This window comes from Nuphar pumila, chromosome 2, assembly GCF_984573655.1.
Source record: "Nuphar pumila chromosome 2, dmNupPumi1.hap1.1, whole genome shotgun sequence".
NCBI lineage: Eukaryota > Viridiplantae > Streptophyta > Magnoliopsida > Nymphaeales > Nymphaeaceae > Nuphar > Nuphar pumila.
The window spans coordinates 64744706-64816794 of NC_143250.1; the positions used below are offsets into that span (position 1 = coordinate 64744706).

At 37.8% G+C, this 72089-nt stretch overlaps 1 protein-coding gene and 1 pseudogene across 1 annotated transcript; one reads left to right on the forward strand and one right to left on the reverse strand.

The window, feature by feature from the left end:
* The first annotated feature begins 17818 nt into the window (after nt 1-17818).
* LOC149845600 (putative ammonium transporter 1 member 5) lies at nt 17819-25769 on the forward strand (annotated as a pseudogene).
* A 2324-nt stretch (nt 25770-28093) lies between these two features.
* On the reverse strand, nt 28094-29875 carry LOC149845601 (Pentatricopeptide repeat (PPR) superfamily protein). The gene has a single exon (XM_089988669.1). The coding sequence runs from the start codon at nt 29873-29875 to the stop codon at nt 28094-28096; it is 1782 nt and encodes a 593-aa protein (XP_089844795.1).
* Nucleotides 29876-72089: the final 42214 nt, after the last annotated feature.

Genomic DNA, 72089 nt, shown 5'->3' on the forward strand with positions numbered 1-72089 from the left:
TTTAGTTGTCATGCAAAGGTTGTTTTTGGCAACTTTACAAAGTGGCCACATTAAAAAATACCTTACATTTGTACAACAGGTAAATTTGTCTTTTTGCAGTTCTAAAATTACCAAAATGCCCTAAGTTGTCAGAACTAACATATGGAACCACCATAGCATTTCTAAATTTGTTAAAGGGAAAAGTGTGGTAAACTTGTTGACATCCATGAAAGGCAATGATGACCAAAAATATTGGTAGGGTGAGTCATGCTTTTTTGAGACAACACCAAGCCCACTGGTCTATGTCTAGAAAATAGTAGAAACCATAGAATATATTGGTTTTCTTGTAAACTAGATATACATATGTATGTATGTATGCATGCTTTGGCTCATGCATTAGAAAAATTAAGATGCTGCTTTTGGTCCAGGCCTTGGGAACCAAAGTATTTATGTTCTTTTTGCTATTTCTCGGAGCTATTGTAGGGATGACAATTCATTATGGATCTATCCAGGGGTCCAGATTTATATCTAAATCCATTCTGAGGATGATAATTCAGATTGTCATCCTAGTATTTGGATTTAGATCCTCTTAACCGACCACAACTCATAGCTATTCAAATCTAGATCTTTAACCAAGGCGCCAAGTCAATTTTGGATCCAAATTGAGTCTATTTTGAATGAAGATCGTGTTTTTGCTGTAACTTTGGATCTGAGTATATAATTAAGGTCATTTTTGGCTTATTGAAAAGCTGACATTTTTAACTTTAATTATTTTCCAAGATCAAAGCTTAAAAACAATCTCATAGGGACATGAAAACTTATGAAAAATGAAAGCGCATGAACATTGTTGCGCGTGTTACCATGCTATGTTTTATGCAGGATGACATCATGTGCCAATTTGAGTATTTTAAGACTGCTCAACAGATGTGGATGGCCTTTTAAAGATAAGTTTGGGAGAATATCAGCCACAAAGCTTAGAAGGCTAACCATCAGGTTTGATTCCTACAGGAAGTTCAATCGCACACTATGAGCCAACATCTCAGGAAGATGGCAAATATGATAAAAGAGTTTAATAGTGTAGGACATATCCTTACAGATAAACAACAGGTCCAGGTTGTGATTCGCTCTCTGCCACACAGTTGGAAGCATATGAAAATTAATATGACCCATAACGAGAGTATTAAGACTTTTGATGATATTGCCCATCATGTAGAGCTAGAAAATGATCGTATAGAAGCGACTCAACCATCTAGCATGAGAGCATATGTGGCAGAAAGCTCAAAGAGGCCAAAATCTTTTAAGAAGAAATTTTATGGACCAAGGAAGTTCAAGAAGGGTGACAAAAAAGGACAAGATAAAGAGCAAGAAAAGAAGCCTTATTAGTGCTTTGGGAAGCGTGGTAGCAAGAAAAATAAGGTGAATGCAAAATGCTTTAAGTGTGACAATTTGGGTCATTATGCTCATGAATGTCATGAGCAGGAGAAGGTACATTCTCTTATAACTCCTGATTTATGTGCAAATATTTATAGTTGTGCACTAATTATTGAATCTAATCTTATGTGGATTTTAGACTCAAGAGCCACCGACCATGTGACCAAAGACCGCACAAACTTCGTCGAATACAGGAAGATGCAATCTGGTTCGAATACAACTATACCATCGGGATTTGAACTTGCAACTAACTGCTCCTGCCAAAGAAGCAGAGGTCTCGTCGATAGTTCAAGACCCATAGTTGTCAAAGAGACAAAAATGCGATAAAGATTCTCTGTAAAAAGATCAGGTGCCATACATGGCACAAAAAAGTGTGCCTTACGCACATGCTCGCCTTGGGGATAGGACTGTCAGCTGTGGAGCCCAAGACCTGATGGAGGGCGATCAGTAGGCACAAATTTTATGCCATATGATGGTGCTCGACCCGGACTCAGATTCGGCTAGTTTTTATCCTCTTAATCCCAATGTTAATTTTCTTTGTTTTTCAAACCTAGGTCGCAATAATTGAGATGGGATGATGTCAGACTTTAGAGTGTCAAAGCACCTATGGATGCCATTGATCTCAAGATGAACAACATCCAAAACCTATAAAAATAGGATGACCATCACTTGGATGGCCCCACTCTTTTTTTTTTTGATGTCGTTCATCCTAACTGTTTAAAATGAACAGCTCACAATGAGCATTGTTTGGGCGCACGCCAAAGGAGTTAGTCTTCGTGTTGAATCTGAGCTATATTAGTTGTCATCCCAATTAATTTTTCTCTATTTAGCTTCCCTCATGTTCCTCTTCGTTGACTGGATGCTGAGTTTTTCAATAACGGCTCCACAACCGCTGCCCAACCATGTGAATCTTCTCTATGCAACTTCTGGAAAGAGAGAGATTCTATGGACTAATATTCAACCATTTGTATTGTCACCCATGCGTTTGCAGTCATAACAAACACACACACACACACACATATATATATATATATATATATATATATATATAGAACTGAAAAAATAAGACTAATATGTGAATCGTTATTTTCATAGATTTTTTTCTTTTCTTTTGAATCTAACCATACGGATGTGATCTACTTGCTTGGTTTTATAAGAACTCACTCTTGAATCATCCTATTTTGATGCATAAATATAATTTTTTTAAGGTTTTAAAATCAATAGCTCATAATCTTCATAAATATTTAAAGATTCAAAAATCACATTTTTCATAAAAAATACATGATCCAATGGTTGATTCTTAGCAAATTGACCATGCCAAGTACATCCACATTGTTGGATTTGCAAAACAAGTTTACAAATGGTCATATATTGAGTTCTATCTGTTCTCATATTCTAGTTACTATATATAGTCATTAGAACAAGAACTGAAAATATGAGAACTAATGTGTGAACCATGATTTTTATGGATTTTTTATTCTTTTCTCTTGAATTTAACCATAAGGATATGATTTACATGCTTGATTTTATAAGAACTCGCTATTTAAACTTCTGATTTTGATATTTAAATGAGATTTTTTAAGGCTTTAAAATTGATAGCTCATAATCTTTATAAATATTTAAGCATTTAAAAATCATATTTTTTCATCAAAAATACACTATCTGATGGTTAATTTTTAGCAAATTCACCATGAGAATCACATCCACATTGCTGGATTTGCAAAAAAAATAAAAAAAAATGCCCATTTTTTTAGTTCTTATATTCTAGTGACTATAATATAAGGTGATGAATGCATGTTAAATGAAAAATACTAAATGGGTTTTTTGGGCTTTTTTTGTTTTATTTTTAAATTCTAACAATACCAATGTGATCTATATACTTGATTTTATAAGGATTAGCTCTTAGAGAATTCTATTATGATACGCGGGTTTTTATAAGGTTCTAAAAACCAATGATAAAAAATCTTTGTAAAATTTCAAGGTTCTAAATGTTACGACAATGAAGCCATACATGATACTTCAAGTACAAGGTTTTGATGATGAGCAAGTGGAATCAACTGCATTTCAGCTAAGGCTATGAAGAAATTGAAGAATTCGATGAAGAAACTTTGAAGACTAGTGTGCAAATGTTTAATTCATTAAAAGTCTTAGATTCTTGTAAGAGCCTTACTTAGAGTGCATATTTAGGTTGCATTTCACCTTAAAAGTCTTTAGAAAAACTCTTCTAAAAAGAACCCTCATGAAAATCTTTTTAGAAAACTCTTTTCTTAAATTTTCATGTTTATTAGTCGACCAATAGACTTACCAGTCGACTAATCCTTTCGCGCCATATTTTCTAAAAAGTCATTTTTGTCAAATTAGTCGACCGAAGGTTTTATCAGTCGACTGGACAGAATGTCTGTTTTTTGGAAAATTAGCAGCAGTCGACTAATGGTTTTATCAGTCGACTGAACAGAACATGTGTTTTCTGAAAATTTAGCAGCAGTCGACTAATGTTTTTTATCAGTCGACCGAACAGAATGTTTGTTTTTCAGAAGATTTTAGCAGCAGTCGACTAAAAGGTTTTTCAGTCTACTGATGATATTATCAGTCGACTAACTTTTCTCAAGTCGACTAAGTTTCAAAAGTTCAGATTTTCAAACGGATCGATTAACAGATCAGTCGACTGACGATAACTGTCATTCTACTAATAACTAACTATTAGTCGACTAATTGATGTTTCAGTCGACTAATTTTGCCGTTTTCCTGAAACTTCAAAAAGGCGTGTCTTTTTATTTTTCAAACGTTTTGATCGTTCGAAATGGACAGTTTTGATACCCTTTCATACCCTCAACGTATGGAAAACTTTAACTATAAATATGAGTGCATTGTACACTCAAAAACAAGAAGAATTCAATAGATTTGAATCATTTACTTATTGCTTTTCACTCCTATTCATTCAAGTATTTGTTTTCTCACTCACGTGATATTTTCACTTCAGTTTTTTTCACTCAAATCACTTTGAGAGATAGTGAATTCGTGAGTAGAGTATTTCAACAACCTCAAAAGCCAATAGCATCTCATTTGCATTCGAAAGGAAGGCTCATAGGTTGTATTGTAAGTTGTTATTTCTTTTCTGTAAAAAGGACTCCTTGGTGTAAAGGAGTTGTTTGCTTTCAGTAGGGTTGTTACTGAAAGTGGGACCAGTTATGGTCTGTGTGATCTTGTAGTTTACAAGGTTGATAGTGGAAATCTCAAGCGGGTTTTGCTTGGGGACTGGATGTAGGTCGGGTTAGACCGAACCAGGATAAAATCTTGTGTTCTTTGTGTGTTTGCTTTGATATTTGCAAAATCATTAAATATTCCGCAGATTTTTTTTTTAAAAGCACTATTCACCCCCCTCTAGTGCTCGTTGCCTCGATCCTAGTGCACTTTCATTTGGTATCAGAGCACAGGTTTGCTATTACTTTGATTTGACCATCATCTAGCATGGCAACTACAACATCTCAGCACAAAGAAGGATGCTCCTCTGTTCGTCCTCCTCTCTTCGACGGAACAAACTATGGATACTGGAAAGTAAGAATGACAATATTCTTGCAATCCATGGATCTCGATATCTGGAGAGTTGTTTCAGAAAAGTACCAAACTCCATCAACTGATTTCAGCCGATTGACCGATGATGAAAAGAAGACTGTTTCACTAAATGCTAAAGCCATGAATGCATTATTTTGTGGCGTTGACAAGATAGAATTCAATCGCATCTCTCAATGCTCTACAGCAAATGAAATTTGGCATACTCTTCTAGTAACTCACGAAGGTACATCAAAGGTAAAGGAATCTAAAATTGCTTCTTTAGTTCATAAATTTGAATTGTTCAAAATGAAGCAAAATGAATCTATATCGGACATGGTAACTAGAATGACCGATATAACTAACACTTTGAAATCCCTTGGAAAAGAATATTCACAAGTGGATTTAGTCAGAAATATTCTAAGGTGTTTAACTCCTGAATGGGAGAGAAAAACCACTGCTATTGAAGAAGCAAATGATCTCAATACTCTCACTCTTGAAGACTTACTTGGCAACCTAATGGCATATGAGGTCCAACTTCAAGACAGACAAGAAGAAGAGCCTAAGAAGAAATATCTTGCTTTTAAGGCTACTTTTGACTCAGAAAATTCAGAAGAAGACGAAGATGAAGATATTGCCCTCATCACAAGGCAGTTCAGAAGATTCATCAAAAAGGGAAGATTTCAAAGAAAGGCAAAGAAAGCAGATTCTTCTATTTCCAATGAAGTAAAGTGCTTTAAATGCAAAAAGGCAGGACATATCAAGAAAGATTGTCCTCTTCTCAAAATCAAGCCCAAGGACCAATTCAAGAAGAAAAAGGCATTTCAAGCATGTTGGGATGATAGTGACTCCTCTTCCAATGAAGAATCAAATGAAGAAGTCGCCAACATGTGTTTTGTAGCACAAGAAGATTCGATAAGTCAATTTGACTATGATGAGTTATTTGAAGCATTTAATGATTTATATGCTAAATTTAAGAGTCTTAGTTCTAAAAATAAAGAGTTAAAAACTGAAAATTTAACTCTTGACTCTCAAAATAAAGTGTTACTTCAAGAAATAGAAGATCTCAAGAAGGAAAATTCTTGCCAAGCACTTGAGATAAAAGAAATTGGAGTTAGAACCAATCTCTTACAAAAAGAAATATCTAGTCTTAAAGAAAAGTCAAATGATCTTCTTTCTATAGTGACCAAATTCACAAATGGTCAAGAGAATCTAGAAAAACTTCTTGGTTCTCAAAGATGCTCGGTTAATAAAACCGGATTAGGATATAGCTTCTTTGATACTCAAAATAGACCAAACTATGTGGTGAAAAATCAAAGACATTATTCTCAACCTTTTGTTCATAAAACTAAACTTTCTAGTTCTAATAGAAATGCATCTAGATATGATTATTCTAGACATGTTTATTCTAAATCCTTTTATAGAAAGAATATTTATTATCAAAGGAAACCAAAATCCAAATGGATATGGGTTCCTAAGACTAACTCTCATGGACCCGAAAATAGAAAGGGGTCAAATGCTCTGTTTTCTGATTTTGTTGTAGGTACACAACATAAGGAGCAAATGGATATTGGACAGCGGCTGTTCCAAACATATGACTGGAAGGCCGGAGTTATTTTCCACCCTCCAAAATAAGGATGGAGGAACCGTCACCTTTGGTGACAATAACAAGGGAAAAGTGATAGGTATTGGTAATATTGGTAATCCAAAATTTCCCTTGATAGAAAATGTTCTTTTAGTAGATGGTTTAATGCATAATTTAATATCTATCAGTCAATTATGTGATAAAGGTTTTCATGTTTCTTTTGAAAATGATTTATGCTTAATTTCTGATTTTCAATCTAAAAAGATCATTTTTAAAGGTAAAAGAAGAAACAATGTGTATGAACTACATCTAGATGAATTACCCTTTTTTAATGAAAAATGTCTTATTGTTTCAAATGAAATTCAATGGTTATGGCACAAGAGACTTGGACATGTTAACTTTAAAATTATTTCAAAGTTATCCAAGAATGATCTTGTAAGAGGCCTACCTAGAATACCATATAAAAAGAATCACTTATGTGATGTTTGTCAAAGGGGTAAACAAATCAAGAGTTCTTTTAAAGCAAAAGATATAGTTTCAACAAAACGTCTTCTTGAACTTTTACATTTAGATCTATTTGGACCATCTAGAATTCAAAGTTTGAATGGTAGCAAGTATGCTTTTGTCATAGTAGATGATTATTCTCGGTTTACATGAGTGATTTTTCTAAAAAGCAAAAATGATGCTTTTTCAGAATTTTCTAAACTTTGTAGAAGAATTACAAATGAAAAATCTACATCTATTATTAAAATTCGTAGTGATCATGGTGGTGAATTTGAAAATGAATCTTTTCTAAAGTTTTGTGATTTACATGGTATATCTCACAACTTTGCTTTTCCTAGAGCGGCTCCACAAAATGGAGTTGTTGAAAGAAAGAATAGAACTTTGCAAGAATGTGCTAGAACCATGCTTCAAGATAAAAATTTACCAAAATACTTTTGGGCTGAAACAATTAATACAGCATGTTATGTCTTAAATCGTGTTCTTATTCGACCAATTTTACATAAAACATGTTTTGAATTGTATTATGATCGTATACCAAAGATCTCATATTTCAAAATTTTTGGTAGTAAATGTTTCTTGTTAAATACCAAAGATAATCTTGATAAGTTTGATTCAAAATCAGATGAATCAATATTTCTTGGATATTCTTCTAGAAGTAAAGCTTATCGTATTTTCAATAAAAGAACATCTTGTATTGAAGAATCTTTACATATTGCATTTGATGAGAATTGTGAGCAGGTTATACCTCTAAGCGAAGGAGAAGAAGTAATACTTCAAGAAGAACCCTTGATAGAGAGTAATTCTCAAGAAAATATTCCTCTTCAACCGGTTTGGAAAGAAGTTCCTAATCATCTACATGAACAAGTTATTGGTGAAATAAAGAGTGGTGTCCAAACTAGAAGGCAGTTAGAAAAATATATTGCAAATGTTGCTTTCATATCTAAATTAGAACCAAAGAATATCAATGAGGCTTGTGTTGATGAATTTTGTCTTTTGGCCATGTCTGAAGAACTTAACCAATTTACTAGGAATGATGTTTGGGATCTAGTTGATAGACCAAAGGATCATCCGGTAATTGGAACAAGATGGGTCTTCCGAAATAAGCTGGATGAAAATGGTGAAGTCATTCGTAACAAAGCAAGGCTAGTGGCACAAGGCTATAATCAAGAAGAAGGCATAGATTTTGATGAAATCTATGCACTAGTGGCTCGATTAGAGTCAATTCAAATGATGTTTGCTTTTGCTAGTTACATGAACTTCAAGTTATATCAAATTGATGTTAAGAGTGCATTCTTAAATGGATACATCAATGAAGAAGTTTATGAAGAACAACCTCCAGGCTTTGAAAATGAGAAATATCCAGAAAAAGTCTACAAATTGAAAAGAGCTTTGTATGGACTCAAACAAGCACCAAGAGCGTGGTATGAAAGACTACGAAATTTTTTAGAACAATCTGGTTTTTCCATTGGTCGGGTAGACTCCACTTTATTTATTAAAAATCTTAATTCAAATATTCTTATTGTGCAAATTTATGTTGATGACATAATATTTGGTTCTACTAATGATTCTCTCTGTAAAGAATTTGCTAAAGCTATGCAGAAAGAGTTTGAAATGAGCTTGATGGGCAAATTAAACTACTTCCTTGGACTTCAAATAAAGCAAACTGAAGAAGGAATCTTCATCAATCAGGCTAAGTATACAAAAGAACTTCTCAAGAGATTTGGGATGGACTCATCGAAATCAAGAAGGAATCCTATGAGTACAACTACTTCTCTTGATAAAGATGAAAATGGTAAAAGTGTAGATACTAAGCTCTACAGAGGTATGATCGGATCTCTATTATACTTAACTGCTAGTCGACCTGATATTATGTTTAGTGTTTGTATGTGTGCAAGATTTCAAGCTAATCCAAAGGAATCTCATTTAACTGCAGTAAAATAAATTTTCTGTTATTTGAATGATACTTCAGATTTCGGATTGTTTTACCCAAAATCATCTTCCTTTGATTTGGTTTCATATAGTGATGCAGATTTTGAAGGAAGTAAATCTGATCGCAAGAGTACTAGTGGAACTTGTCATTTCTTAGGAAATTCCTTAGTCTCTTGGTTTAGTAAAAAGCAAAATTCAGTATCACTCTCAACAACTGAAGCAGAATATATAGCGGCTAGTTTAGCATGTTCACAAGTACTTTGGATGAAACAGACCTTAAAAGATTTTGGTTTGAATTACTCCACAACAACTATTTATTGTGATAACACTAGTGCTATAAATCTTTCGAAAAATCCTATTCAGCACTCAAGAACTAAGCATATTGAAGTTAGACATCATTTTTTAAGAGATCATGTGTTAAAAGGAGATATTTCGTTAAATTTTATTTCCACTAAAGAACAACATGCCGATATCTTCACTAAACCTCTTAATAATGAAGATTTTATGAGAATTAGGAGAGAACTAGGTATTTGCTCGTTTTTGGATTTATAAAAATGCTGATTTTTGAACAAAATCTCAAAATCGCACTATATTAGTCGACCAATAAAATTCTAGTCGACTGGTGTTTTAAATTTTGGAATGTATCGCACCATATTAGTCGACCGATATATTTCTAGTCGACTGATGATATTTTTAGAATGAGTCGCACATTCTTAGTCGACCGATAAAGATTTAGTCGACTAAAATTTTTTAAAATTTTTAAATGAAGGGACCCGATACCCCTTGGATTTTTGAAACACCCGTTCTTTTTAAAATAAGCATCCTTTCACTTCGTTTTCGTATCTTTTCGTTTTTCTTAAAAACGAAACCCTTAAAAACGAAAATCCCTTTTGGTCTCTTTCCTCTTTCTCTTCCGAAAAACCCTCGGAGTGTCGTTCGATCCCATTTTCGCCAGGATTTTCTTACCGTAACAAGGAGACGCCGGAGTCTTCTGGTCGTGATCTTGAAACGCCGGAATCCTCCTGCAATAACTGGTGCATCTTCAAAACACGCCGGAACCCTCTTGTGTGACAGTGCATTGCCGGAATCCCCTTGTGGTCGACTTCTCCTCTCTGTCAGCCATTGTATCCTCCTCTGGTTCTGTTTTACATCGCCGGACAGCGTTCTACTTCTGCCAGAAATCATTTGGAAGTTGTCATTGTTTTTGGTAACTCTATTTTTTTTAACCATACCTCGTACGAAGTCTGCATCTGCAAAAGGTTTAGGTTCTCCTCCTCCTACACCTTCTTCAAGACATGGTTTTTCACTAAGATTACTTCGCAATCCTCTATGATACTTTTGGATCAATTTCTTCACTTATTTTCTCGTTACAATATAAGAGAATTATTTCCTGGAATTTCACATCTTTTTTATGCTTGTGCAGATACCCTTCACTATCCGTTTCTTATTCACTTGTTTTACACGAATTTACAAATGGATCATGAAACTGGAATTTTGTCCTCTCTTGTTCGTGATGTTGAAATCGAGTTTGATTCGAAATTACTTGGAGAAATTCTTGAAATTTCACCTTCAGACACTCTTTTTTCAACACTATTGAATTGAATGATGAAAGAGTTTTTGAACAAATTCTTCTTCCAGGAGCACCTCACTGTCCTCCTTTCAAAAATACTAATCTTCAAACTCGTGCACGCATTGCTGGACGAATCCTTGCCCACAACGTTCTACCCAAAACTGGTTCTTTTGATTATTATTCCACAGATCTATCTACGGCTCTTTATGTTTTATTTGAAAATATTTTTGTCAACTGGGCCAATGTGTATTTTATAAATTTGTGGAAACAAAAACCATTTCTTCCTTATGGTTGTCTTTTAACCCGTATTTTTAGACATTTCAAAGTTCCTTTATCCAATGAAAAATACATTAAGCAAAAAGAGTTCTTTGATCAAACAATTTTTAAAAGAATGAAAATTAAATATCTGCCTCCTTTAAATGTTGATCAAACTGAACCATCTGATCCTAATGAACCATCAATCTCTGAACCTTCACCTTCTGCGACACCTTCATCTCATGCAAAAAGAAAGAAATTTTCGACAAGTCAAGACCATGATGAAGTTATGCAGAGACTAGAAGCTTTAGAGTTGCATCAACATACTTTTCATGAAGATGTGACTCAACAACTATCTTCGATTCAGAAAGAGATTACCTCAATCAAGGATTTGCTCAACTCACTTTTCTAAACTTTGTTGTCTGAACTTTCATACTTTATGGGTTGTAATATTTTAAACTTGTATCTCTATTTTGCTTATGCTATTCCTGCCCTTACTCTTTTTTATTCTGACAAAGGGGGAGAAAAAGATGATAGCAATTACATTGAAATTGCAGGAGATCTTGCATGAGAAATGCAAAATTAAGAGAAAAAGAAAGCTTTGAATGAATGTATTTCTAAATGCATGAAGAAATGATGAATGGAAATGCAAACCAATCAATATGTGATATATGTGCTTTAAATGTGCTAACTTTTAATGTTTTGCAGCATATTGATAGGGGGAGTAAAATCTCCATCTATGCATCTAAATGCTTCATCTTTGATTAAGTTTGTCATCATCAAAAAGGGGGAGATTGTTACGACATTGAAGTCATACGATACTTCAAGTACAAGGTTTTGATGATGAGCAAGTGGAATCAACTGCATTTCAGCTAAGGCTATGAAGAAATTGAAGAATTCGATGAAGAATCTTTGAAGACTAGTGTGCAAATGTTTAATTCATTAAAAGTCTTAGATTCTTGTAAGAGCCTTACTTAGAGTGCATATTTAGGTTGCATTTCACCTTAAAAGTCTTTAGAAAAACTTTTCTAAAAAGAACCGTCATGAAAATCTTTTTAGAAAACTCTTTTCTTAAATTTTCATGTTTATTAGTCGACCAATAGACTTACCAGTCGACTAATCCTTTCGCGCCATATTTTCTAAAAAGTCATTTTTGTCAAATTAGTCGACCGAAGGTTTTATCAGTCGACTGGACAGAATGTCTGTTTTTTGGAAAATTAGCAGCAGTCGACTAATGGTTTTATCAGTCGACTGAACAGAACATGTGTTTTCTGAAAATTTAGCAGCAGTCGACTAATGTTTTTTATCAGTCGACCGAACAGAATGTTTGTTTTTCAGAAGATTTTAGCAGCAGTCGACTAAAAGGTTTTTCAGTCTACTGATGATATTATCAGTCGACTAACTTTTCTCAAGTCGACTAAGTTTCAAAAGTTCAGATTTTCAAACGGATCGATTAACAGATCAGTCGACTGACGATAACTGTCATTCTACTAATAACTAACTATTAGTCGACTAATTGATGTTTCAGTCGACTAATTTTGCCGTTTTCCTGAAACTTCAAAAAGGCGTGTCTTTTTATTTTTCAAACGTTTTGATCGTTCGAAATGGACAGTTTTGATACCCTTTCATACCCTCAACGTATGGAAAACTTTAACTATAAATATGAGTGCATTGTACACTCAAAAACAAGAAGAATTCAATAGATTTGAATCATTTACTTATTGCTTTTCACTCCTATTCATTCAAGTATTTGTTTTCTCACTCACGTGATATTTTCACTTCAGTTTTTTTCACTCAAATCACTTTGAGAGATAGTGAATTCGTGAGTAGAGTATTTCAACAACCTCAAAAGCCAATAGCATCTTATTTGCATTCAAAAGGAAGGCTCATAGGTTGTATTGTAAGTTGTTATTTCTTTTCTGTAAAAAGAAGGACTCCTTGGTGTAAAGGAGTTGTTTGCTTTCAGTAGGGTTGTTACTGAAAGTGGGACCAATTATGGTCTGTGTAATCTTGTAGTTTACAAGGTTGATAGTGGAAATCTCAAGCGGGTTTTGCTTGGGGACTGGATGTAGGTCGGGTTAGACCGAACCAGGATAAAATCTTGTGTTCTTTGTGTGTTTGCTTTGAGATTTGCAAAATCATTAAATATTCCGCAGATTTTTTTTTTAAAAGCACTATTCACCCCCCTCTAGTGCTCGTTGCCTCGATCCTAGTGCACTTTCACTAAATATCGTTTTCATTCAAAACACATAGTATGAGCATCAATTCTTAGTAAATCGGCCATACCCGACACATATATGGGGTTGGAATCTCGAAAAAAATACTTTGAAAAAAAACTAAAAGACCCATTTAGCATGTTTCCATCACCTCTATATGTAGAGAGAGATCCTGTGGATTTTATGAGTGTCATGGCTATGGCTATGAGATCCATCAGTTTCTGTCATCGCCCCAAAGGGGTTTGGCGTAGTGGCAGATAGGCGAGTGGTCTAGGTAGGCCTCTAACCCTAGTGATGGTTTTTTTGGAGAGGGTGTTGTGTGTTCTCCCTTGAAGATGCATTGTTTGTTACAGTGCGTGTTCGGGGGTCCGAATGAGTGCCACATATATAAGCATGTGGGGGCTCGTATCCTCGTGTGTGTCGGCATCACTTAGCATCGGAGTCCGGTGCGGTTGCAAAGACTTAAGTACCCTTTCCTGCCATTTCGCTATGAAATAATGGTTTGAGAAAAGGACAAAAATGTCATCCATTTCGAAAATGGATGATGATCTTAACTCTTCAAAAAGTCCAAACATTTCATTTTTGCCCTAAGCAGTAAACTCCTATGCTGCCAGCAGATCACCCTTTGACGATGCACCATCTGTTGTAACAGGAGCTCCCTTTGACGATGCACCCTTTATCGTCATTTGCTGCCACTGGAGCACCCTTTGCCGTCGTCTCGAGTCCAGGTCCCCGCCTTGGTTTTTAGCTTGTGTTACAACACATTGTCGCCTTCTCGTTCCTACTTGTGTTACAAAATATTCTCGGGTTCGTTCCTATCTCGTGGAGATAACTATAAATCGATCGACTGGTTCGATCATTGGTGGGTGTCATAGGGGCATTTGTCGGCCATCTCTTTTTACAGTATTCTCTTCTTTTTTGTTTTCGTTAGGCAGTATGAAAAAAAACAATAATGCACAAACATTCCAACAAGTGCCATTAAGGCATCGTGAGTACCTTTCCATGTCATTATGTTATTATTGAAGAATGTATGTCATTGTGAGTGCCATTAAGGTGTTGTTTTGTTATTGCAGGTGGATGTTGTCTTTTGATGGTTGGAAAATTAAAGATATTTGTAAGATGCTGGGGCCTGTTGACAAGAATGTTTGGTTACAGATGCGATGAAGGGTCACTACCCCATCCAGTATCATCCATTCACTCAGTATATGCAATGTATCACAAATCGCAACTGTAGTAACATACTACCGATTTGTGAGATATTGTTTTGTTTGTTAATATCGATTTGTAAGCTATTATGCTGAATTTTCGTATCAATTTGTAATATATTTTGTGATATGCATATCGATTTATAAGATATCATGTGTTTTGTAGTGTAGATTTATAAGCTATTATGTTGAATTGCCATATTGATTTGTAATATATTATGCGATATATATATTGATTTGTAAGATATTATGTGTTTTCTAGTATCGATTTGTAAAATATTTGTAGAAAGAATTTTAAAACATGTGCATGCAGAAATACATTGTTGCGCGCCTGCGGTGGGGATTTTCGTATTCAAATCGCTTCTCATTTAGAGATTTCTATTGAAATTGCTTCACAGCGTTATAGATATAATTAAATTGTTGTCACGTGAATCGTTATCATCAATACACATATACGACAAATCATTTCTTTCATTGGCATGGTAAATAACAACTTGATGCATAATATAAGCAAATAACAAATTGTTGTTGCTTTTATACTGTGATTCATTCAATCGTTTCTTTGACTTGCTTAACCTTATCGGTATCTGTTGTTATATGCATCTTGAATAAATCATAATAAACGTATGTGCTGGCTAATACAAATTGATATCTTGCTTATGACAGTGGTGAGCTTATCATCTAGTTGCAGTGAAGATGATCTATCTCAATCATTGAAAAGTTATGGAGAAGTGAACATCAGTACTAATGACGCACCTGAAGAAGTGAACATGTGTACTAATGATGCATATGATAAGAAGGGTGAAGACATTGGATTCACTCTTGACTTGAATGTTCCAGCAGAAGAAATGCAATTCGATAATGAGATAGATGATCATTACAATACACTTCATAAAGGTGCAGACACTGGGAATATACATGATAGTACACTTGACTCTATTCCCGTAGAAGGAATGCAGTTTAACAATGAGGAAGCTGCATATAAATTTTACATTGATTATGCTTTAAAACTTGACTTCAGTGTTAGAAAGTATTCTTGGTCAAAAAATGCGCAGGGTGTCATGGTGAGAAAGACATGTTTCTTCTAAGAAATGTTGAAAGAAGTCAAGTGGAAATCCAACAAGGAGCAAGTCAGATTCAAGATGTGGATGTCCAGCGAGAATGGTGTTAAGAAGACTTCTGAATGAAAAATATGTAGTTCATACTTTAATCAATGATCATAACCATGAATTAACAGCTTTATTTATGACTCCTATGTTAAGGTCACATCGAAAAGTAATTAAAATACATGCTGAAATAGCTGATAGTGCCAACATTGCACCAAGGAAGACATACAATTTATGCGCACACATAGATGGTGGTCGCAAGAATGTGTCATTCACACCTATAGATCTAAGAAACCACTTGAAAAGGAAGAGGACATATAACATAAAGAATTGAGAAATATGTTCTTTGGTTGACTACTTACAGAAGAAATCAAGCATTGACCCTAGTTTCTTTAGTGCAATGCAACTGGATGAAGATGGATATGCTGTGAATATGTTTTGGGCAGATTCAAAGTCAAGAGTAGATTATGAATGTTTCAATGATGTGTTTGTTTTTTATACGACAATGAAGATTAATACTGAATTGTGGCCATTTGCGCAGTTTGTCGAAGTGAACCATCATTCACAAAGTTGTATATTAGGTGACACTTTTTTGTATGACCAGACCAAGGAAAGCTTTGAGTAGTTGTTTAGAGTATTTACATAGGCATGGGAAGCAACCTGAAGTTGTACTTACAGATGGTGATCACGCAATTGCGGTTGCAGTGTCTCATGTATGGCCATATGCACATCATCGCCTATGTTTGTGGCATATCTTTCAAAATGCAGCAAAAAACATATGACACATATTTAATTAGAAGACAGGGTTTGACAACAAGTTTATAAGGTGTGTACTTGAGAGCGTAGACAATGTCACCTTTATATCTGATTGGGAGGAAATGATTCAGATGTACGACCTTGAAGACTGTGTGTGGTTACAAAATTTATATGCAGAAAAAGAGAAGTGGGTATTGGCATATGGAAGACAATACTTTTGTGCAAGTATGATAAGCACACAAAGAGCTGAATCTATGCATGTCACACTGAAGAAAACCTTATGTTCATGTTTAACAATATTTTGCTTCATAGAACAATATGAATTATTTGTAGACGGTCTTACACAGAATGAGCTTGAATAAGATGTGAAATGCTTCAATACACGCCCTGTAACTTTGGGCATGAAAATATTGATGCGACCTGCAGATCTGTATACACTAACTGTATTTGAATGGATTAAAAAGGAGGTTATACAGGTCATGAATTGCAACATAGAAGGACGCTTGCAAACCAAGAATATGCACAAATACCATATTGTATAGGAGGGCAAAGAGCATCCAAAAAGGCAAGAAGCACATGTTACGTACAATGTTAACAACAGAACAATTGAATGTACGTGCAAAATATATGAATTCAAAGGTATTTTATGTTGTCATGCATTAAAGGCACTTAATCAAGAGAAGATACAAGAAATACCAATGTACAAATCATTGTAGAAATTTAGCATTTATAAGTACATATCGTTGAAATGTTTGGCCTTCATAAGAACAAATTGTGCTAACTGTTTTTCGACGCCCAGAAGGTGGATAGGTACAAATCGATTTGTTTCAGTATGAAAGTAGGTGTTATTTAGCATGAATAGTACAACCAGTTGTAAGATTTAGCATTCATATTTACAAATCGATTTGTTTGCATAACGAAACCTTACACGAAACTCACCGAAACGATACGAGTTTTGGTAATCTGACAGTGGAGGAGAAACACCTAGAAGGTAGATGCAGCCGATGGTGGCAACGATAATGCCAATGCGCAGACGACGACAAAGGATGCTCTAACGACAGCAGACGATGACAAAGGATACTTCGACGGCAACATACGATGGCAAAGGGTGCTCTGGTGGCAGCAGACGATGACAAAGGGTGCATCGTCAAAGAGAGCTCCTGTTACAGCAGATGGTGCAAAAGTTTACTACTTAGGGCGAAAATGAAACGTTTGGACTTTAAAGAGTTAACATCATCCTCGACTTTCTGGATGAAGGACATTTTTATCCTTTTCTTGAACCATCATTTTCCTTTTTTGGATGGACATTTTTGTCCTTTTCTCAAATCGTCATTTCATGGCGAGAATGGCGGGAAAGGGTACTTAAGTCTTTACAATCACATCGGACTCTAACACTAAGTGATGCTGACACACACAAGGATACAAGCCCCACATGCTTATATACACGACGCTCATTCAGACCCCGAACACGCATTGTAGCAAACAATGCATCTTAGAGGGAGGACATATAACCTTTGATTTGGTTTTCCTGTGTAAACAAAAAAATGAACGTTTCTATCGTCACCCCTACATGGGATGACATCTTGAGCCCTTAGTGCTTGTCATCTCTCTATGCGTCTATATATATACAATGATGAGATAATCAATTCTATTCATCTCTCTCTCTCCGTGCATTCCTCATCTCTAATTATCTGTGTGTATACGAGAACTGTGGCACCACAACCGAGCAGACGATGACCAACACCACCTGCTCAGCAAAAGACCTGGTGCCGCTCCTGGGCGGCATGCCCAATGCCACCGCAGCCACAGAGTTCATCTGTGGCAGCATCCAAACCCAGTACACCACCAACACTTACACCATCAACAACATCTACTTGTTGTTTTCGGCGTACCTAGTGTTCGCCATGCTCTGCGCCGGTTTCGTCCGCGCCAAGAACAGCATGAACATCATGCTAACCAAGGTCCTGGACGGCGCCACAGGCGCGGTCTTCTACCTCCTGTTCGGATACGCCTTCGGTTACCCAAGCAACAGCTTCATTGAAACCCACTACTTTGGCCTCAAGTCCTACCCGAACATCAACTACGACTACAACAACTTCCTCTACCAGTGGGCCTTCCCCATAGCCACCGCCGGCATCACCAGCGACTCCATCGCCGAGCGCACCAAGTTCGTCACCTACCTCATCTACTCAGCACTTTTGACGAGTTTCGCCTACGCCGTCGCTTCCCACTGGTTCTGGTCCAACAACGGCTAGGCCATTGACTTTAACACGAACAACCTCCTCTTCGGTACCTGTGTCATCGACTTCACCATCTTTGGAGTGATGCACGTCATCGGAGGGATTGCCGGTTTCTAGGGAGCCCTCATCGAGGGCCCCCGTATCCGCTGGTTCAACACCGAAGGCCAACCCAATGCCATCAGTGGCCACAACCCCACTCTCGTCATTCTCAACACCTTCATCCTCTGGTTCAGCTGGTACAGCTTCAACCCCGGCTCCTTCAACACCATCCTCCTCCCCTACGGCAACGGCCAATGGAGCGCCCATCGGCCACACAACACTCACCACCACCCTAGACGGCTGCACTGCGGCGCTCACCACTCTCTTTGCCAAGGGCCTGCTCTCTGGCCATTGGAACGTCATTGCCGTCTGCAACGGGCTGTTTGGCGGGTTCGCGACCATCACCTCCGATTGCTCTGTCATCGAGCAGTGGGCTGCCATCATTTGTGGCTTCATCTATGTGTGGGTTCTCATCCGCTGGGGGTCGCACAACTGCACGATGGATGCGGGGCATGGGGTTTCATCTTCATCGGCCTCTTTGCCAACCAACAATACATCAATGAGGTCTATACCAACAAGACCGACAATGTTGGTTTTTTGTTCTCCACAAAATAACTTGCAAAATATTTAAGATAGAGAAAAGAATGAGACATATTTGAAAAGAGAAAAGGCAACACACATGATATATCTCAAAAACTGCATAGAGACTCTATCACCATCCACTACTTGACACACATAACCACTACTCAACACATGTGGCTACTACTTCATCTTTTACGTAACCAAAAACCACAATTCCTAGAGAGTAGAAACTGCACCAACCTACCATTCTAGTTCATACTTTTTAGCATTCACTACACTACCCTTAATCAACCACAACTCCACCATCATGCCATTACATGGTAACACCCTACATATATGAACATCAACCCACATTTTCTCCTCCTTGATGTGAGAACCCAAATACACCCAATGACTCTCTAAACTTAATAAACTTTTTATATGTTAAAAATTTGGTGAAACCATTTGCAAGTTGGTCATTGGTGCTACAATACTTGACTGTAATTGCTTCGTTTGCTATAGCTTCACGAATGAAATGATGTTTGAGTTCTATATGTTTCGTCCTTCCATGTAGCATTGGATTTTTTACCATAGAAATAGTAGCTTTATTATCACAAAATATTTTTGTTGCTTGCAATTGTTTGACTTGTATGTCGTCAAGGACTCACCTCATCCAAATCACTTGGCAACTACTACATATTATGCTTCAAAGAACGATAATGCTACCAAACTTTGTTTTTTGAACTCCAAGATACGGTGCCTGATCCAAGTGTGAATACAAAGCCACTTATACTCTTCCTATCCTTTATCCCCAATCACTATCAGAAAAACCATACGAATTAAAATTAATGACTGATTTAAACCAAATACCAAAATCTGAGGTTCCTCTGATGTAGTGAAAGATTCTTTTTGCAGTCCCAAGATGATAAACGGTTGGCTTATGCATAAACATGAAAACTAACCCAACTGCAAACAAAATGTCAGGCCATGTATGTGTTAAATACATTAGGCTGCCCACCAAACTTCTAAAGTATGTTTCATTTGTTATAGCTGTCCCATCTTCAATTTTGAGCTTTTCACCTGCATTCATGGGAGTTAAACTGCTTTTGCAATTTTTTATATTGAACTTATTAAGTAGTCCTTCTGCATATTTTTTTTGGGAGACAAATATTATATCATTAATCTGACTTGAAGACCCAAAAAATAGTGCAAATGCCCTAAATCAGTCATTTCAAACTCTTTCATCATTTTCATCTTACTGACCACAAAGTTTCTTTTAAGAGCCGGTATATATGATATCATCTACATACACACACAACCAAAATTTCATTGTTTTCTACTTTAATATATAATATGGGTTCATTTTCACTTTTATGAAAATAATTTTGGTGAAAATAAGCATCAAACTGGTTGTACCAAGCTCGAAGAGTTTGTTTAAGACCATATAATGCTTTCCTTAACTTGTATACTTTCTTTTCTTGGCCTACAACAACAAAATTTTGGAGTTGTTTCACATAAACATCTTCATTCAAATACCCATTTAAGAAAGACGATTTAACATCAAGTTGATAAACTTCTCATTTCTTTTGTGTGGCTACCACTAGGATTATTCTAATAGTTTCAAACCTTGCTACGGGAGAATATGTTTCAAAAAAATCAACTCCATATTTTTGAACATATCCCTTAACTACCAACCTGGATTTATATTTTTTCACATTTCCATTTTTATCATATTTCACCTTGTAAACCCATTTCAAACCAATAGGACTCTTTCCAAGTGGTAATTATGTCAATTCCCAAGTTTTGTTTTTTTTAATAGCCTCATTTCTTCTTTCATAGATTCTCTCCAATTTACATTCTCACAAGCATCCTCATAATTTAAAGGTTCAACTATCATAAGGGCAAAGGCACACTTGTAAATGTCTTCAAGAGAACATACCTTTTTAGATGGTGTATCACCATCAACTTCTATTGAGCCTTTCCCTTTATTGTAAAACAGTGATTCCCTTGGCATAGATGTGGACTCATCATCAATGGAGGCTTGATCTTCTTTGCTTTGTCCAAATGCATCTTCATCAAATACTAAGTATTTGGCTTCTTCTTTACTCCATTCTCATTTGTTATTTTCATCAAAGGCTACATCACGATAAACAATTAACTTCTTTAAACTAGGGTTATATAACCGATAACCCTTGGATTCATCACTATAGCCAACAAAAATGCACTTTTCACTCTTTTTGTCTAATTTAGAACGATCACTTGAGTCAATTAGTGCATGTGCAATACATCCAAAAATTTACAAATTACTTACATTGGGCCTTCTTTTGTTCCATGCTTCATATGGTGTTTTGTTCCTCACAACCTTTGTTGGTAATATATTCAATAGATGCACTGAAGTAGCTACTACTTCTGCCCAAAAGTTCAAAGGCAGTTGGTTTACACTTAGCATGCTTCTAGCTATTTTCACCATTGTTTTATTCTTTCTTCCAACGACACCATTCTGTTGAGAAATCTTTCTTACTATCAACTGCTTGTGGATTCCATTTTCCTTACAAAATTTGCCAAAATTATCAGACAAAAATTCCCCCCTCCTCCTCTATCTGTGCTTAAAATTTTGATAATACAATCACTTTCTTTTTCAACAAAAACCTTGAAATCTTTAAATTTCTCAATGGTTTCAGACTTATGAGAGAGAAAATAGATACAACTCATACAAGAAAAACCATCAGTGAATAATAAAAGATATTTACTATTATTCATTGATGGCGTCCTCATTGGCCCACACAAATCCACATGTACTAACTCCAATGACCTACGAGCCCTCCATCCATTTCCAACTGAAAATGACATTTGATGTTGTTTTCCATAAACATATCCTTCACATATATTTTTTGAGGATATAATCGGAGGCAGCCCAAATACCATTTTCTTTTCACCAAAAAGTTTTAAACCATTAAAATGCAAATGACCAATCAAGTGTCATAGTGTAGATGTATCATCAATATTAGTAACCAAGGCATGATGATCAAAACATGAAGGTTCAAGAGGAAACATACGATTTTGTGCCATACGAACATTGTCTAACAACTTCTCATCATTTTTTCACATGCATCATTTTTTAAAACAATGGAACAACCATTTTGTATAAGTTGACCCACACTTAGTAGGTTTTGTGTCAAACCAGGTACATAATATACATCTTTGATAAACTTTTACCCACAATCTAAACTTGATTGTTATTGCCAAGACAAACTTTCAGCTTTGCGAACTCATCAATGCTTTTGAACAAACTTTTCTCACCAATCATGTGGTTGCTACAACCACTATCCAAAAGTCACACATATTGACTACTAAAATTTAAATTTGCGCTAGGGAGAAAGACATTGTTGTCTTCCTCCACAAAGTTTGTTTGTTGTTTTGCCTTCTCAAAACAATTTTCTTCTAAATGACCAAACCTTTTACAAAAGAAGCAGTATTTACCTTTGAAATGTTGGTTGCTTTGATTAATTTTTTTTGCATTGTTGTTTTTTGGTACTTTGACCTTCCACGTCATCTTCTTCTACCACGATAGCCACCTCGGTAACCTCCTCCTCCTTGACCTCTGTTGTCATTTTTTTTATCACTATTGCTTGCTTTTTTGTTATCAATTTTGGATGCAAATACATGTTTAGTCACATTTTTTTTACCCATGTTCATTCGCTATTCATGTGTCAATAATGAGCCCATTAATTCATTCAAGGTATAAACTTAAAGATCATTAGATTCCTCTATGGCGGTAACTACATGATCAAACTTATGTGGCAAACTTTTTAACACCTTTTCAACTATCTTTTGATCAGCAATACATTCTCCAAAGGTTCTCATTTGATTAGCAATAATAGCAAGCCTTGAAAAAAATTTGAATCGACTCACCGCCTTTCATAGAAAATGTTTTAAATTCTCTACTTAGTGTTTGGAGCTTGCCTATGGTGATCTTCTTGTCACCATAAAATTCTTGCTTTAGTATGGTCCATGCCTCCTTTGATTTTATCGCATTTGCAATTCTAAAAAATATGACATCTGTCATGGCTTGTTGCAACACCAACAATGCCTTAGCATCCTTCTTGAGACTTTCTTTGGCATTACTTTTTTCTTCAATTTTCTCCCCTGATTTGGAGGTCTCTGCTTCTGTATAACCATTTTCAACAATATCCCATAAATCTTGTGAAAGAAAAAAAGTTTTCATTTTTATGCTCTAAAATTCATAATTTTTATCATTAAAATTTTATAGCAAGGACTATGATAAATTCAACGTATTTTAGGGATGGCAGTGGACCGGGGCGGGGGACAATGTCTCCACCCCCGCCCCGTCTCTAAAATGTAACCTTCATCCCCGGTCCACCCCCGTGACAGGGGAGACTTTGGACCTCCACCCCCGCCCCGTCTCAACATTCTAATCTCCGCCCCTGCCTCGTCCCCGTCCCCGTCCCCGCTTCCAACATTTTTTGAATGTTGGAAATATGTTTCATAGCTAAAACACTTTGCACAGTCACAAGAAATGTGTTCCCTTTACATGGGAAACTTGCTTTTCTGTTGCATGGAAAATACATTTCCCTTTGTATGGGGGAAATATTTTTCTCCAAAATTTCTTAGAATTTCTCAAACATTTCAGAAATGATGCATTCAACATTCAAAAAAGGGTTTCATGAGAAAAGTTGCATCAAAGGCATTAAAAGTAAATATGGAAACTGCTTCATCAAATAATATGCCAAGGAACAGTGAAAATTGCATTGACCAAATATCTCAAGAGATAATAATCCAATCTATTAAAGAACAATTTTCAATTTGACCAAGACAATGCCCATGGATGCAAGGGACAAAAGTTTGATGCTGAGTAAAGAAGATATCCTAAAGCACAGTAAACAAAAATAAAAAAAGAAATCAATTCAAAGTACAAACCTTCTTAAGCTTCTGTAGAATGGATTCTTCATAAGCATGGAACCCAGCACCAACAAGATTGGAAAGCTCTGAAAGATTATCAACCTCGTCTGACTTCTTCTCAAAAGGGCTCAATGAAACAGTTGCAATAGGGAAAAGAGGGCGAACGCACAGAGCGTTTAAATTATCAAAGCAGGAAAGAAAAAAGAAAAGAGAGAGAAGATGACACCACAGAGGAGGCTCACGGCAGTGGCACAAGGCAGCGGCAGAGATGGAAGGAGGGAGAGATGGTGCCGGCCAACGGTGGTCGGTGTCGGCAAACGGTGGTCGGCGACGGCCCGACTCCAACGATAATGCAGATGAGATGGGGAAGAGGAAGACGCGACGGCCCGGCTCGACGGCTCTAGGGTTAGGAACTTAGGGAGTTAGGGTTAGTAAACAGTAAGAGAAAAATATAAAGGGTTGGGGGCGGGGATGGGGCGGGGGCGGGGGAACGTGCAAGTCCATCCCCGCCTCCATCCCCTCACGGGGATGAATTTTAACCTCCATCGCCATTTCATGCCCTCCATCCCCGGTCCAAACGGGGCGAGGCGGGGCGGGGCCTCGCTTTCCCCCGGTCCACTGCCATCCCTAACGTATTTGGGTTAGTAGCCATTTGCCTTACCTCACTTCAACCCTCTTACCAAAGACTACTTGCACCAATGGGCTCTTCCTTTTTCTGATCGAAACTTGACTGCTTTGATACTATAACTTGTTGATTTTTTGTTCTTCACAAAATAACCTGCGAAATGTTTAAGATAAAAAAAAGAAGAAGACATATTTGAAAAAAGGAAAGGTAATATACATGATATATCTCAAAAATTGCATATATATATATATATATATATATATATATATATATATATATATATATATATATATATATATATATATATATTTCATCATCATCCGCTACTTCACACACACACGTAACCAAAAACCATCATTCCTAGAAAGCATGAACTACACCAACCCACTATTTCACTTCCTACTTTTTAGCATCCACTGCACTATCCTTAACCAACCACAACTCCACCATTATGCCACTACATGGTGACACCCTAAACATCAACCCTCAGACATGCCCTATGATTGGTTCATGGGTGGTGATGGTAAGCTCCTGGCTGCAAATTTGATCTTGATATTGACGCTAGTTGGGTGGGTGAGCGCCATCAAGGGTCCACTCATTTGGGTTCTGCACAAGCTTTACTTGCTCAGGGTCTCCGAAGAGCATGAGGTTGATGGGCTGGACATGACCCTCCACGGTTGGGAAGGGTGAGGGCGCGAAAAAGTGCAAGATTGAGCTGACGCCCACACACGCCTAACGCAACCGATCGAGTCTCTTTCTCTGCCTTGTGGTGTTTTCTTTGATTTGCGTGACCTTCTCTTGTATATGACTTGTTTGTAATCTCTCTCTCTCTCTCTCTCTCTCTCTCTCTCTCTTGAGGAAGAGTGGGGGGATTTTGATTGCCCACAGATGTGAAAATTTTGCTCTGTGGCCTTAATTTCTGGTTTGTTCTCTTCTGAATGGTGAGATGCCGTTTTTCTGGGAAACAGACTTTCTAAAGGAATAAGATTTTCTTGCTTTCACTGTCTCGTACATGGTTTTCACCAAAGGGAAACTTTGGTCTTTTCTTTGTGGAATTGTTGATGGTTGTTTGCTTTTTTATTTTTGAGGTAGGCGGAGGAAAGAACCCTGACTGACCCCAGGCCTCCGGTTGATAAAACCCTAGAGATAATCCTTGTCCACGAGGACAATACAGGGCAGATCAAGGCAGGATCAGGTGCATTCACATTGCACAAACGCAATGTGCCGCTGCAGATGATCACCCTTCGTCTTCTGTTGTACAGCCTGTCAGAGTGGGGCTCAACAGCAGATGGATGGTGATGAGTAGTAGTGGCACATTGCAATTGATTGCACCTGATCTCAACACAAGCAGATCAGATGCAATGTGACTGTACACTTTTAATGTGCTGCCTGATCGCCCATCATTTGCTGTTGGGCGGGCCAAAACTTCCATGTTTACTAATTTGGGGATTTGCCAAAGTTGTGTTGTGGCCGATAATTCAAGGAGCAGCCTCATTGGCGTAACTAGTAAGTAGGGCTATCAATGGGTCGTTACCTGACCCATCAAAGTATACCAGAACCCACCCAAATAAAAAATTGTCAGGTAAAGAAAATAGAATCTCACACCTGGACCCGCATAATTTTTAAAATTTATTTTAATTAAAAAAACATATAAAATACTCGGTCAGGTTAGATACCTGACAAAAATCATGACCCAAATCCGGCTCACATATTGCTCGGTTCTGGTTCGGGTTGACTAAAAAATTTATTCAGGTCAGCACTTTCCATGCCCATACTCAAGAATTCGGGTCGGGTACCTAATACAAACTGGATCTATTGAGAGCCCTAATAGTAAGGGTTGATCGCAGTCCCATCTAGGGATGGCAGTGGAGCGGGGAAAAAGGGGCCCAGCCCCGCCTCGCACCATTTGGACCGGGGATCAATGGCATGAAACGGGGATGGAGGCGGGGATGAAGGTTAAAATCCATCCCTGTGCGGGATGGAGGTGAGGATGGACTTACGCTGTCAACTTCCCACCCCATCCCTGCCTTGCCTCCCTACAATAGACCAAGGTGAAACGGGGCCCCACCTCCAGAGCCGGACCTGTAAAGAGGCCAATGAGGCTTGGGCCTCAGGGCCCCTGGGCCCAAAAAGATTTTAGGGGCCCATTGTTTGGGTAGTTTATATAAATATTTTATACATTTTTTATTTAATATAATATAAATATTTGGAATATTATATTTGTTTAATGTGAATGCAAATTTTATTGATATTTTGATTCTTTAAAAAAAAACAGGAGGCACTGCCACCAAACTCCTACTATTAATAAGGGGCCCATTTTTTCCCTCCGCCTCAGGCCCCATAAAACACAGGTACGGCTCTGCCCACCTTGCCCCCGTTTGGACTGGGGATGGAGGACATGAAACGGGGATGGAGGCGGGGGTGGAGGTTAAAATCCATGGAGGCTCACATTTTGAGATGGGGACGGGGTGGAGACCTTGTCTGGTCCATTGCCATCCCTAATCCCACATTTGAAATAAGATGGTTTCCATCGTACATTCAATCATAGCCGGATGACTAGGATTGAATGCATGATGGAATCCAACCTATTTCAAATGATGGAATCCGTGTTCTATAGTTATTGGTGGCTCAGAAGCAGATGTTGACAGAGTCTCCACCTCCCACTCGACCAAACAGCCAAACACATGTTTTTTAAATCCAAGAAAAACCTTATTGCCGTCCAATCCAGTTGTTCCATGGATCAAAAAATGTCTGAATGATATCATGGTTAACCTTTTGAAAGTCGTTTCCAGAGTGTTGCCTGGTTACATGATTGATACATTTAGTCAGATGTGATCAAGGTAATCAATACCGGCAATATTCCGAAAACATAAAAAAAAAAAAGCACGATGTTTCGATCGCTGTTTTAAACAGCCTAAAGATTCCGATATTTTCAAAATATCACAATGTTACCATCTACATTAAAACCCACAATTTTATCACGATATTTACTGAAATATCAGTTATTTAGCAGGAAACAAACAGCAACTATCAGTCTATAAAAAATGTAAGTTTTATTTCTTCTTTATAGATAATCGGAGAAAACCATCCCACTCACTCGCAAGCTTATAGGTGTAGAAGCTCCTCGTCCCCGTTGCCCACCAGGGAGTACACCCAGCTTCAGCATCCCAGAAAGGGCCGCACACCCATCGGTTTCAAACTCGTGACGCATAGTTAAAGATACAAGAGGCATTCTCAAAAGAAAAAAAGGATACAAGAAGAGGAGCGAGCCCCCATGATCTTCCATATACAGTGCTGTGTCAAAAACACTAAACGTAACTGTAGCTGTCAAAAACATTAAACACTAAACCTTTTGTTTCAACTTCCCTTGTCTTGAATACATTCGCACAGCCCAGAATGTTGTACCAAATAAATTCACCAAACAAATCTAGTTCATAAAGATAGCTACATGAAAAAAGAATTGTTGACCAATCAGAGGTCAGCTTGACAGGTGGCTGAGGTAATTCAATGCAAATTGATCACGTCAGTGGAATACTATAATTTTTCTGGATGGTTATGCAGATGAAGAAAGGGACCTCCTTGTTAAAGGCTATAAAACTACATGGTATGTATGTAACTATGTATCAAGTTTCATCCTGATTCATATGCATGCTATAACCAGCATCCTTTGATAACAGAAATAGACTTTCCAACGCCTCACAGATTTCTCTAGCTTCTGGGTGCTGCTTATCTGCAGAGTAAAATTCATGAACTCTGTTTTCAATCTCAATCCAACTGCAACCTGGCGTTTTCTGCACTCCCCTCTCCTGTATCATTTTCCTGGTCTTCCCAACATCTTCCCATCTCCCATATTCACTGTACATATTAGCAAGCAGCAAAAGGTATGCTGTATTTTGAGGATCAAGATCAAGCAATCGGCTTGCAGAGTGCTCAGCCAATTCCCTATTTCCGTGAATTCTGCAGCCGTTTAACAATGCACCCCATACCACTTCATCTGGTTCCATCTTCATATTCCTTATCACCTCCACTGCTTCTTTAAGTCTCCCCGCACGGCCAAGTAGATCCACTATACAACCATAATGCTGAATCTGGAGTTCAATCCCGTAATCGTGGTTGATACTCGAAAAGAATTCCCACCCTTCATCAACCATACCCCCATGAACACATGCATTCAACACCCCAACAAAAGTGACCTCGTCCGGATTGACCCCTGTTGCCAGAACCTCTCTAAACACAGCAATGGCAGCGTCACTATATCCATGAAGCGCAAGGCCATTAATCAATGAATTCCATGATGCCACGCTTCTCTCAAGCATGCCATCAAAGACCCTTCGAGCCTCTCTCAGACTCCCGCACTTGCCATACATGTCTATAAGCGCATTGCCCACAAAACAACCGATGCCAATCCCACTCTTGTGAACAAAACCATGAACCCAATTCCCAATCTGGAGAGTCCCCAAATGACCACACGCTGACAGTGTACACACCACAGTAGTTTCATTCGGTCTATAACCCTCAGCCAACATCCTCCTAAACATTGACACTGCATCCCCGAACATACCATTCTGTGTAAACCCGGCAATCATGGCATTCCAAGAGGGCAAATCCCTCACAGGCATGTCATCAAACAACAAAACAGCAGCACCCATCTTCCCAGATCTGGTGTACCCATACACCATGGCAGTCCAAGAGACCACATTTCGTTCCGGCATTTCATCAAACATTTGGCGCGCGACCTCAACCTCTCCACATTTCGCGTAGGTATCAACCAAGGCCGTCTGCAGCACAGTATAGCCATGAAACCCAGATTTCAAAATGTGGGTATGCGTCTGTTTGGCGCGGAAAAGCGAAGAAACCTCAGCACACGATTTCAGAACGTAAGGAAACGTGAAGTGGTTCGGACGAGTACCTTTCTGATGCATCTGAGTGTACAGAATATAAGCGAAGCGGCAATCCGAAACGTCGTTTTGTTGAGCGTAGGCAGTGATTATGGAGGTCCATATATAGACGTTGGGGGAGTCCAAACGGTCGAAAATCTGGTGGGCGTAGCTCAAATTCGAAAGAGAGAGGGTGCAGAAACGGATGAGTTTGAAGATGAGGAATTGGGTTTGGGCGAGACCGTTGGTAATGAGGAAGGCGTGGATCTGGTTGAGGTGGGTGAGGTGAGTGCAGCTCTCCAGCAAGGAGGAGATCCAAGGTTCGATAATGGAGGCACGGGAGCAGAGGTGGCGTCCGAATCCATGGTGGGTGATGGTGCAGACTCTCTGGTGTGGGATTCTCATTGTTTGGTAGAGACAGCCCACAGCAGAAAAGAAAGACCTCGCCGGGTGGGTTCTCTTTTTGGCACCCCAATATTGGACCATGTTTGAGTATGTCATGTACTTGTTTGGCTTGGTATGAACCATGGCTAACCACCATTCAGAGTCGCATAAGACTTGACCAAGTTACCCTAGATATAAATATTAGCTGCCTAGTATGTTTAATAATTACTAGAAGCTCGTTTCCGAAGGATAAAAATGTTTTCATTCTTTACGTGAAACTAGATGTCACAAGGTCGAAATACACAGGTGGCATCCCTTGCTGCAAGTCAAAGCTGGGTCTACCTGAGTGGGCATGAGGGACTTCAAGGGTTTTACCAACCAACCAAGGCTAGCTAATGTGTGTAGGTGCGGGAACATACATCACGATGCACACACATGGCATCGAATTTAAGTGGTTCAGTAAAAATCATCCAAGTTAATGGGAAGAGTGAGAGAATTTTGTTAATACCGACAAGTGCAAGATATTACAAGGCTCTCAAGAACAATAAAAAATACTCTAATGTGCAACTGATATTGATTACCTTGACCGACAAGCAAAACCAAAGTCTGCATCACCTTCTTTCTTCTTCCTTGTTACAATCCGAACAAGTTGTCCTTTACCGCTTGTGCACAAGAATCCCAATCATCGTGTACAAGAGAGAGACAACATACCACAAAGTCTCTCTCTCTCTCTCTCTCTCTCTCTCTCTCTCTCTCTCTCTCTCTCTCTTTTATTTTTTTATCTTTTTTTTTTTTCCTTTCTCATAATAAACCCCACGTTGGGCACCTCCCTCTCATAAGGGTTTCCAATTATCACCCACTAAAGTGGGTTCCCAAAATACCTTTACATAGGTAGTTTCCAAAACAAAAAAGAAACCCCCAATAATACGTGATTCCTTCTGGCCAAAGGCAAGGAGACTCCTAGTGAGTCCCATGTGGCAAGTTAAAACCATACACCCAACAATCTCTACCTTGGGTTTGGCTTGTCATCACCCATGTCAAAAATTCTCTCAACTTCAATACCTCCTCTCTCTAAGGCTCATACTTTTATCCTAAAATATTAACCAAGTTAAGGCAATGCTTGAACTTACCACTTGTAAGTGGTTTGGTCATCATATCAACTGCATTATCCTTATATTATATTTCGAATATTATGATATTGCACTATGCTTTGACATGAGATGACTTTTGAATTTTCTGCCAAGTGAATCACACTCTAGCTGTAACAATATAACTGCACCTTCCTTTGGTCAATGCCGAGTTCATTGACCATCCCCTTAAGCTATATATCTTCTTTTGCTACCATATATTATGCTTTGGTCATAGATACAATAATCACTTATTAAAGCATAGACTTCCAACTTGCTGGCCTACTTGTTAGAACAAATATATAACTATCAGTGAATCTTCTTTTATCTAAATCCCAAGTTTCACATTTTTCATGTTGAATATTTCAAGTATCCTTTCAAATGAAACTCATAACTTGCCCGCCTTTTTGTCTCTATAAATCTTCATGTTAAGGATTTTCTTCACAACACCAAGATCATTCATATCAAACTCTTGACTTAAGGTGGACTTTAACTTGTCAACTTCAAATGTTTTTGTCAGCAATTAGCATATCATCCATATAGATCATCAGAATAATATATGAATTATCATCAATGACTCAAAAATAAACATAATTGTTATATTCACTCTGATATACCCAACTTTAATCATATAAGAATCAAAGCATTTATACCATTGATAAGGAGATTGTTTCAACCCTTTAAGTGAAATTTTTAACCTTTAAACAAGACTCACTTTGCCAATTTTCCTAAAAACCTACGTTGTTGCATAGATTTCTACTTCTAAGTCTTTGCGAAGAAATGTAGTCTTCACATCAAAGTGATATAACTAAAGATCATACATGGCAACCATCTCCAACTGTAATACTTGTGGATTTTATTGGGTTAAGTTTTGAATAATTATGAAAATAAATTAGTTAGTTAAAGTAATTAACTGGGATTGATTTAATGTGAATTTCAGTTAAATTTGCATTTAGATTTCGTATTAATTTCAGTGAAATTAAAATGGCATTTAAATCTAAATTGAAATTTGGATTTCATGAGAATTTGGATTCGGATCCAATTAAATCAATTTAGATCTGTTTTTTTTTTTTTGGGGTTTTCGCAGGATTCGAGATCCACTTTTGACTTGGACATGGATTTTGGATATGCCCCATTGGATTTGGATCCTCTCAGAATGAGAATCCAAAAAAAAAAAATTAAGGAAACCTTAATTAGCTAGGATATATATAGCTTTTATAGTTAATTAGGGGTCCTAATAAACTACATTAAATAAATAAAACCTTAATTAGCTGGGGTTAATTAAACTAAGAACATATTTAATTTAAAAGACCTATTTAGATTAGTTCAAAGAAAGAAAAGTTAGAAAACTCTCCCTTTACAAGATTTTGGGGTTCACCCTAAAGTGGAAGGAATTAATAACTTAGCAAAAGTTTAGAATAGGAAACTTCTAAAGTTCTTATTCCATAGGGTGAAAAGTAAAAAAAAAAAACATATATATTATACAAAGGGTGTGAATCAATCACACACCCTCCCTATTGCCTCACTTTTTTTTTATGTCCCTCTATCTCTCTCCTTCTCAAATCCCTCGTTCTCCATCTATTGATTCTCTCTCTCACATTCCTTCTCTCCTTTCTCTCATCTCCTTCACATGGCTAGTGTGAAGGAACTCCATTAATGAAGCTTGTGGTGTCCGAAGGAGGGTGCACAAATCTAAAGATTTGATTTATCTGGTTTAGTGATTCAATAAGACCTATTTCGATGTAGGTGCATCAAACACGTAGGCATGGGTCGGTCTAAATGCATGAGGTATGAGTAGGGGTTATTCCAAGATCTAAACCAAGGGTGGATCAAACCTTGGAACGACCAAAACGGATTTGGTTTTGTTTTAAAAATTAGTTTTAGTGAAACCTTGTTATCATATTTGATTTTTGAAAATCGGTTTGACATAAAAACAAGATTTGAAGTCTTAAAGCAAAAATCAGTTGTAAAAGTGATTAGGTCTATGATTGAGTGTTAGATCTCAAGTATTTTCAACATATTTAATGTATAAATGATGGGTTTATATGTTGCAAGCATGATTTATAAGTTCTAAATTTTATTTGGGCTTAAATCTTGGTTTAAATCATGTAAATTATTTTACAAAGGGATTTAGGCAAAATCAATATGAGGTTTTATGTCTTATGCTTAGATTATATTCAAATTAGCATGTTAGTGAGTTAGATTTATGTTAGTAATGTAAATTAGCAAGTTAACCCCTCTGTAAAAGTATGATAATCATGCTCTCATTGATTTTTAAAATTTTTGTTGGTTAAGTCTATGCTTTCAGAATGAATACATAAAATAACCATGATTTTAAAATGATGAATATGTTTATTTTGATTATTGTTCACATAACAAAGATTTAATAATTATTGTGATGTATTGTCAATATGATTAAACATCTAAAATTATGGTTAATCATCTATTTATGGTTTTCTTGATCTTAGTTATTGGGTGAATCATGAATATTGCAAATCATTGTTTTGTTATTCTCATTTTTAATCTGACCAGTTTTGGAAATAAATCACTTTCTCCGAATCTAAAAAAATAACAATACTAGAATGTTCTATACATCTAGGGCTTGATTTTAAAATCTTATTTGATCTGTTTGAGTCAGTATTGAGGGCAGAACGACTGTTGCAATAGAAAGCAATTTTTTCATCCTAGTTGGAGCACTGTTTTGACTTGTCACTTTGAAAATTCTAGAAATCTATTCAAAACGACTCAAATTAATTTATGTAAAATTTGGGTAAAATTCAAGACATAATAGAAGACTCTGTATAAATGGTTTTGTCAAAAGAGTTCATAGTAAATCTCAAAAAATTCTCTAAGTTGCAAAAAAATTCTGCAGGTTACAAAATCCGTCTTGTAATTTTTCTAAAAATGTTTCTCAAACTACCCACTTTGCCCATTTAAACCTTTTAAAAATACCCTATATGTGCTCCATGGATGTCACATCAGCCCTAAGCCTAATAAAATATCTAACTTTGGGCATGCTCAAAATGCCCTTCACTCAACCTATAAATAGACCCCTTAGGGGGGTCGATCTCTATAACTTGAGAAATTGAGAGAATTCCCTTGAAAGTTGGAATTCTCTCTTTCTCTTTCTCTTTCTCTTTCTCTTTCTTTTTCTCTTTCTCTCATCTTCTTTCCCTCTTTGAGTTGGCATCAACTTAGAGGAAACTCCAACCCTCTTGAAGTAAGGTATGCATCTTCTTCCCTAATTTCAATTCTTTTTTGTTTGATTTGCATTTTATAATTTCTATTTTATCAAAAATCCATTAGAATGATGAGATTTGATCTTTTATAGATCAAATCTCATATTCAATTGGCTAAATCAATTTCAATTTATGTCTCAATGCTTTCATCTTTATTTTTAGATATTTTAATTCTGTTTTTGCATCATTTTCATCATCATCCATGATCTGAAATGATAGATCTCATTCTTGATCATTAGATAAATTTATTAATGAGATCCTATTTCATTCAGTCATGTTTAGATAATATTTTTAATTCTGGTCCAATTTTAATTTCATTAATTCACATATAATTAGGCATCATTTTAATCTAATTTTTTACGACATATTTTTTTATGTGTTTTCAGAATATCCACCAAAAATTAGATTATTATGAGGTCATTTGATCCACTTTAAAAATCGAGATTCGGACCCTGTCATTTTGAACCGTCTGGATTTTACCTAAAACTGGACCAACTTGCGAGAGTGATTTCTCCCTAACCGGAGATGATCTCTTTGATCCGTAAAAAGTGGTATCTTTGAAATTAAATGTAGTTTGTTCATGCAATTTTTTAGTAATTTTTATGGTATTTTCGTACTTAATGTTGGTCAAAAACCATGACCCTGTCACACTATGTCATTTTAATGTCTCAGATTTTAGTCCATTTTGTCAGAGTCAGATCTCCTTAATGGAAGATCATTTTTGAGATCTGTAAAAAGGATCTTCTTTATCTACATGTCTAATTCGTCGTTGTAAAATTTTAGCAATTTCTATGGTGGATTTTTATTTCGTTTGCATTTAAAACTGAGACCCTGTATGTTTACAATCCCAGACGTTGCTCAGACCCATGATCGATTTGTTGCAATCATATCCTCCTAATGGGAGATTATTTTCGAATCTTTAAAAAAGAATCTATTCCTTAGAATGTCTAGTTTATGTATGCCAATTTTCATAAATTTTCATTTCCTTTTCATCAGTCATTCAGATAAAAAACCAGAATCCTGTCGTTTTTCTTTGTTAGGCTTTACAAAGGTTTTGGGCTAACTTGATTGGATCGGATCTTCCTAATGAAAGATCATTTTCTATATTTGTACATTAGATCTTTTTTTTTGTGTATGTCTAGTTTATCTTTGAAAATTTTTAGCCATTTCTATGGACATTTCATATTTTATGAGTCGATAATCAAAACCCTATCATTTTGCTTCATTAAGCATTACTTAAACCCTATCTCATTTTGTTTAGATTGGCTCTCTCTAATGAAGAATCATTTTCAAAATCTGTAGAAAAAGTTTTCTTCCATTTTGTGTCTAGTTTATCCATGTTAAATTTTATTAACTTTCATGTTCATTTGATATTCCAATTTTGCTAAAAACTGGAACTAGTTACAGAACTTCAAGTTCTGTAACAGGTTCATTTCCTGAGATGGAACAATGACTTTCTGAAGTCACCATTTCTAAACCAAAATTGATTTTCTATTTATGTAAATTGGAAATGTTTCTTGATTGTATTGAGTAACTTCTACCACAAATTTGGGAGAAATTGAGTTGGTTTAGCTTTTGAAACACCCAAATTAAAGAAACGTGTCTGCTAAAATCCAATTTCTCATTTCTAAAATTAATTCTCTAATGTTTTAGTCATATCTCAAGAATCAGAAATGATTTTGAAGTTCTGTAAAAAAGAAATATTTTTTTGATGTGTTCTAAATCTATGGATTAAATTTGAGCATGATTTGAGTTGGTTTAGACCTTCAATCACCCGAAATGCTCTGACTGGTCTCTTTGTAAATCCTAGTTTTGCAAATTCCTGTTTTGATTGGATAAAAAACCTTAATTTAGGTTTTTCTCTAATCATTTCTTGCATTTTTTAATTCTAGAGTGTTTTTAAGGTTGTTAGAAGTCTCCACATCAATTTTCATCAATTTCTATGGTTATTTGACTCTTCATTCATTGCATTTTTCAAAATCGATTTTACAAAAAGCATTTTCTTTGTTAAAATAAAGTTAAATTGGGCATTTTAACATTTTAAAATCCAATTTTCAAATATAATTCATATATTTTATAAATTAAAAAAGTTTTCATCAATTTAAAATGCCTTAGTTTCATTTTAACAAGTTTTGGAGTTCATTCACCTTTATTTTCAACAATTTTCAATGTCAATTTTATAAAATCTTTAATTTCAAAGTTAAATTCATTTTAAATGCAAATTTTAAAGTGAATTTATATAGTTCAAGAATCAATTTCAAAAATTTGAACTCCAAAACATCATTTTCAAATGTTGTGCAAAGTCATGCATCATTTGCATTTATTTTGTTTAATTTTTCTTTAATTTTGGGGCATAAAAGGCTAATTCTGACTATTTTCTTCAATTTTTCAATAATTGAAGGAAATTCCATAAAAGCCTATAATTATTTCTAACAAGTTTGCTCATTTTTCAGAAATTTTTATTTTATTATTCCCTTTTTTCAATTGATATATTAATTCAAAGGGTTGTAATTAATGAGAATTTTACTTTATGCTTAGTTTAGAATGAATGAGCATATAGTTTAATTTTTATTTTTCATGATTAATTGTTGCATTTTTTTATTTCAATTACACCATGGTTAAACACGAATGACACATACACCATTTTAATAAAGGATAAATAAAACTAAGTAAAGTTCATATTTGTGGCCATAGTCAAAATACAAATAATACTTAGGATTATTATTCTTTATTAAATAAAATTTTGACCTACACTCTTAGGTAATTTTCAAAAATCATCATATTTTCAAAATTCATTCATTTTCTTCTCTTATTAGAGTTTGAATAAAGATTAATTCAAAATATATTTGTGGTCATAGTCTTGAATATATAAAAAATTAATCTTATTTAAATTCTATAAATGCATAAAATTCTTTTTTATATTTCAAATAATTTTCAATAAAATTCTTTAAAATTTTCTAAATAAAATAATGCATTCATCATTTAGGATAGAACTGCATCATTTCAATATTTTTCATTTTAAAAAATTATTCAAAATATTCTCAATTTCAAAGTATTTTCCAAGTGATTTTTGAAATCATTTTCAAGTTTATTCCAATTCATTTTCAAAATATTTTCAAGTTTATTTCATTTTACTTTAAAACTATTTTCAAATTTAGAGTCATTTTAAATTCATTTTCAAACTTCAATTTCAAATTCAAATGTTTAATTCCAATTTCTAAATTTCAAACTCAAAGTTCAATTTCAATTTTCAATTTTCAATTTTCAATTTTCAATTTTCAATTTTCAATTTTCAATTTTCAATTTTCAATTTTCAATTTTCAATTTTCAATTTTCAATTTTCAATTTTCAATTTTCAATTTTCAATTTTCAATTTTCAATTTTCAATTTTCAAATTCAGTTTTAAGTTCTAATTGTGATTTCAATTTTCAATTTTCAATTTTCAATTTTCAATTTTCAATTTTCAATTTTCAATTTTCAATTTTCAATTTTCAATTTTCAATTTTCAATTTTCAATTTTCAATTTTCAATTTTCAATTTTCAATTTTCAATTTTCAATTTTAAAGTTCAATTTCAATTCTAATTACAATTTCAAATCTTAAATTTCAATTTTAACTTCAATCTCGATTTCCATTTCTATTTTAATTTCTATTTTAATTTCTATTTTAAGCTTTCCACTTCAATTTTAATTTTGACTTCAAAATAATTTTCAATTTCAATTTCACAGCATTTCCCAAGTATTTTCCAAAAATTAAAAAATACTTTCAATTTCAAAATATTTTCCAAATGACTTTTGATATATTTTCAAAGTTAATTTCAAAATCATTTTTGGATATTTTCCAAATCAATTTCCAAATAATTTTCAAAGTAATTTTAAAATCATTTCAATTCAATTTCCAAATAATTTTCAAAATAATTTTGATTTAATTTTGAAAGTATTTTCAGATATTTTTAACTCAATTTCGAAATCACTTGGAAACACAATTTTAAATATTTTTTAAGTATTTTCAAATCAAAACAAATTCCCAAAAGCATGCACCATATTAACATTTTCAAAATTCATAGCACAAGCATGAATCTGTGTGCATTTAGGACTTAGAATAATCTCTTAGGCAAATTTAGGCATAGCAAAGGCATAAATTTGATCCTTGGTTCACTTACCCTTGGTAAAGGCACTAGGAATTGTTGAACCTCGTATCGACGAGTCAGCTCCGTCTCCCAGTTTTCTTGCATTTTCAAAAATAGAGGCGAGTTATTTTCAAAAAAAAAATCAAAAGGTCAAGTGGACCTTGTGAGAGTTTTTCTTTCCTAAAAAGAAGAAATTTTTTTGCAACGATCACACTAGCCTTCTTCCAGAATGGACAAAACTATGTCGACATCAGAACAATGTAGCTTTTGCGAAGATAGAGAAGTCAGCAGACCAACCGTCTCTCGATCGCCATGGCCGCACTTGCCTTCTTGTACCATGGATTGACCTGCTTCATGCTCAAAGATTCAATCTTAGTAGAAGGGTGTATTTATGCATTGCAGTCTTGGTTCTTTCGGCACGTGCCAACCCAAGCAAGTTTATTTAGATGTAACGGCAAGGAGCCACTACCTATTCCTTTGGTATAAATTCTTGATCGAGAACCTCCATGAAAAAGAAATTGTGTGGGACTACTTCAACCGCCGAAAGTCACCCCCTCGATACACTTATGCACATGAAAAGCGACTCAAGTTACTCGAATCATTCTTTTCCATCTATTACCAGCTAGAGCGATGTGTCAGGCAGTTCTCACAAAGGCAGAAGCGTATTGATACTTGAATGTTATCAGGCATTATCCCAAAATTTGATCTAAAGTCTGCTCAGTGGTCCATAACATACCACTCCGCTAAATATAACTGGGGTTCTTTTGTTGTCCTTACTATTTTTTCTGATCTTTGAGTGTCCTCTGATTATCTTGAGTGGTGGCAGATCGTTTGTCCACCCCCTCTTTGCCAAGTTTATTACAATAAAATCATTTCCTTTCAACAATTCTTATCCTATCATGGTTTGATGATTTCGCCTAGGTAACAAGGCACATCTTAGTTGTTCACTTCTTTCATTAAGAATGGCAACGCAATTGTCACAATTCCAGTAATGACTAGATCTCAGGTAATAGAGTGTCCTTCAAATTGTCAACCTGATTCTCACCGAATATTTTCCCTCTATTCATCCAAATCGTCATCCTCAAATTCTAACCATACACCTCATTCTGCAGAGAGCATCAGTATTCCTGAGTGGTTCAAACAAGATCCAACATCATCTTAACGTGTCAGCAGTAGTAGCGAGCAAGAGATGGACTCTTCAAGATCTGCAAGAGGACAAGGTCAGACAGACAGGGATGACATCGATCCCACTGTATATCAGTTGTTCAAGAAAATGATGATTAAAATGATGTCTGAGCAAGCTGAATACAGTACCAGAAAGGCTCCCGTCAAGAAGAAGGCATCTATCACCTTCTCCATGAACACCACTCACAATAATGGCAGTGGCACAAGAAGTTCTAACCCTGATAGAGGCAGCGTTGAAAGCAAAAGGAGAAACACCTTCAAGCAAGACAACAAGTCATTCAAGTAGAGCTCTCACCAGAAATCCCTACAGAAAGAAAAGATAAAACATGACGGTTAGGGTAATGACCGCAATTTTACTCTTCTAGAGCAGCCGCTCAAAGAAATCCTTGAATATATGTTGACCAAGGAATTAATAAAGCTTCCAAGAGCCACGGATCCTCTCATGGTCATGGGAGGATTCAAGAATCAATTCTGCAAGTTTCATCGGACAGTAGGTCATGACACCGACCACTGTTTCGTCTTCAAGAATATCATTCAAGACTGCATCGATAAGAATCTCCTTGTTGAAGATGAAGAAGACACCAACCGGTCGTTCTAACCAAACCCTTTCCCTGATCCTTCAAGAAACTAACAATGTCAGTGCTCTCTTATTTCTTTCATCTTGTTTTTTTCATTTTGAAAAGACAATGTAGTTTCTTTCCTTGATTTGTCATTCTTTCTTTAAGACATCAACTTTCCTCATAGTTGGCGCCATCTTCTTTTTATATTGTTGCTCTTTGTGCTTTTGCAATATGTCTTTCGTGAGGAGCAACCTCTTTTAGAGTGCTTCCTGAATCAATCAAGAAGTGCATTGCCAATCTTTTTTTTGTTACCTTTAGAGAGCATTCTTCAAATATCAATTGTTTATCCTTTTGTCCAACATCTTACTCGCTAGTTATATTGGGGCATCTTTTAAAAATTTGTTTTTACCTCAAAACGTCTTGTATACAAGCAGGATCAAACAAAGTCTCTCACCATCCAATTGCATCTATTTGCATTCATTTATATTTATTTGCATTCATTTGCATCAAATTCATTTACCCATTGTAAACACCCCAAATTTTTCACCCTCATCCAGTGCTTACCATTTCATGTGTCATTGCATATCATTGCATGCATTCGGCATACCATTTCATTGCATTGCATGGCATTGCATCTCATTATCGAGATCCAACATTCTTGTTTTTAAAATATTTAATCCAGATTCGGGTTTTAAAACTTTTCTTCCAAAAACAATTTTAAAACCTGGGTTTTTAATCAACATTTTGTCGTTTGCCAACCCCCAGGACCTTATATTTTGAAATGCTTTCTCAGAAAACAAACTGGATTCATTTTAAACTCAATTTTCAACTGATTTCAATTCTTAGACGAGACCCATTTAGGTGGTGTCGCTTCTGAATTCCTTCATTTATCAAAAATCTCAAAAATTTTATTGTCCTAGTTGGATCAGGACTCTGTATTTTCATCTGTTTGAATCTTTTTGAACCTTTTTAAAACATCATTCTGATTTTAAACCAGTTATAGTCATATCCCTTGTCTATTTCCTCTGTTTTGGCCAAAATCTTAGAGTCCTAGTTGGATTAGGACTCTTTTTTCAGAGTCCTAGTCGGATCAAAACTCTACTTTTCACTACCTTTTTTACCTGTTTTCGGAGAAAACCTTTCAAAATCTTCTATTTTGGCCAAAATTTCAGAGTCTTAGTTGGATCAGGACTCTTCTTCAAGAGTCCAGTCGGATCAGGACTCTTCTTTAGAGTTTTAATCGGATTAGGACTCTAATCTTTTACAGCTATTTTATCCATTTTTAATCAAATCTTTCAAAATGAGTCAGAAACTCAGAGTTTTAGTCAAAACAGGACTCTGTTCAGAGAGTCTTAGTTGGGTCAGGACTCTGATCCTGATTTCAATTTTGAAGGAATCTTTCAAAAATCTTTTCATTTATCAAAATTGTTACACTTTTATCAAAGAATTTCAAAATTCTGAGGTTTTATCTCAGAGTCCTGATCGAATCAGGACTCTATCCAAAATTGGTTTTTATACTTCATTTTCACTGGTTTTCAAAAGCTTTGCTTAAATTTCATCATTTACTTATCAGAAAACTAAAATTTCTTAGAGTTCTGATCTGATCAGGACTCTTTCTCAGAGTCCTAATCAGATCAGGACTCTGAACCAAAACTTCAACTTTATCCTGTTTTTAACTGTTTTTCAAAATTCTCTCATTTGTTTTCTCAGAAAATCCAAAAATCTGAGAGTCCTAGTTCAATTAGGACTCTGTCCCCAGAGTCTCAGTTGAATCAGAACTTTGTTTTATTTCAATACTTATTATTGTTTTCACAAGTTCTTTCATCTGTTTTTTCAGAAAATACCAAAAAAATCTAGAGTTTCAGTCCGATCAGGACTCTGTCTCAGAGTCCTAATCCAGTCAGAAGTCTGTTGTTACTTCCATTTTCCTTTATTTCCATTTGTTTTCAAAAATTAGGTCATTTTGTAGAGTCCAGTTAATCTAGGACTCTATTTCAGAGTTCTGATTGAGTTAGGAGTCTAACCCTAACTGTATTTTCTTATTTATTTCGCCATTTTTTTATAAAATCTTTTAAAAAACTCCTTCATTTGGCCTTTAAAACCCAAAATCCCAGAGTCCTAAAAATCCAGGACTCTAACCCAGAGTTTCAGTTCGCTTGAGACTCTAGTTTCAAAAATTCTGAATTTCAATTATTAATTTTAACCCATTTTCAAAGCTATTTTCAGTGTTTATTTCAAAATTTCGAAAAACCTGATGTAGGCCCACTCAGTTGGTGCCATATCCAGAGGTGTTCTGACTCATTTGGAACTCTATGCCATTTTAAAACTTTTAATTACAAGTTTACTTTTGAAAATCTTTTGAAAATTCTCTCAATTTCAAGTTTTAAGATCGTTTTAAAAATTCAAGTGAAGCCCACTCGAGGTGGCGCCACATTTGAGAAAGTTAGGGCTAGACTAGGGTTAGCCACTGTCTTGGTTAGTTTTAGAAGTTTAAAAGAGTCAAAATCCATTTTTGAAAAACCCATTTGAAAATTTAGTTTTAAATTGTTGTTTTTAAAAGTTTTAGTTAAAACTTTAAAAACCTAATGTGGGAAAACGCCAAGTGGTGCCACATTTGGGGGTTTTCTAGATTTAGCTAGGGGCTAATTAGGAACTAATTAGGATAATTTAGGCTAGGGGTAGTTAGATAACTCCACCCAAAAATCCCCCCCCCCCCCCTTAGAGAGTCCAAAATTTTCAAAAGTGTGATTTTTAAAACCTAATTTTTTATTATAAAATGAGGCTATAGGGGGGGCGATTTTTCAAGCTCTCTCATTGAGGATTCTTGGAGCTTATCTCTTCTCTCCAGCCCCTCCTCCATTGCTGCAACTCCAAGGTAATTAGTTCTTTGATTTTTTTTAGTTTTAGTTAATGTTTTATTGATTTAAGCATGGATTTAGCCTTGGGTGCCCCTCCTTATGTGGATTCAACCATGATTCAACCCCAAGAACCATCAAGAACGGTCCAAGAAGATGATCTAACATGGTTTCACTGTTTTTACAGGGATTCTAATCCGTTAGAATCGATTATAGCATCGATCTTCATATTATTAACCAATAAAACATGTGATTTACCCTTTTAATGGGTTAAATCCTTGATTTTAAGGGTAACATCAAATTTCAGCCATGGATTCCCTGTTTTATTTATTTTTTTTACTTAGTTATGTTTATTACATGTGTTTTAACATAGAAATCAATTTTGTTTTACTGTTTACTATTTTTTATTATTGTTTTCATTAGTTAATGCATGCTTTATTAGATTTTATTAGATTTCTGTGTGTTTTAAGCTTAGAACAGTGAAGAGCATGCTATTTCGGATTGAAATAGTCACTTTTAATTTTTTCTTTTTTTATATGTGATACATGGATGTGTAAATGAACTACTGTAAAAAATCAGAGGTTTTGGGATTCGGGAACCCTGTCAAAAAAATCAAACATCAAATCGGGATTTTCAATCTTTAAAATCGTTGTTAAAATCAAAAGGGTAACTTTCAGTTGTGTGGGTTTTCTCGTCCGTTGTCTGATTCAAGACTCGTAAAATGTTATGGATTCGTGTTAATGAGATCTATTTACTGTGAAATTTTGATAATTTTTTGTTTTTGTTTAGTATTTTTTCCTTGTCAAAGAATCAGATTTCAAATTTAAAACTCGTTAAGGTTTACCAAAACCCTAATCAGACTTGTGTTGCTCATAGATCCCAAACCACAGATTCGGTTCATGATCTGTAAAAAAGGAGTCTTATTATTTTTTAGATCACTGTTCACTTCTAAAATCTTAGATATTTTGGATGAGTACTGATATTTATTCATGAATTTTCAATCAGAAGTGTCTGTTTTAATTCATGTTTGATTCGCAATATGCAAGTCCAGATTGCCGGAAGGGGATCTCCCTCGTCTTAGAAAATTTTTCCGATCTATAAAAGGTAAAACCTATGTTTTTATGTCTAGTTTGCCTCTGTAAAAATTCAGAAATTTTCATGGAGAATTGACCCCTGATTCGGGTCTAACTCTGAAACTGGTTTGTGACCTAGGTTAAAAATAGCATATTTTAGAGTTTTAATGCAATTTTTGGATTAAAATAATGTCAAAAAAATTATTTTTATGATTCCAATATGATTTTAGGGTCATAAAAAGTGCAGGTACCAATTTTTATGAATTTTGAAATCCGTTTGATGCCTGAATTAATCAAATTGCAAAACAGGGCACCCCCAGAATCCCCAAACACTGCCAAAATCACAATTTTTGTGATATTTCTTGATTTTTGTGTATAAGTTCATGTTTTTAGGGTTTATTAAAGTCTAGAATCATATTAGGATGTTTCATGTTTGATTTTATATTTATTTCAATCATAAATCTCAAGTTTTTATCAAAATCTATTTCAGAAAACCCTGATTTCAAGGCCATAGTCTTGCTTTCAGGGGTAATTTGGTTATTTGACCTAAATTTCAAAATTCTAAAACCCTAATTTTTATACTTTTAATCATGTCATGTCATACTTAGTTCAATTTATCATTATTTGCATTTCAAAAGTTGCATTTTACAAAATATCTTTCTAAAAACCTTGATTTCAAGGCCATAGTTTTGCTATTATGGGGTATTTGGTTATTTTGACCCCAATTTCGAAATTTCAAATTCCATTTTCATATTTATTCTTTCCTATTTCATATTTTATTAAGTTTATATAAGAGAATCATATGGAAAATGGCTTATATCTAGCAAAATCTAGTAATTTCTAGATATTTCTGGATAAATCTAGAAAAGCCAACATATCTAATAAGTTTTCTAGTTTTGCAGGGATATTGAAGACTTTACTTTCTTTTAATTTTCAGTCATTTAAATTCAATTAGTGATGTAAATTGTAATTAATTTTGGAATAAGAATTTCAATTCTTGTATAGAATAGGATGCATTGCATGTAGTTTTAAATTTTGATATATAACTGTTATGTATGCGTTATTCATGTACATTTTATAAATCCACTATGGTCTACACGAATGACACGTGCATTAGCTCTTATGGAGTTGACAAATTTGGTGGAATTTGTATTTATGGCCATAGTCAGAATACGAATGATACCTAGATTTGTAATCTTCGTATTAGTCACATTCAGCCTACACTCTTAGGCTAACTTCAAAATGCACTACATTTCTCAAAAATACAAAAGGGTTTTCTCAATTCCTCAAAATCAAGTCTTTCAAATCCATATTCATTCATTTCATTCATTTGCAAATTCCAATTTCAATTCAGAGAAATCAATTTTCTCAAAATTTCTAAGTCTTATTCTAAAATCAATTTTCTCAAAACTCTAAAGTTTTCAAATGATATTTCAAGTATTTTTTAAGTTCAAAATTCGATTTTCCAAGTTATAGCTTCAATTTCCAAGTTTTAATTCAAAGAAATCAAGTTTTTCAAAGTTATTTGAAACTCCTCAGAATCGATTTTCACAAAACTTCAAGATTTCTTCAAAAATTGATTTTCACTTTTTCTCAGAAATATTCTTTCACCATGGTTCACGATTTTCCAAGTGTTATCTTTTCCAAAAATTTCCAAGTATTTCAAATCTTAAAGCAAACATCATGTTTTCAAACCTGCATTTTCAGAAAGCCATAGCACATGCCTGATTCTTTGTGCATTTAGGAAATAGAACATGATTTAGACAAGTTGAGCAAAGTTAAGCATACAATTGATCCTTGGTTCAATTACCCATGGTAAAGGCACCAGGAACAGTTGAACCTTGTACCGACAGGCGAGTCCCATTCTTCGGAATTATCCTGCATTTTAAAACGGAGGCGAGTTATTTTCAAAATATTTTTCAAAGGTCAGTTTGACTCGCAAAAATAAAAATTTTGCGATGATAACACCCATTCAAGATAAGGGATAATCCTGAGACCCTGGCAGTTGTCCAAGTCATTGTGAGGGTGAAGATTGAAAATCTTCCATCACAATCATCAAGCGCTTTCAAAACACCAATCTTTTTCAAATTCGACCTTCGGGTCGAGTCTTTTATCAAAGCTATTTTTGCCGGTCATGTCAAAATCAACCTTCAGGTTGAGCCTATTTCCAAAATCGTCTCAAAATTCAACCTTCGAAGTAATTTCCTTTTCAAAATTCAATTCCCAGACCAATCTTTTTTATCAAAAGCAATTTCAAAATTCGATCTTTAGGATTTTTTATTTTTCAAGACTATTTTGGACTGAGTCTTTTCAAAAAATCTGATTTTCAAACTAATCTCTTTTTTGAAAAATCCAACTTCCAGTTGGTCTAATTTTCCTTTGAAGATTCGGGTTCCAACTTGAACTTTCTAATTTTCCTTTAAAGAATCGATTTGTGACTCGAACTTTCTAATTGTCCTTTGAAGATTTGAGTTCTGACTCAAATTTTCTAATTTTTCTTTGAAGATTCGAGTTTCGACTCAAACTTTCTAACTTTCCTTCGAAGATTCAAGTTTTGACTCAAATTTTCTGGTTTTCTTTTGAAGATTCGGGTTCCGACTCAAACTTTCTAATTTTTCTTTAAAGATTCAGGTTCTAACTCAAACTTTTTAATTTTCCTTTTGAAGATTTGGGTTTCAACTCAAACTTTCTAATTTTTCTTTGAAGATTTGAGTTCCAACTCGAACTTTCTAGTTTTCCTTTGAAGATTCGAGTTCCGACTCGAACTTTCTTGTTTTCTTTTAAAGATTCGAGTTCTGACTCAAACTTTCTAATTTTCCTTTGAAGATTCGAGTTCTGACTCAAACTTTTCAGCTTTCCTTGCAGGATCCGAGTTTCGACTCAGACGTTCTTTCAACACCAGCTTCCGAGTTGGACTTACCTTCAGAATTCCAACTTCGTATTGGATTTACCTTCGAAATTGAGCTTCATGTTGAACTTTCCTCCAAAATCCAATTTGGTATTGGACTTTCCCTTTTTCGAGATCCAACCTACGAGTTGAGCTATTTTATCAATCAGACCTCTGGGTCACCCAATTTTATCAAGCATTATTATCAAGCATTATCAAGTATTGTCTTTCTTTTTGCCTAATCTGCATTCATTTGCATTGATCGACCATTTATTTGCCTGATCTGCATTCATTTGCATTGATCGACCTTTTATTTACCTGATCTGCATTCATTTGCATTGATCGACACCAATTTGCCTGATCTGCATTCATTTGCATTGATCGGCCTTTTATTTTCCTGATCTGCATTTATTTGCATTGATTGGCACGTTCATTTGCATTGATCAACACCAATTTACCTGATCTGCATTCATTTGTATTAATCAGCCTTTTATTTGCCTGATCTGCATTCATTTGTATTGATCAACCCTTTATTTGCCTTGATCTGCATTCATTCGTATTGATCGGCATCCATTCATATCAACTTGCATCCTTTTGCATCAAGTCAATTCCCATTCAGGATAAGGGATAAATCCTGAGTTCCTGGCAGTCATTTATGGCAATTCCTCGTGAGAGTGAAGTTGAAAATTTCCATCATAATCATCAAATATCTTCAGAGCGCTAGCCTTTTCCTAAATCCAATCTTAGACTGGTCGAACCTCTTAAATCCGGTTTTTACTGGTCGATGTTTCCAAACCCAGTCCATACTGGTCCAGTTTTCTTTAAGGATTCGAGTTTCAACTCAAAATTTCTTTCAAAATCTAATTTTTGAATTGGTCTAGTTTTCCTTTGAAGAATCGAGTTTTGACTCAAATTTTCTTTCTTTCCAATTTGAATTGGTCTAGTTTCCTTTGAAAATTTGAGTTCTGACTTGAACTTTCTTTCTTTCAAATCCAAATTGGTCTAGTTTTCTTTGAAGATTTGAGTTTCGATTCGAATTTTTTTTCTTCAAATCCAAAAGTTGGTCTAGTTTCTTTTGAAGATTTGAGTTCTGACTCAAATTTTCTTTCTTTCAAAATAGAATTATTCTAGTTTGCCTTTGAAGATTTGAGTTCCGACTTGAACCTTCTTTCTAATCCAATTTCTGAATTGGTCCAGTTTCCTTTGAAGATTTGAATTCTGACTCGAACCTTCTTTCAAATCCAAGAATTGATCTAGTTTTTCTTTGAAGATTCGAGTTCTAACTTAAACTTTCTTTCAAAATCCAGCCTTCGAGTTGGTCGAACTTCCATATTCAACTTCATGCTTAATGCCCAGTTTATCAATCAGACCTCGGGTCACTCAAGTTTGTCAAGCAGACCTCCGGGTCACCAATTTCATCAAACAAACCTTCGGGTTATCAATTCTATCAAAGTCAAATATTTTTTGACCCACGGGTTGCATTTGCCAATCATGGTCTTCCAAGATTCGACCTTCGTGTCGAAATCGTTTTCCAATTGGCCCAATATTAAATATCAATCATTTTTTTTTGCAAAAGACCCTTTTTCCAGGGAGAGTTTGATGGAGCTTGTTCCTTTTGCATGTCTTTATTATTCGTTCGTTGAACCCCTTTTTAGAGAGAGTTTGAAGGGACTCGTATCTTCGTGAACAGTTTGCAAAACAATCTTTATTGTTACACAAGAAACCCTTTTTCTAGGGAGAGTTTCGACGAAAGCTCATTTTTCTTGTGGCCCCCCAATATCTTTTTTAGGTCATCCCACCATCGAGAACCCTCTTTCCAGGGAGAGTATAATGGACTCGCTCATCTATGACAATTCATCGACCTTACCTAATCGTCCACCTTTTCATAAGAGAAGACTAAACTTAGGGAGTTTTGATGAAAACTTAATTTTTCTTCAAAAGTTCATTTTGCAAATGCCTCCTTTTCAGGGAAGAGAGAAGTATCTTTTATTACCCATTCAGGTAAGGGTCAAGCCTTAGTCTCTTCTTTGGGGAAAGGTGTAACGCCCCAAAATTTCAACTTGTGATTTCGAAAACATTATCGAAAAACCTTTCAAAGATTTAAAGTTTTTACTTTTAAAAACAACAGCGGAAGACATTTAGAAAGAAGCACAAGTCAACAATCCTGGGTATGTTAGCTGAAAAATCATCACTCACATGAACAACAACTTAAAGGAATTGAGGAAATAAGGCAATAAATTAAAAATCTGCAGTTTATTACATAATGAACATTTTTCTAAAGTTCCATAATCTAAAGAAAAACTCTAAAACTCAGAGCCAAGCTGCCAGCAGAAAGAAGATAAATCTTGAGTCATATTGCACCACGCCATCGGCCACCTATAAAGTCCTACTCCTGATCTTCCCATGAAACGGGTCAGTTTCATAACAAACCAGTAGGTGCACGAATAGATAAGTAGAATGAAAATAAAGCAGGACATTCATGAGATAAGCAATTATTATATTAAAACAATCAATACAATTGTAATCTATTCTAACAAGTGAAATATGTGAAAAGAGCTATTGTTTGAAGCATTTCAAGCAGTGTAAGTCTCAACTATTCAAAACGAAAATCTTTAAGTTCTGATATTAACTGGCATGTAGGTACGCACAAACGCGAAACGTAGAAACAACCGAGACCGATCAGGGGGTTTATTATATCAGGTATTTTCATTAACCCGGATGGCTGACTGAGTCCGCTTCTAAGGGGAAGGCCAGTGACCAAGAGAGTAAATCCCTAAAGGCATTTGTGGCCCATGGATGCATCCAACTTATGCAGAAGTACCTGGGAGTTACCACCTAGGATAATTTATGGTAATCCCAATTCCCCTAACTTCGATGACTGAGAAAGCCGAGTCTTTTGCCCGTGGGGTGGTTGTTAACAACCTGACCATCAGAGTTTTTGTACCATCCATCCTCTCCCTTAATGAATCGTGAAGGTCGAATGGGTACGACGGGGTTTCTTAACCGCCGCCCCATCCTACATGCTCTGGTCTATTAGACCCACTCGAGCATCTTGCCTGTGAAGGCAAGTTGTCACCATTTATGTGATCTCAACATTGTGCTAAATACACGTATCGAGGTTGCTACAACCTCCTCATCCAACCATCGTAACACACATGGGACGTACTTGTCCAAAAGTACGATCGTACCTTCCTAGAGGTACCACTACGATGAGAGGGTAACAATATAATATTTTATAATTCTTTTGGTTCATACATGACATGTTTCTCTTTGAGCAATTGGCCTGTGGAGGCCGACATTATCTTATCTATATCAATAAAGTGTTGATTTCTCACTTCAAGGTACTCCATGACCTCTCATCAAATTTATACTATACCTGCCTTAAGGTTCGGTTACAATAGCAATTGCAGTGGGTTTCTCTCCAGAAATGAGTCTATTCACAAAGTTTACATTAAGTATGCAATTTCAAAAGAATAAGCATGCAGAACAGACAATCACAAGTTAAGTAATCCTGTAGGTAAGCAGGTATACCAATTAAACTACTCGATTCTCTCTAGAATGAGTCTACCCATAGAGTTTACTCTAAGCATGTAGTTTCAAAAGAATCAGAACGAGTAAAACACTGACTAGCAATTCATAAATTAAATACTTCTTCAAATAAGCAGGTATGTAAAATAACAATTCTATCTCAGGAGTCTTATTTTATTTTATTCATCCAAAATCCTCGTGCGACTTTCCCCTACCTCGAGATGTCGTGCAGTTGCGTGCATCTACGGGTGTAGATGACACGAGACTCACGCCATGGAGCCAGAGCGGGGTTCGATGCGAAGTCTGCAAAAGTGTGAGTATTCAATTATGATACTTTTAATTTAATGGTGCGACGGGAGCAAGGGTAGGATTAGGCGACCAGGGACTTCGGCCCCTTCCTCACAGAACAACAAATGGCAGGGGCCTCGGCCCCTGCCTGACGAAATAGTGAATGGCAGGGGCCTCGGCCCCTGCCTGACGAAATAGCAAATGGCAGGGGCCTCGGCCCCTGTCTGACAAAGATAGCGAATGGCAGGGGCCTCGGCCCCTGCCTGACAATGAAGTAAAGGGCAGGGGCCTTGGCCCCTGCCAGACAAAGCAACGTATGGCAGGGGCCTTGGCCCCTGCCTGACAAACGTAGGATGGTAGGGGCCTCGACCCCTACCTGACAAAACAGCCAACAGGGGCCTCGGCCCATGCCTCACGTAGGCGACAAGTGGCAGGGCATCGGCCCCTTGCTTGCCAACACTGAATGGCAGGGATCTCGGCCCCTGCCAAACAAATTAATAAAAAGCAGGGGGCTTCAGCCCCTGCCAGGCGGAACAGAGAAAGGCAAGGCCTTCAGCCCCTTGCATGGCGAACAAGAAATGGCAGGGGTCTCAGCCCCTGCCTGGCACAATTATAAACGGCAGGGGCCTTGGCCCTTGCTCGTTCAAATAGAGAATGGTAGGGGCCTCAGCCCCTGCCTAACGAAATAAGGGATGGCAGGGGCCTCGGCCCCTTGCCTGAAGAATCGATGAATGGCAGGGGTCTCAGCCCCTGCCTGACAGAGTCACGGCGACAGCAAAAAAAAAGGTAAAAAGAGGGTGTCGCAGGGGTAACTGGACCCCTACCGGCTCTTTGACAGCCCCAAGAGGGAGGGAGAAAACGGGACAGGGTGACAGGGGGACAAGCCCCTGCATGCCGAGAACCAAGCGGTAGCAGGGGGATATCCTCTGCCCTCCTAGAAAACAAGAGGCGGCAGGGGGCGAGCCCCTGCCTGCCCAACAAAACAAAGGACGACAGGGGCATCGCCCCTGCCAGCCGAGATAGGAAGGCGACAGGGGCATTACCCCTGCATGCCAAAACCCTAGAGGCAGCAGGGGCAATCTCTGCCTGCCGGGAAACAGGAAGCGGCAGGGGCTTTGCCTCTGCCTACCGGAGATCGAGAGGCGGCAGGGGGACTAACCCCTGTTAGAGAGAGAGACCGGGGCGACAGGAACCACCAACCGCCTGTCGACCCCTTCGCAGAACACAGTGGAGAGGAGAGGGGGGGGGGGGGAAGGAGAGAGAAGAAGAGGGAGGAGGAGAAGTTGGAGACGGCGTACCTGGGAGGAGATCGACGTCGGTGGCCGGCATCGGCGTGGGGCGCAGTGACGACGACGCTGGTGACATGCGCAGGGAAGGAGGGAGGTCAGCGCGATGGGGGCGAAGGGTTGTGTGCCTCCCCTTGACCTTCTGCAGTGCTTTTAAAGACCTCAAGGGGGCGTTGAATGGGGAAACTCTGATGGGTTTCCCTTATCCTTCCAAAATCGTAGGAGGGGGAGTGTGGCGCTCGGGAAGAGGATTTAAAATCCTCTTCCTGAGTCGGGTTATTAAAACCCTACCGATGACGGGCCTGGGTCGGGTCCGGACCCGACCCGGCCCGGCCCGGCCCGGTTCTGATACAATTAAATTTTACATCCTACCCCTCTTAAAAGAATTTCGTCCGTGAAATATTTATTACCTTGAAGAGTCAAAATACAGGTCAGGATATTTTTCCCTGATGTCGTTCTCTGGTTCCCAAGTACATTCGTCAATTCTATGATGTTGCCACTAAACTTTTACAAAGGAAATGGTCTTTGATCTTAGCACTTGGTCACGACGATCGACAATCTCCACAGGTCTTTCTTTGAATGTCAAGTCCCCTCTAATGTCCGCATCATCATAATGAATGATGTGCTATGGATCGTGAACGTACTTCCTCAACATGTATACGTGAAAAACATTATGGATCTGAGCATACTGAGGAGGTAACGCCATGCGATAAGCTGCTTCTCTCATCCGCTCCAAGATTTCGAACGGTCTGACGTATCTAGGACTTAGCTTTCCCTTCATCCTGAACCGAAATACGCTCTTCGTCGGAGATACCTTAACAAAAACCATCTCGCCAATTTTGAAGGTAAGATCTCGTCGGCGCCTATCCGCATAGCTTTTCTGCCGACTCTGAGCGGTACAGAGTCGTTCTCGAATCATTTGCACTTGTTGAGTATAATGTTGCAAAACTATAGGTGCCTCCAATCTTCGTTCGCCAACCTCATCCCAGTAAACAGGTGATCGGCACGGCCTTCCATACAAAGCTTTGTATGGGGCCATCCCGATGCTCGCATGGTAGTTATTGTTATACGCAAATTCCGCCAGACTGACGTGGGAATCCCACTCTCCCTTCCAGTCCATTATACAAGCTCAAAGCATGTCTTCCAAGGTCTGAATCATACGCTCTGATTGCCCGTCAGTCTGAGGGTGAACCGCAGTGTTGAACTTCAACTTTGTGACTAAAGCCAATTGAAGTTGCCCCCAAAACCTTGAAGTGAATCTAGGATCACGATCGGAGATAATCGAGACTGGAATACCGTGCAATCTCACAATCTCTCTAACATAGAGATCAGCGAGACTATCCAACGATTGGTTGAGACGGATAGGTAGGAAGTGAGCAGACTTGGTGAGTCTATCGACAATCACCCAAATCGCGTCATGCTTCCTTCGCATCCTCGGTAGGCCGACTATGAAGTCCATGGTGACATCTTCCCACTTCCATAGAGGGATCTCTATCTCCTGCATGACCCCACCGGGTCTCTGGTGCTCGATATTGATCTGCTGACATGTTAAACACTTCGAGACATACTCAGCCACGTCTCGCTTCATACCGTTCCACCAATAACTACGTTGTAGGTCCTTGAACATCTTCGTGCCGCCAGGGTAAATGGTGTATCTAGACTTGTGGGCTTTCGCAAGAATTTCATCTCGTAAGACCGGGTCATCAGGAACCCAAAGGCGCTCCTTCAACCATATACTTTCATCCTCCTTTAGACGAAAAGGTGTATCTGCCAGTATCGCTTGAGCCTTCAACTTCTTGTAGCGTGCATCCGTTTTCTGCCCATTGATGATCCTCGCTAGTAGCTCAGGTTGAGCAACAAGGTGGGATAAACCGATTGAACCTTGAGTGATTGCGAAAGGTTCCCAATAGGCTAGGTCTTCGACCAACCTCCTTCCAGCAAATAAGGCATTAATCGAAACTTTCGATGCTTTGCGGTTGATGGCGTCAGCCACGACGTTCGCCTTTTCTGGGTGGTAGGAGAAGGTGAAGTTGTAATCCTTGAGGAATTCTAGCCAACGTCGTTGCCTCATGTTCAATTCTTTCTGCGAAAATAGATACTTAAGGCTCTTATGATCGGTGAATGCTTCAAATTGCTCCCCATACAAGTAGTGTCGTCATATCTTCAATGCGAACACCACCGTAGCTAACTCTAAATCGTGAGTTGGGTAGTTCTTCTCGTGAATCTTAAGTTGTCGAGAAGCGTAAGTGATCACTTTCCCATTCTGCATCAGCACGACCCCTAGGTTTGACCCAGAGGCATCAGTATAAATCACAAATCTGCCTTTACCAGAAGATAAGGTCAAAATAGGAGCACTGGTAAGTCGCTCTTTCAATAACTGAAAACTCGCCTCACACTTCTTATCCCATAAGAATCTAGCCTCTTTCTTCAACAACTTCGTCAGGGGTAACACAATTTTTGAAAAAACCTGAATGAATCTTCTGTAGTAACCCGCTAGTCCAAGAAAACTCCTAATATCATGTGCGTTCTTTGGTTGTTGCCAACTGAGTACAGCCTCAACCTTTGCAGGGTCCACGGATACTCCTTCCTTAGAAATAACGTGTCCCGGAAACATGACTTCCTCGAGCCAGAATTCACATTTAGAGAACTTGGCATACAAACGTTCCTTTCACAGGGTCTTCAACACGATGGTTAGGTGTTCCCGATGTTGCTCTCGACTTTCTGAGTACACCAAGATGTCGTCGATGAACACGATCATGAAGGTATCCAAAAATGGCTTGAACACCATATTCATTAAGTCCATGAAAGCTGTTGGGGCATTGGTCAGTCCGAACGGCATGACTATGAACTCGTAATGTCTGTATCTCATCCGAAAAACTGTCTTAGGAATATCCTCGTTCTTGATTCTGAGTTGATGGTATCCAGACCTAAGATCGATCTTCGAGAAAACCTTAGCCTTCTGTAACTGATCGAACAAGTCTTCTATACGCGGCAATGGGTACTTGCTTTTTATCGTGGCCTGGTTGAGCATTCGATAGTCGATGCACAGACGCAAGGTCCTGTCCTTCTTCTTCACAAAAAGCACAGGAGCTCCCCAAGGAGATACGCTTGGGCTTATGAATCTCTGATTCAACAACTCCTGCAACTGCTTCTTGAGCTCCTCAAGCTCAGTTGGCGCCATTTTGTAAGGTGCTTTAGAGATTGGCGTTGTACCTGGTAGCAATTCAATATTGAATTTTACCTCACGAGATGGTGGAAGTCCCGACATCTCTTTAGGAAAAACATCGGGATAATCGCGAACAACATCCAGCTCACCGATGGGAATAAGCATTGGATCCGATTGGATAACACTAACCAAAAAGGCAGTGCATCCCTTCTGCAAGAAGTTCTGTGCCTGTGAACACCCCAAATTTTTCAAAATGTTGTAAATATATCCTTTTTGCCCTTTTCCCCCATTTTCTGGGTAATTGAGTCAGTTTCTAATCTAAATTCCATTTTATTTCTCAAATTTTTCTGAAATTAAATTCATTTTACATATCTGACTCAATTTCAGATCCGGATCTACATCAAAATCCAAATCTGAGCTTCATTATCCAATCAAATTCTCAAAATTATCAAAAATAACTTTTTGAAAAGCTCAGACACTTCGTTCGGTATCCGTTTGGATCCATCACGTTATATTTCTCGATTCGAGTATCAAAACTCGAATATTTTCTCAAAACCTGGGTCCAAACCCATTCTTCTGAAGAAATTTCCCCGAAATGGTCTGAAATTCTCAGAAAAATACTTTTGTAAATATTTTTCAGAAAAATACAAAAAAATTAGTGTTTAATCTTTGTTTTCGTGTAAAAAACTTAGATTCTGTTCCAAAAATACAAAAAAATGGAAAAATCATGCAAAAAAAAAAACCAAAGAAATTAGAAAAAAACTACGTGGTTTTTGAAGATTTTCGCCGAAAAACTCACCTTTAACCATCTTTTTAGAAAAACTTGAAAAGAAGGCCTTTTTTTTGGAAAAACTAATTTTCAAGGTTTAAGGGTAGAGTTAGGGTTTTTGAAAACCCTAACTCGCCTTCCTCCCTCAGCCGCCTCTCTCAGTCTCCTTCTTCCTCTCACCGAAACCCTCCATGGCCGAACATCCCCATGTGCGTTTCCCCTCCATGAACCCTCCGATCATCTCACTTCCTCCGCCTTCGTCCATCTCCAACAAACTCGCACGCCTCTCTCCTTCACGAAGCTTCCATCGAACATCCCCATGTGCGACCCCCATTTTCATACTCCATGGACCCATCATCACCAACAATCTCCTCCACCTTCGTTCATCTCCAACCACATCGCACCTTCCAGAAACCCCCCTCTTTATAAAAGGGGTGCAAAGGGGGGGAAGCAAAAAATCAGAGTTTTTTTTTGGTATATCCCCACGCCCTTCCCAATCAACTAGACACCATCCCTCAGACATTGATCATCGCCGATCTGTCACGATCTTCCTTTTTTTTTGCCTTCGTTACCCCTCCTTCTTTTTCCTGGTGTTCTGGTTTCTCTTAAAACTGCCAGAGGAAGCTGACCGTTCTACGCCAAGGCCACACCTCTCTTATTGATCTGAAGCCATCGTGGACCTTCTTGGAGCTGAAATCATCCCTCATCGGAGCTGACCTTATCTTGCAGCAACTTGCAATAGTCGCCTTTTCTCTTTCTTTCTCTCACATCATCGAGTTCACGGTGAGTACTCTTTTTTTTCTCTTTTTTTTTTTAGATTTCATTTTCTTTGATCTTTCCTGTTTAATGCCCCACTGAAGCACCCTGGGTAATATCAGGTTGCTCGTAGCAACTCCGACCTACCCATGTGCAAAATCAATGGAAAATGCTTATTCCAACATTTGTTTCCCCTCTAGTTACAATTTATTTTGGGTTCATTGCGATTTCCGGTAGGTTTCTCACCTTATTTATTGTTTATTGTTGTTCATACATGATTTACTTCATATTTTCAACGCCATTTTATTGTCAATCGCCTGCATCGTTCTTCTTCCACCACGGTTCATGTTCTATCAGGATGCTCGAGATGGGATTCATCACACGTACAATAATCTGATGTCTAGCGATGAAACCATGGTGTGTCGAATTGTTACAAAATGCTAGTTCTGGTGCTCAAATTATCCTGTTTAAACCCATTTCAATACTTGCTCATGTCCTTGCGTTTGTTATTTCCCCTATGATAGCATCTACTCTGTTGCCCTGTATGCTTCTGGCATTTAGATGTTCATTGCAGATTGTTTATTCAACCTTATATGGCATCTTGATCGTTTAGATACATAGTTTCATGCTCTGTATAATGTTTCTACCTCAATCTAAATGTCGCATCGTTTGAGATTTGTTCTTTTATTAATACTCTTCTGCATCTTACTCCACCAGTTTATCATTTTCGTTTTGAAAATTCAGTTAATGCCCCTTAGTAGAAGCGAATGTTCAAATTATTTCAAAATAACCTTATGTTTTCCTAGCATCTCGTGCTTTATGTTATATTGCGCATCATCACCATAGTATATGCCTCCACTAGATTATCAGAATTCGTAGATATTGCTGAAAAGGGTTGAGATTCTATCACTCTGAGTCTCTAAAAGTCCAGGAGTTTCCAAACAAAGATCTCCAGGAGACATAGTTCTGTCTCCTTTCTGAAATTTTGAAGAAGTTTTGCCTCACGTTCTCAGCCTCTCCACCAAGGACTCATCTACACATGCCCATTGCTGCATATCCTATCTTATGACGCCCGCATGTCTTCAAGAAAAAAATTTTTTTTTCCTCAGTCCCAATGATTGGAGATTTAATAAATAGGATGCTTAGTATCATCTGAATAAGGTCGATCTATTACTGTGAGAAAGTGTTGGATGTTGTTGCAACCGACACGGGGATCAACTACATGGATCGACAAATGGATATCTAGCAGCATTTTGGGGATTTAATATGGCACCACAGTCCGGCTTCAATCAAGAACAGAACATCCCAATTGCAGGGACTCAACAGTGGTTTTGTGATCCGATCAATGTTTATTACCTTCAAGAAATGGATCTGACAATATTTTCTTTCTTTGACAGGGTATACGTGGCTATCATCAACAGCTAAAAAACAAAACAAAAGAAAAGCCAAGGTATGGTACCTATGTGTTAATGTTTAAGTATTTTTTTGTTTTTTCTTTTTTTTCTTTTTTTTTGTTTTTAAGTATGTAGGCTTTATCATGTCATTTTCTGAGTTTGAGAGAGGAATCTTACAATACTCTGTATACATAGGCCACATGGATGGATGATATTGAAAGTTAGCATAAAGGAGGGTTAGTCAAGCATTATAAAAAAAAAAAGGAGAGAGGGGGAAACTGAAACTGTTTTCATTTTGGCTAATCTCTGCAATTGCTAACATCACTGCTGTCGGAATTGATTATCTATAAATTTGCAGCAACTGTGTTTTCTTTTTTTTTCTTTTCTGCATGATTTCATGTGAATATCAAAAGCTCTGCGTTAGCCAAAACTCATGCATAGATTACTAAAAATTTAGGTTACAAAATTTAGTATATGCTGATTATGCTGTGGAATTTCTTCATTATGAAACATTGGCAGCTAACCATTAGGGCTATCCTTTGCGTCTAGCGTGAATAACTTCTTAGCATCCGATCCCTTTTGTTGATTTCCTTTCTCCTTCGTTATAGCATTTTTTTGCATTAACATGCTTGGCACTTATCATCTATTACACCTGAGCACGGTGTTATTTTTCCCAGCCCACTCTTACCAAACCTTTTCATGGCTACTGTAAAATCCACAAGGATACTTACAGCCACCCACCATCCTACACCTTAGTTGCCCTTGTTAGGTAGCCACCACCTGCAGTATTTTACCCATTGTCCCCGCCCATTTTATGGTCTTCACTATGGGCGACAGTTGCAACTCCTACAGTAGGCGCATACGCTTTCACTGCTGTCAAGAACATCAACCTCCTACATCCCCCTGTTGCACTATCATGAACAGTAATCCAGGAACCCCTTGCATTATTCTTCTGTCATTTCCTACTTTAGGCATGATCAGTGTACCCCACTTGTGATCATGAGGGTTGTCCAAAAGTTCATAGAAATGCTGCGAAATTTCCTTTTTTTGCAACAAATCCATAAGTTGCTCTAATCCCTTCGTTAGCTTTCATCCTCACCCATTTACACTAAGTATATGTTATCTATGTTATACATGTATACATATATGTATGTAATATATAGGTATGCGTGCATATATATGCATGTATATGTATATGTATATGTATATATATACGTGTGTGCTCATATATATGTATATGTATAAAATCCTCATGTATATATATATGTACATAAATATGCATGCCATTTCTCTTCTCTTTTTGTGCTAACCAAGTGTATTTGTAGGAGATATGTGGAGAATGTCATTACTTAGAGTTGTAAATTCAAATGTGTTGTAATAGCTAGATACTTAATGAAAATTTACATCTCCAGTCTTAGAATAGAATGAATGAGCATTGTAAATATCATGAATCGCTTGTTCTCATGCTTTTTGCCTTTATTTCTCAAAATTTCACAATGGTGAAACACGAATGGCACGTGCACCATTTTCGTAAGAGGTAAATTAATCCTAATTTGATGATCCATATCAATGGCCATAGTCAAAGTGTGGACAAAACTTAAGATTTTTACCTTTTACGAAATAACACTGGATCCAAACTGGATCCATTTTTAAAACTCATCATATTTCCTTGAATATTTTCTCCTTTTATTAGAATTTAACTTAAAATTGACTCAAAATATATACCAATGGCCATAGTCAGGGTATGTTGAGAGTTAATTTCATTTTAAATTCTATAAAAGCACCAAATGTATTTTATTCTTCTCTTGAATTTAAATATAGATTATTATATAATACATTCAATGACCATAGTCAAGGATGTATTATATCTTCAATCTTGTTTTAATTCATTTAAAGAATGGAATAGCCTTTCAAAAATCCAAAATTCAAAATTCTTCAAATTCATTCATCATTTAGGATAGATCTGCATCATGTGTTCAAAATTCCTTTTTCAAAACTCCAAGTGATGTAAATATCTTCCTCAATCTATCTTCAATTCTTATAAAATCCAATTCATCCTTTCATTTTCAAATTCAATTTCATTTTCAATCTCAAAGTTCAATTTAACTTTTGAGATTTCGAAGTCATTTTTCAAAGTTCAATTCGACTTTGAAGTTCCAAATTCATTTTATATTCAAAACTCTAATCAAACTCAAAGTTCAATTTTAATTTTGAGACTCTTGATTCATCTTTTAAATTCCAAATTCAAAAATTCAAGGTCTAATTTGACTTTGAAATTCGTTTGTATATTCAAATTCTAAATTTCCAGCTCAATTTAAAAGTTCTTGATTCATCTTCTGAATTTAACTCTAAATCCATTTTTAGGATCCAGGATTCAACACTCATATTGGATCCCAGACTTCAGATCCAATCCTTCTTTAGGATCCAGACTCCAATGTCACTTTGGATCTTAGACTTCAGATCCAACTCCTCTTTAGGATCCAGACTCCAATTTCACTTTGAATCTTAGACTTCAGATCCAATTTCCTTATAGGATCCAGAATCCAATTTCACCTTGGATCTCAGACTTCAGATCCAAATTCATCTTAGGATCCAGACCCCAACTCTACATTGGATCTCAGCTTTCAGATCCAAAATCCATTCTAGGATCCAGAATTCAATTTCACTTTTGGATCTCAGACTTCAGATCCAATTCCATTTTTAGGATCCAAAATCCAATTCTACTTTGGATCTCAGAGCCAATTCTCTCTTAGGGTCCAGAAGTCCAATTTCACCTTGGATCTCAGACTTCAGATCAAAACTCCCTCTTAGGATCCAGAACCCAAGTCTACTTTGGATCTCAGATTTCAGAACCAAAAACCATCTCAGGCCTCAGATCCAATTCCATTTTTTGATCCAAGATCCAATTACATTCCCCAGTCTAGATTTCGAATCCAATTCCATTCTCGGATCTAATCTGAAATCTCCTTAATCCATTTCTATCCTTAAATATCATTTGATTTCCTCGTATCCATCTTGACTTCAAATTCTAAATTTCGAATTCAATATCACTTCAAAAATTTCACCTTCTTCTCCTAAATCCATGATTAAATTCAAAGTCCATTTCCGACTTTGAAATTTCATCTTCTTTCATTTCAAAGCTTTAAATCATTCTTCCTCGAAGTCAAGATTTATCTTTCCAAACTCTGATTTACTTCAAAGACTTAGAACTTCTCTGATCTATCTCAAGTTCTAAGTTAGATTCAAACATTTCTTCACTCCCTTATCAAATTCATCTCAGAATAAACTTGGAAATTTTTTCAAAACATCTTTCGAAAGAGCATCCATCCTTGCATTACACAAGCATGATTCTTTGTGCATTTAAAGTTAGAATAAATTCTTAGATTATATTTAGGCAAAGCAAAAGGGCATAGATTCGATCCTTGGTTCGATTACCCCTGGTAAAGGCGCCAGGAACGGTCGAACCTCGTATCGACGAGCGAATCTCGTCTCTCCATTTTCCCGCAATATTTTCAAAAACGGAGGCGAGTTAAATTTCTAAATGTTAAGGTCAAGTGAGACCGCGCAAAATAGTTCCTCTTCTCTCTCTCTCTTTCTTTCTTTCTTTTCTCTTCTCTCTTTCTTTTCTTTCTTTTATTCCACTCCCTTCAAAAAGGAGGAAAATAGAGGTTAGAAAAGGAAAAGAGAAGGAAGAGAGAGAAACCACAAGAGAGGAAAAATTTTGCGATGATCACAGTTTTGGCGACCGTGATGGGACCCATCTCCGTCTGGTCGAATTATGCCTTTGCTTTGCTTTTATATAATCTAAGTCTTTATTCTAACATATGTCAGCTATATTTTCCATGCAAACCTTAGGAGCCTAGACTCTGTCCTAAAGCTGACATCATTGCATATAGGATCTAAGTATGGTTTGGTAGGACTATATTGAGGAGATTATTCCATGTTCACATTAGACTTAGGTCTTAAATACAACTCTCCTCAATTTTAGGGATTGAATGCAAAACAATGTATGCAAGTGTATGCTTCTTCTTATTTAAATCTATCTCTTTAGGACTTGCATTAGAGCCTTCTGATTTTATTGCATGTTGATCATATTTTGAAAACATCCCTACCTATATTGTCCCGGTCTTCACGTTGCTAGGCTGTCTCACTGAACCATAGTTCGGGAGAGAGCCTCCCAACTGGACCACTTATTTGGGTTCGCGCCCCCCAACCACGTACCTAAGGGCCATAGTCCGAGGTATATCGGTAGGTGCTCAAGGATGTTGGGAAGCCCTTACCTTAGAACCGGAGAAATATCTTATATGCCACGTACTTCGAGCTTCGGCTTGAGTATATCGGCATACTTTGATTGGAATCAGATGATCTGAACCGTAGAGTTAGGATTAAGGTCCTACAAGCAATTTCAAATATTGCATATAGAGTCAGCCTTTAGGGAGTGCTGTGTGCGCATCCTTGTTTGTGCAGCTATGATTGTGTAATTTTTTTGTGTTCTCCTATATATGTCAAACCTTTTTTTTCAAAACCTTGGGTGTATACTATTCAAAATTTTCCTCTATTTTTCGAAAACACCAGGTGTATATTTTTCCTTTACCTACATTCTTTTCTTGATTTTGTGTGTCAAAAAATTTTCTTAAAAAGCCCTGGAAAGTCTTTTCCTAAGCCCCTTGGTCTTTCAAAAAATTCCAGAAGTTGTGTCTATCCTCTTCTTTCATCAAAATCTGTCCGTAAGTCCTGCATTCTATCTGATTCTCTTCCTCTTTTTGCCTCAGTATCATTCTGATGGCATCTGAATCTCCCGATGCTATCTTTCCTTGGGATCATGTCTTCTATCAAATAAGGGATGGAACCCCAGATCATCGGGTCATCCAGTCTCGTACCTTCTTCCCTCGGTGGTACTATTCTTGGTTCACCGCCTTCTCGCATATGTTCCCAGACCACTTGGATGATTGTGGATTGGAGATGGCATCGACAATTGGCAAGCGAACCATCAACGACAGTCTGATTCAAGCTATGGCAGAGCGGTGGAATCCGCGTACCTGCACGTTTTGGTTTCCGTGGGGAGAGATGACTTTGCTAATGGATGAGTTCAGTGATATCATGGGATTGCCAGAACCAGCTGGTCAGCCAGATGATCCGGTTGAGCAGCAATTCTTGATCAATGTCAAAGGGGTAGATGTTCGAGAAGCATTGGCCAGAGCTACAGGGAGCAGATCCTGGCCTCTCGCAGAGATCAACGGAAGTCAGTTCATCGATCTGTTTGAACTCTACAACAAGTATGGAGCCTATGAAGAAGTCGATACCTTGTCTCGGGCAGCAAAAGAAAGAATCCAGCATGCCATGGTCCTATGCAGAGTAGGACTAGCATTTTTTCAGGATGGTCAGAATTTCATCGATGTCAGAGTCGTCCAACTTTTTCGAAGATGTGGAAGCAAGCAGACCCGTCAGCTTTCAGTATCCATGGCAGCTCTAGTTTTTCTCTACAGAGGTTTGGCTCGATTTGCCCTCGGAGAGATCATTTTGGTGGAAGGATGCACGTATGCCTTGCAGTCGTGGTTCCTGCGACATGTGTCGTCAAAAGCTAGTTCTTTCAGATTCAGCAACAAGCAGCCGAAGTCAGCCATTCAGTGCCGAGCTTTGATCGAGAAACTGCATCAAGAGGAAATCGTTTGGGATTTCTTCGACAGAAGAGAGACCATTCCTCGATACACCTATGCTCGTGACAAGCGCTACAAATTGCTCGGTCCTTTCTTCTGCGTCGACTATCAGCCAGAGAGGTGTCTCCGACAGTTCTCACAGCATCAGATTCGTGTCAACACCCGCTTTCCGACAGGCCGCATGCCAGAGTTCGATCTACGGTCGGATCAGTGGTCTAGAGCATACCACGTCGCCAAATACACTTGGGACTCCTTTATTCATTTGTCTATATTTCCCGATCCTAATGTATCATCAGAGTATCGAGAATGGTGGCAAACTGTCTGCTCACCTTCTCTTTGTATTTAAATTTTGTCATTAATGAAAATGCAAACTTTTGTTCTGATAAAAAGCTTTTTATGGCTAAATCTTATTTTTGTTTCATGTAGTTACGAACTCATCCCCAGTAATGAGACCCATTTTTGTATACTCTTTCTTCGATTATCTCTCGTCATGATGAACGACCTCGCCTAGGTCATAAGGCGCATTTTGTCGCCATAAAAGGGTGACACAATCATCGCAAAAAATGGTGATGACCCAATCCCTGGTGATGGGATAACTTGTCTAAAATGTCTATCAATTCCTTCTTTCATGTCTTTTCTCAAAAAACACACTTTCAAAAAACTCTTCCGAACCCTAACCATTCCTTTCACCTTCAACAGGAAATCACTGGCATTGGCGAAATGGTTGTAACAAGGGCAGGAAAAGAAACAGTTCCTCAACACAGCAATAGTGAGGCCGAAGGGATGGATTCTCCCAAATCAGTCAGGGGACAAAATCAGAACCAAGCAGATGATATAGATCCTGCCATGTATAATTTGTTCAAAAGAATGATGACCAAAATGATGTCAGAACAGGCGGAGGCCAGTCAGAAAGAAGTTGCTCCAAAAAGCAAGCCAAAGAAGAAGGCTGTAAAGAAACCAGTCAGGATTGTTAGAAAGAAAGTACAGCCTGACACCACTTCTGAAGAAGCGGAATCAGTAGAAGATGAATCGGAAGAGGAGGGGCAGTTTGTTTATCAGAATCCTCCACCGCAGTTTGTAAAGACCGCTGCAGATCCCGAATCGATAAACAAGCCCGTTCCGGCTAATGACCCAATGCAAGAGCAGATGAAAGAAATGAATTGGGCCATCAAGGATATCCAGGCCAAAAGCAAGGGTAAGCTGACCTACTCTGGCGAAGATTTTTATCATGGTCTGGACGGGGATGACAATCTGGAAAATCTCCCCCGCAAGTTCCTTAAATTCGACGGAACTAGCAACCCTAAGGCTCATTTGGCCACCTTTTATGCCGAATGCGGCCGTTTCAGGAAAGACAATCGGGCGTTATTCATATGCTTTCCTCGCAGCCTTGAAGGGGTAGCGGCCAGGTGGTATGCAGACCACATTAATCCTATCGAACTACGAGAGTTCGATAAGGTCGTGAACTTGTTCATTGAGCGCTTCATGTTTAATGTCGAAGCCTCACCAACCCTCAATCATCTGTACAATTTAAAACAGATAGAGAATGAGAAAGTCAGCGAATTTATCCACAGGTGGAGAAGCACCTGTAACAGAATGAAAGTTCTCATCCCAGAGGAGCACGCCCTGCAGATTATTCTGAATAATTTTGCCCAGCCTCTGAGGAACCTCATTTCTACTTCGCCCGCCAAATCTTTCATCAAACTGATTGAGAGAGCCAAGTGACTCGAGACCGGCCTCGATAATGGCCTATATGAGGGTTACCCTTTCGTCCGAGGAAACCCTGAGCAGAAGAAAAAGGCTCATGCTGCTTATTCCATGGATTTTTCAGACAACAGCGGTAGTTCTGGCAAAAAGAAAAGCAAGAAGAATCGCAGCAAGAACTCAGGTCATCCCAGGGCCGAAAGGACAAACTCGGCAGCCCAGAAAGGGAAATTTGTTAAGCCACAGCCTGTTCAGTCAGCGCCTCAGCCAGAAGCAAAGCAGTCAGAAAAGCCGAAGCACGAAGGTTGGAGTTATGATCGGGAATTTTCAGCTTTAGAGCAGTCCCGCGAAGACATCTTAGAATATATGATGTCGAAAGGAATGATCAAACTTCCCAAGGTGGCAGATCCTCCCGTCACTATGGGTAAATGGACTGATAAATTCTGCAAGTTCCATCGGATTGTCGGACACGACACCGAACACTGTTTTGTCCTCAAAAACATCATTCAAGATTGTATTGACAAAAACATGCTGATTGAGGACGAGGATGAGCAGCAGCCAGAAATCTTGTCCAAGCCATTTCCTAAACATTCAGCTTCGGTCATCAGGGAGCAGGCATTCTCTCTCCAAGGCAGTATCCAGCCATGTTCCAGCCAAGACATCCAGGATCAGCATCAGGTCCTCGTCCTCCGTCAAGCGCAGTCTTCCGCCAAGAGGGTGGGAATTACTGCAGTCTCCAGCAGTAAGAAACCAGGCCAGGAGCCAACAAAGGCAACGACAGAAATTGACAAGATGGTCCCCAGAATCCCGAAGCGCTTTATCAAGGCAGCTTCAAAGAAAGAAGAAGCTTCAGGGACAGTTCAGAAACCAATCACTGTTTTGTCCAACATTTCCATCCTGAACCTGACCCACGCTTCCCCAGAACACCAGCAAGTGCTAGAAGATCTGCTCAGAAAGATCAAAGTTAAGCCTAGCACGACTCCGCAAGACATGGCTCAAATCGTCAATCAGACCATGACAAATGCACCGATCACTTTTTCTGATGAGGATTTGCCAAAGCCTCATTCGTTTCATAACAATGCCCTATATATAGTGGTGCGAACCAGGGGCATGACAGTCTCTCACGTGCTAGTCGACGGGGGCAGCAGCCTAAATATCTGTCCAAAGATGACAGCCAAGGCTTTGGGATTAAAAGAAGATGAATATACCCCGGATCCGATCACGATCTATGGTTTTGACAACCACGGACAGACAACCAAGGGGAAGATATTTCTCGAAATTTTTATCAACTATTCGATGCATACGGTCCTGTTTCATGTGGTGAATGTGCCACCTATGTACAATCTGCTCCTCGGGCGCACTTGGATTCACAACGCCAATGCGGTCCCGTCAACCCTGCACCAGTGTATCAAGTGGTCGAAGGGAGGCATGATCACTACGGTCCTAGGAGAGGATCCGGAAGAACGACTCCCGCAATCGATGATTCCCCGTCCTACTTTCACTGCCGACATCCCGAGCATCCGGGAAGCCGAAGAAATTGATCTGAGTGAAAGTCTGGATATGCTAAATTTGAAAGAGGTCCAACCAACAGAAAATGTCACCGCAGTTGTTCAGTGGCAGGGACCTCGCTTCTTCAAGCTAGGAGGACGCCTCGATTGCACTTCATTCAAAGATCACCCGCTTTTTCCTCAGTTCTCAAAAACAAGGAAAGGGTTTGATCTTCTGATGAAGCACGGTTATCAACCCTTCAGGGGCCTGGGCAAAAATGAAGACGGCATCTTGGAGCCGATCGTCCCCGCTCAGCATGTCACCGGTACAGGCTTGGGTTTCATAGGTCAGTCATCCGGCAGAAAGACCACCTTCGTCAAGGGAGTCCAGTAAAGAAGACAATGCCAGTGTTTTCTGCTTTTTCCTTTCTTTCTGTCATCTTGTAAGGGCAAGATCCGCCCCGACTTCTTTCTTTTCTTCAAACAATCACTTGTAAATATCAAAGATTACTCAAATCAATGAAAAGTTTGTTTTCTCTGTTCATCTTGGTGTACACAAATTCTTTGCTCATATCCTCGGCTATTCTGTCGCTCTCTGTTTCTGTGCAAAAGGCTATTTTTAAATATCTTACCTCTTTTTCTCAAAGGCCTTCTTTTCGCTTTCAGAATTGCCGGAATCATGGCTCCTAAATCGTTCAAAAAGCTCGTTATCAATACCAACTTTTTTCAAAATAAACCGGCCAGAATCCGCGAGGCAAAGACAGGGGCAGAAGTCAGCAAAATGACAGGGCAGATCGAAGAATTAGCAGAGTTTGATTCAGCAATTCAGAATTTGCCAGAATTTGCCAGCATTCAGAAGCAGGATGAACCATCGCCGTTGGTTCAAGATCCAACGAAGGATGTCAATATTGGTTCGGAAGATGATCCAAAGATCCTCAAACTTGGTTCGAGTTTAAGTTTAGATGAGAAGGAAAGGCTCATCTACTTCCTCAAACAGCATCAGGAAGTCTTCGCTTGGACTTATGAGGATATGCCAGGCTTAGACCCCAAATTAGTCGAGCATCGCCTTGCGTTGAAGCCAGATTGCAAACCAATCAAGCAGAAACTCAGAAAAATGGATCCTCGAGTGGCACCACAAGTTAAAGAAGGACTTAAAGAGTTATTAAAAGCAGGGTTCATTCGGACCATTGAGTATCTAGACTGGTTGGCAAACATTGTGGCAGTCCCCAAAAAGAATGGCAAAGTTCGGATTTGTATTGACTTCAGAGATCTGAACAAAGCCACCCCAAAGGATGATTATCCACTCCCCAACATCGATCTTCTGATCGATAGCACGACAGGCCATGCCATGTTCTCCTTCATGGATGGATACTCAGGCTACAATCAAATCAAATTAGTCGCTCGTGACCAATCCAAAACTTCCTTCACCACGCCTTGGGGTACCTTTTGCTATACAGTCATGCCGTTTGGACTCAAGAATGCCGGGGCAACCTACCAAAGGGCTATGGCAGTGATCTTTCATGATCAGATGCACAAGAACATGGATGCCTATGTGGATGACATCCTGGTCAAATCAAAAGAAGGAGAGGATCATCTTGATGCTCTCGGCCAAGTCTTTGAAAGACTTATCCTCTACAAGTTGAGACTCAATCCGCAGAAATGTGTCTTCGGGGTAGAGTCAGGCAAGCTACTTGGCTACATGATCAGCAAGAAAGGCATAGAGGTGGATCCTGCCAAGGCGAAAGCAATCATTGATATGCCGGCTTCTACCAATCTCAAAGAACTGCGAAGCCTTCAAGGTCGCATTCAGCCTATACGGCGTTTCATCTCCAATTTGGCCATGAGATGCGAGCCCTTCAATCACTTGCTGAGAAAAGAAGTGAAATTTGAATGGGGACCAGAATGTCAGCTCTCATTTGAGCGCATCAAGCAGTATCTTCTCAATCCACCTGTTCTGAAGCCGCCAGAACTCGGAAAACCACTCCTTTTATATATTTCTATCAACCACAATGCTTGTGGCGGATTTCTTGCGCAGTATGAGTAAGGCATCTGGATAGAGCATGTCATCTACTACATCAGCAAAACCTTCATCGATTACGAGAAGAGATATTCTCAGATGGAAAAGACATGTCTAGCCTTAGTGTGGATGTGTCAGAAGTTGAGACATTATCTAATAGCATCAGAGATCAAAATTCTGTCAAGACTTAACCCTCTCAAGTACATCCTTGAGCAGCCTTTCCTTACTGGACGGATTGCGAAATGGCAAGTCCTTCTGATGCAGTATGACTTGGAGTATGTTTCTCAGAAGTCAGTCAAGGGTCAGTCCATCGCAAATCAGTTGGCAGATTTCCCGTTGACAGAAGAAATCAAGGCGGAAGATGATTTTCCTGACGATCGAATTTGCAGTATTCAGAAATCTCCAGTCTGGACTCTATTCTTTGATGGAGCCAGAAATATGTCTGGTATAGGGATTGGGATCTTGTTGATCACTCCTGAAAAGGAGATGCTCCCTTATTCCCTCAAGCTCAATTTCCAATATACTCACAACATGGCCGAGTATGAAGCTCTAATACAAGGCCTCAAGATTTTGCAAGACTTTGATGTCAAGAGAGTACATGCCTTTGGTGATTCATTGCTTGTTGTTAACCAAGTTAATGTAGAATGGCAAGTAAAAGACTCACAGTTAATTCCCTATCAGAAGATCGCCTTGGCTCGCATAGGCGACTTTGAAGAATTTCAGCTCAATCATGTCAAGAGGGAATACAATCATATAGCTGATGGCCTGGCATGTCTGGGTTCTTTGTTGTCATTTAAAGATAGTGAGTCCTGTCGTTCCTTCGAGATCGGCAGACTTGATCAACCTGCCTACATTCCAGTTGAGCGAGTAAACCAGGCCGCTCAGAAGGAGAAACCTTGGTATCAAGACATCAAAAGCTTTATCGAAACTGGTGAATTCCCACCAGACATGCCAAGAAGGGAGCAATGTGCAATTCAACGCATGTCAGTCCGCTATTTCATCCTTGCCAATACTCTCTACCGTCGTGGGTTCAGTTCTGAGTATGCCAGATGCTTACATAAGGACGAAGCCATGGAAGTTGTCCAAGAGGCACACGAGGGAATTTGCGGTGGGCACGTCGGCTACCAAACACTCGTCAAGCAGATTATCCGTGCAGGATATTACTGGAAAACCATGCAGCAGGATTGCCATCAATTTGTAAGGAAATGCGTCAAGTGTCAAATGCACGCACCTTCCATTCATGCACCAGCAGCATACTTGCAATCTGTAGTCTCCCTTTGGCCCTTTTTGATGTGGGCCTTCGACGTAGTTGGTCCGATCACTCCTTCAGCTTCTAATGGCCACCGATACTTCCTCGCAGCCACATAATACTTCACCAAATGGGTCGAAGTTATCACTCTGCGAGCGGTAGAGGGCCGACACGTTGTTTCGTTTATTCATAAGAATCTTCTTTGCCGCTTCGGCGTCCCATGCGATATTGTGTCAGACAATGGCAGTCATTTCAAGAATGAAAAGATGAAGACCTTCTGCTCGAAGTTTAGGATTCATCACCACTTCTCAGCTCCTTACTATCCTCAAGGGAATGGCCAGGCTGAGGCCACCAACAAGATTTTAATCTGCATTCTGGAAAGGACCGTGGAGACAGGCCGCGATTGGCACGAGAAGATGCACGATGCATTGTGGGCGTACCGAACTACCATTCGGACTCCAACCAATGCTACTCCTTCAGAACTCATTTATGGGACTGAGGTAGTGTTACCTCTCCACGTTCAGAAGCTTGCACTCAAGTTTGCATCACTCATCGAGCTTCCGCTCGATCAATATCAGCAACAGAGGTTGGTACAGCTTGATCTATTAGATGAAAAAAGGCTTAAGGCAGCAGAGCACGCTCAGGCCTATCGTCAAAGGATAGCTCGACATTACGCCAAATTAGTCATTGAGAGAAGATTTCGAGTCAATGATTTTGTGCTCAGATCGACGGCTCATCTCAAGCATCGGCCAAAGGGCAAGTGGTCACCGAATTGGGAAGTCTCTTATGTGGTTAAGGAAGCGCTGCCTCGCAATTCCTATCGTCTGATCAACGCAGATGGAGTGGAACTGCCCGATCCCATTAATGCTTTACACCTGAAGAGATTTTACACTTAAATTGTTCGTTATAGCCTTTTGTACTCCTCAAAAGTCTTTTCAAATAAAGCAATATTCTTCTCACATTCTCCCCCCTGATACTGGGGCATTTTATCTTGATCTACACTTATTTTCCTTCATCATAAATGCAGGCAGGATCAGACAAATCCTTTTCCTAAAAACCTTACCAAATCTTTGTTAACAATGGTTATCTTTATTAAATTGCGTTCATTTCATTCTCTTTTCAAATTTTATCAGTTTGTTGTCAATTTTATCAATTTGTCAAAATTTCATCAAGTTTTTTTCAATTTTACCAAATTTTATTCCTTAAAACCCCCTTCAGGTTAAGGGATAAACCTGATGCCTCTATCCCATGAGGTATTCTTTTATTTATATTTTCCCCTCAGGTTAAGGGAAAAACCTGACCCTCGTTGTCCGAGGTGTTCCCATTCAGGATAAGGGATAATCCTGATACCCCTCATAGGAGCATCACTGCTACCCGTGAGAATTCTTTTTTTTTTTTTTTAAAAAAAACAAATTTTCAATAAAGCTATTTAAATTCTTCTCCATGTTTATAAATTTTATTCTTCTTCAAATTAAGGGATAAATCTGAATTATTCCCCCATAAATTCTTCAATTCTCATCAAATTCTATTATATACTCCTTTAGGATAGAGGAAGATCCTGAAGCCATTCGAATCTTAGGCCACCTTGGGTCAAGGATCTCGAATAAACCTCTCATCTTCATCGTCAAAATCTATTCATGCTTTGTCAATCCTTCAAGCTCCGGCTTCCGGGTTGGAATCATTTCCTTCCCATATGAGTTCCGACTCAGATTTTCCTTTGTATATTCTTATTTTTGAAGTCTCAAGTTCCGACTTGAACTTTCTTTTGAATCCAATGCTCGTGTTGGACAATTCATTGTTTCGAGAATTCGAGTTTTTCAAACCCGATTCTCACTCATTTTCTTGTATCTAAAAACCGGGTTCCGACTCGGATTTTCCTTTTCGTATATTCTTATTTTTTGAAGTCTCAAGTCCCGACTTGAACTTCCTTTTGAATCCAATGCTTGTGTTGGACAAATCATTGTTTTTGAGAATTCGAGTTTTTCCAAACTCAATTCTCACTCATT

Excerpts from the sequence above, each read along its gene's own strand:
- LOC149845601 (XM_089988669.1), bottom strand. The coding sequence starts at position 29,875 with ATGGTTCATACCAAGCCAAACAAGTACATGACATACTCAAACATGGTC.